Source organism: Megascapheus bottae, chromosome X (assembly GCF_031878675.1).
Source record: "Megascapheus bottae isolate mThoBot1 chromosome X, mThoBot2.hap1, whole genome shotgun sequence".
Taxonomy (NCBI): domain Eukaryota; kingdom Metazoa; phylum Chordata; class Mammalia; order Rodentia; family Geomyidae; genus Megascapheus; species Megascapheus bottae.
Genome location: NC_143547.1, coordinates 89,728,177 through 89,800,265, shown reverse-complemented (window position 1 = coordinate 89,800,265; position 72,089 = coordinate 89,728,177). Strand labels below are relative to the sequence as shown.

The following is a 72,089-nucleotide window of genomic DNA, read 5'->3' as shown; positions in this document are numbered from 1 at the left end:
TGTTCCACTTCTGGTTTCCTGGTGGTTAATTGAAGATTAGAGTCTCTTGGACTTTCCTGCTCAGACTGGCTTTGAACTGTGATCCTCAGATCTTAGCCACCTGACTAGCTAGGATCATAGACGAGATTCACTGGTGCCCAGCTCATCTTAGCCTTTTTCTGATGAAGGCTCCACATAGGCCTAACAACTTATCCTTTTGGAAGTTAAGCATATCAAGAACCTTAGAACATTTGCCCAGAGTATAACAAGGAATAGCTAAAACTTCACATGTTTCCTTACATGTGATCATTTCTCCTATATTAATGATGGTGTCAGGAACTGACTACAGAAGATAAAGGAATATTATTCTGGTATACTGTCTAATGTTTGATCACCATCAGAGCCATTTACCCAGGAAGGAGTTATCCTTTCTGTTAGGTAGCTTCTACCCTTTCTGTAAGGGCTCAGATTCCTTGGCTTTCCTGATATTCATGCTTCAGTCTTGCTATCCTTGAAGATGTATTTCACTGAAGTCAGCCAAGGAGTGTTTGGAGACAATTGAGAAAGCGTGTGTCAAAGGTAGCAAGTGACATTCAAATGGTACTTGGAGGATGTTACTTACTCAGTGAAGCAGGTGACAATGACAAGGCTCATGCCTGTAATCCTAGCCACTCAGGAGGCTGGGATCTGAGGATCATGGTTCAGAGCCAGCCTGGGCTGGAAAGTCCTCAAGACATTTATCTCCAATGATCCGCCAGAAAACTGGAAGGGGCACTGTGGCTCAAAGTGGTAGAGAAGTAGCAAGTAGAGCAAGAAGGCTTAGGGACAGTTCCCAGGCCCACCAACAAAAGTCAACAGGTTTTTACTTATTTTTTCCTTTATTGATTTTTCACTTATGTTTTTACTTTATTCTTTTACTTTTTTACTTATATACATGACTAATTTGAGTTAAATAAATCAATGTGGATTAGAATGAATCGGTAACAAGGAAGTATCTGGAAATCTGTATATGAAACAACTGTAACTTTCTAGAGTGATAATTTTAATAATTCCAGTGGTTTACTTTTTTATTTTTTGGTGGTACTGGAGTTTGAACTCGTGGCCCTGTGCTTTCTAGACAAGTACCCTACCAGTTGACTCTTGCCTTCAGGCTATAACTTAAGTAGTTCAAATGTTGAAGAAAAGATAATATTTGAAACTTTTAAAATATATTTGAAATTTCTAAAAAGTGACAAACTAATGTCATTGAAAAATAATGTAAATTGCAAATTTATTTGAAATATGCTTAGGAACAAACATGAAAAAATTAAAGGCTCATGCTTATTAATTGTACAAAGTAATGATTTTCCTTACATTTCTATACATGTGTATAATGAGCATTGATTCTTTTCATCCCCTCAGTTCGTCTTACCACTCTTCTCCCGTGACCTTGTTGAAGGTCTTCCATATCTCTTCTAGTCTCTAAAGGCCTCACTTTTTAATTTTCGGTATGCCCATCCTGGATCTGAACTCAGGGCCTTGCTACTACCCTTGAGCTTTTGTGCTCAAGCTAGCACATTCCTATTTGAGCCACAGCTCCATTTTGGTTTCTTTTTTTTGGTGACTAATTGGAGGTAAGAGTCTTATAGACTTTCCTGCCTGGGCTGGCTTTGAACCTCAATCCTTAGGTCTCATACTCCAGAAGAGCATGGATTACAGGCTTTAGCCACAGTGCCTGGCTATATATACAATATATAAGATATAATAAATGGTACAATATGAGGCATTTTTGTTTACTAAAGTGAAGACAAAAAATTTGTAGCGCAGCCCTGGTGGCTGACAACTGAAATCCTAGCTACCTAGAGGGCTGAGATCTGAGGATCTCAGTTCAAAGCCAGCTGGGGCACAAAAGTACAAAAGTCCATGAAACTCTTATCTCCAATTAACCACCAGAAAACTGGAAGTAGCTCTGTGGCTCAAAGTGGTAGAGCGCTTGCTTGCCTTGAGCTGAAGAGGAACAGTGCCCAGGCCCAGATCTGATTCAAGTCCCACAACTGAAAAAAAAATTGTATACTTTTGTCAAACTACATCCAAAATTAAAATTTCATATGCAACTCATAATGAGCAACATCCAATTTATATATAACTTTATTGTTGCATATGTAGAAGGGACTAAAAAGGACATGATCTAAAATGTTATCAGTGGTCTTAACTGGTTTTATGACAGAGCTTAGTGAATAGTTATTATTTCTCAGTTTTGGGCAACTATTATGTCTTAGATTCAAATGAAAAATAATTGGTCGTAAAATATCTTTCAAAAACAAATGATAGGGCCGGGAGTTTGGCCTAGTGGTAGAGTGCTTGCCTAGCATGCACGAAGACCCGGGTTCGATTCCTCGGTACCACATACATAGAAAAAAGCCAGAAATGGTGCTGAGGCTCATGTGGTAGAGCTCTAACCTTGAGAAAATCCAAGGACAGTGCTCAGTTCCTGAGCTCAAGCCTATGACTGGCAAAAAAAAACAAAAAGCAAAAACAAAAACAAATGATAACACATACACACTATTGAAGTCATAGAAAGCAGTTGAAATTAATTCAATGGCATAAGAAAATGCTTTTCTCTAGTGGAGTATGGTATCTCCTGATGGAACACTTGAGTAGCTGGTGTATGGAATTCATTTCTCCTCTGATTGGGCTCCTTAGGGCCTGCCAACATTTCAACACATAAGGCCTAGGTCTTTCGTTAGTTTTATTCAAGACCTGGACTTGAACTTGATGCTTTCTACTAATGCTCTCCCAACTGAGCCTCACTTCCAACCTTAAGGCCTAAATCTTTTTTTTTAACTGTATTTTTTTTGGTCTTTTCATTTTTGGTACTGGGGATCGAACCTAGGACATTGCACTTGCAAAGCAAGCACTTTGCCACTGAGCTACATCCCAGCGAAGGCCCACACCTTCATCCTTAAAATGAAGAACTCCTTGAGGGACTTAGGGATGAGCCAAGTAAAGACTCATGGGTTAGTACTCGTAGCCTTGTTTTGAGACTGGCCTTTGGGAAATGATAGTGCTACTAATGATTAAGTGGACATGAATAGAACTGTGTTAGACCTATTGGGTGACAGGCAAGGCCACAGGTACCAGGAAGTTTAGGCACAGGAAAACTGGTATGACTCTGATTGAAGAAGCTGCTTAGATCCCACCACAGGGCTGTAGCCAGTAGTCTCCAGTCTGGTTCTTGGAGGATAGGACAGGTGGGTTTATCTGGACCATAAGATCTTGCCTTCTTGAACTATCAACATCATGAACTATTCAAAAAGTGTTATCTTGAAGTGGTCTATGTACTTGTTTGGGGGTATAGGGACACATCAAAAGTTTCAATCCCATTGTGTCATTGTCTTGAGCAAAGAGGACAAATGGAAAGGCGCTGGGTACTGCTCCAGGTCAAGATAGGCCACATGTGGTAGTGGAGTATATCAGATGGACACGTGATGAAACTGGGTTGAAAAGAAAAGAACAAGTATATTGTTGTTTTTAGAGAAAAGACACTGAGTCTGTTCCTCTTTTATATAGCTGAAATAGGATTTCAGTTAGCATGTTTTCATCATCATGTTCATGTATGTAGTATATGACTGTTTCACAAGCAACTATGTTTAATTAAACAAATGGAATTGTTCCTTAGTGTCAAAATTTTGAAAATATACAAATATTTTTGGCAAGAGATGTTCATTATGCAATAAACAAAAAAACAAGTCTATTGTCGCATGCCAATGGCTCATGCCTGTAATCCTAGCTACTCAGAGGCTGAGATCTCATGATTGAGGTTCTACTAGTTTAGAAAAAGAAGTAAAATCGGGCTGGGAGTTTGGTCTAGTGGTAGAGTGCCTGCCTAGCATGCACAAAGTTCAGGGTTCTATTCCTCGGTACCACATACATAGTAAAAAGCTGGAAGTGGTGCTGTGGCTCAAAAGGTAGAGCACTAGCCTTGAGAAAAGTACTAGGACAGTGCTCAGGCCCTGAGTTCAAGCCCCATGACTGGAAAAAAAAAGAAAAGGAAGTAAAATGAATGAAATAATACTCTGCGAATTAGTGAGAAAGAATAAATACAACATAAGAGCTGGATGTCCTATTGAGGTATTAATTAACAGGAAGCACAGAAGTTACTTGCTGATATGGGAACATTTAGAAAACAAGTTACTTTTATATCCCATACAAGGATAAAACTTGAAAAAAATTTAGCCAACAAATAATCCAGAAGAGAGATGTCCAAGTAGATGAATAAGCAACATTAATTTTTTTTTGTCGGTTGTGGGACTTGAACTCTGGGCCTGGGCATTGTCTCTGAGCTCTTCAGCTCAAGGCTGCCACCCTACTACAGTGCCACTAACAGTTTTCTAGTGGTTAATTGGAGATAAGAGTCTCACAGACTTTAGTCCCTGGGTTGGCTTTGAACTGGGATTCTCAGATCTCAGCTTCCTGAGTAGCTAGGATTACAGGCTAGCTAACATCTGAATTTTTAAGGATATACACTTACGTTACTCAACTCATTAGAGTAACATAAATAACCGAACAGTATAAGTATAGATATTTGTAACTGAAGTCCATATACTGTAAGATAAACCGCACTGGGCCTAGAGTGTGGCCTAGTGGTAGAGTGCTTGCCTAGCATTCACGTAGCCCTGGGTTCGATTCCTCAGTACCACATACACAGAAAAAGCCACAAGTAGTGCTGTGGCTCAAGTGGTATAGCTCTATCCTTGAAAAAGCCCAAAGACAATGTTTAGACCTTGAGTTCAAGCCCCAGGATTGGCTGGGGAGAGAGGGAGGGAGGGAGGAAGAGAGGGAAAGAGAGGGAGAGAGAGAGAGAGTCAGAGAGAGTCGGAGTCAGAGTCAGTACGTTGTCCAGATTGGCCTGGTACTTAAGCTCCACTCTTAACTAACTGGTTAGTGGTTAGGTGCCACCATACTCTTTCTCTTTTCTTTTTTTCTATATTTTTTGATCAATCATGGGGCCACAGCGTCACTTCTGGTTTTCTGGTGGTTAATTGGAGATAAGAGTCTCATGGACTCAGTTGGACTTACATGCCGGGGTTGACTTTAAACTGCAATCCTCAGATCTCTGCCTCCTAAGTAGCTAGAATTACAGGTGTGAGCCACTAGTGTCTGGCCCACCATAGTTATATTTAAACTTACCATAATCCTTAAGTTTACAGGTTTCTTAGAAACCTTTTTGTGTTTTGTTTTTAATATTGAACCAAATATGCTGACTTCTACATTGTTTTGAATCAAGAAAACACTTTAATTTTACTTCTTTCTTATTTTTTATTAGTTTTTCTTGTTATTGAAGATATGTTTAAATTGCTGATTATACTTTTTGCCTACTGTAATTTATAATAATGTCATTAGCATTTCTCCATGTTCATAAGCACATTTTCTTTTTTAATTGTTTATATTAGCATACATTAATTGTACAAGAAACAATCTATTATGTTTATACACATGCATAGAAGGGCATGCTAGCGGACTAAGATGCTTTAGTTCTTTCAACACTGTTTATGAAAATATGTAGTTAGTTCTATTCTTTTATATTTTCCCCACCTCAAAAAATAGCTGAAATTTCTACTTTATGTTTAGTTAACTCTCTCTTTTTCTTTTTCTCTCTCTTGCGTGCGCGTGCGCATGTGCACACACACACATAGACACACACACACACACATTTTGCACAAAGAAATATCAGAAAATGAAAGCAGCAGTGCCAGTCTTAGCATCAAACAAATGCATTTTGTAGTTAAAACACTGAAACAGAGAGATTGGCCTAGTGGTAAAAGTGCTTACCTAGCATGAATGAAGACCTGGGTTCTATTCCTTGGTACTGCATACTCAGAAAAAGCCAGAAGTTGTATTGTGGCTCAAGTGGTACAGCTCTAGCCTTTAGGACAGTGCTCAAGCCCTGAGCTCAAGCCCCAGGACTGGCAAAAAACAAAAACAAAAACAAACCCACTGAAACATAAAGACATTTCACAATGATAAAATATAATAGCATTTAATTGTTATTGATTAGAATAAAATTTAGGTCATGAGTGTGTGTCTGTGTGTGTGTACACATGCTGTTACACTGCTTGAATTCAAACCCTACACTGACCCTGAGCTATTTTTGCTGAATGTTAGTAAAAGCTACTCTACCATAGGTCCACTTCTGGCTTTTGTTGGTTAATTCAGGATAAGAATTTCCTGGACTATTCTGCTCAGGTTGGCTTGGACTTACAATCTTTAGATCTTAGCCTCCTGAGTAGGTAGCTAAGACAATAGGTATGAGCCAATATTGCCTATCACAATTGATAGTACATCTTTCTACTAGTTTTATGTGGTGTCTTAAGAATCTTGTATCTTTTTTTTCTTTCTTTCTTTTTTTTTTTGTGATCCATGGGGCTTGAACTCTGGGCCTGGGCCCTGTCCCTGAGTTCTTCAGCTCAAGGCTACTGCCCTACCCTTGAGCTACAACCCCACTTCCCATTTTCTGGTGATTAATTGAAGATAACAGTCTCAAGCTCTTTTGTGCCCAGGCTGGCTTTGAACCTTGATCCTCAGATCTCATCCTCCTGAGTAGTTAAGATTACAGGCGTGAGCCACCGCTCCCAGAGAATCTTCTATCTTTTATTCCTGGTTAGTTTGTAGCTATTAGTGCCATATAGGATATCCTCTTTAAATTTATCTCATATTTTATTTCCTACATTCTCAAGTTTTTTATATATCTAATGTGGCATTTATATTTTCCTATAATTTTAATATTTTAATTTCATTTTTCTTTTCCATTGTCTTCAAAATTCCTTTCAGGGAAGTCAGTCCTTACCTGAAATGCCTCCCATCTCAGTTGTTGAGACAGTTTTATTGCTTTGCTAATAATCATTACTCTGCTCCTACTTTTCATTTATCTTTTGCTTTTTCTGGAATAGTGTCTTAATCTTAGATTTTGTGGAACACTCAGAACATAGTAATCACTGGTAACATTTTTATGCCATGATCTGCTTCTCCTAATGAGATGTTCTAGCCTGTGCTAGCCTGTTCTGTGGGCTAGAGGACTGCCTTTGGATGTCGTGTCTTTCCACTTTAAAATCTATGTTGTATCTCCCTCCCTGGTTCCCAGAGTTCAAAAATATTTAAGCCTGCCTCCGAGGCATAAAAGTAAATAGATACCTCTATTTGACGTAATATAATTCAGTAAGTGGAGAAAAAACCTTTTGAAAAACTTAATTTTTGGTACTGGTCCTGAACTCAAGGTCTGGGTACTTTCCCTTAGCTTTTTCCCTCAAGGCTAGCACTCTTAAGATTTGCCACAGCTCCATTTCTGGCTTTTCTGGGGCTTAATTAGCAGTAAAAGTCTTGTAAGATTTTCCTTCCTAGACTGGCTATAAATGGAGATGCTCAGATCTCAGCCTCCTAACTAGCTAGGATTATCGTTGGGAGCCACTGGAAGCCAGGTATTGGCGATTTTTCTCTCAAAGCTGCTACTTGTCAGCTTTTTCAGTGACCCTGAAAAGTGAAACCGAGTGAGCAGTACAACTACATAACTGTGAAGACTGAAATTTTAATTTGTGAACCTTCAAAGCTCTTGAATGATAGTATTCAGCCTCAGTTTCGATTCTGAGAGAAAACTAAAGCAAACAGGTCGCATTTTGAGCTTTTTCCAGGAAACTGAGCAAAACCAAAGGCAGCCATGTTTCCTGGTACTTTATGGTTGGTGGTTTTTTTTTTTTTTAGACAGAAAGGGCGGGAGAGGAGCACAAGAAGAGACAGTTTTTTGAGAAACTATGGTACATTACTGCCACCATCAGGAAATAGATTCAATCCATGCAACACCATTTCTCCCTATCTGGACTCAAGGGCCTTGGAGTGAAAGCAAGCCTTAAGCCCTAAAAGTTCTAAGAGAAATTGGACATTGGCATTCTCTCATTTTAGAAGCTGGACATGGAGAATGTTGGAGTAGACTCGTAGCTACCAAGAGACACTGACACAGAAAGGGGCAAGCTGGAATTTCTCAGTATGGAGTCATAGCCTATTTCCTAACAAGTATCAGAAGAAATATGCTTTAGTTCAGTAAGTGTTAGCTATATGCCAATTATAGACATATTCAACTGTGTTCCCTTTGCCTCTGTGGATCAAAGTCTACCCAAAATTATAGACCCAAGTTCAACTTTGGCTGAGAAATTTGTGCATTTAAGTGTGGACGCTAAAGAAATAGGTGGTCATAATGTATCTTGCATTTCCTGGAGGCAGCAGGAATGGAATAGTAGCTGATTTCTCAATCTTACTTTTTTTTAAAAAAAAAAGGAAGACAGAGGGAAAAAGAAAACAGACTTATTTGCCACGCTGGGGATCTAAATGAGATATTACATGCTGGGTAAATGTTCTACCACTGAGCTTGTTAGAGCACTAACCTTCAAAAAAAAAGTAGAATGGAGTTTCAATTTCTCAAATTTCACAAAATAGCCCTGTGAGGCATCTTGTCAGCAGCCACCATGAAACAGGACAGAGAGTAGTTTAACGTGACTTGTAGTCATTAGACCCTCAAGAACTTCCATTTCCTCTTGTAAAGCTGAAAGATTTTCTACATCTAACTTCTTGTGATTTTAATTTGAGATAGATTTTAGCTGTCAGATAATCTGACATCTACAGCATACCAAAAAGCGTTTCTTTTTTATATAGGTGTGCCCATTGTGACAGAAGCCACGAGGGACTCTGGGCACCATGGCAGAGTGCTAGCTAGTGAAATCCTGGAATTTTGCGGTAAGTGACCAAAACAAGACAAAAGTGTGGTGATGAGCTTGCACTTTCTTTTTTTTTTATTTTATTGTAATTAGTAAAAGGGTTACATGATATTTGCCAGATAGAAGGTGCATTAATTCACATACATTGATACCCTTTCACATGTCTTGGTACCCATTCCCCCCTCCCCACACCCCCAACCCGTCTTGGTTTTCCCCCCTTCCCTATCAAATTTCAAATATCCAAATACAAATAAATTCAATATATCAGATAACAAAGTGTGATACTATAACAATATGAGATACCCAAGGAACAGTAAAGGAGATAGAGACAACATAGTACATTAAGGACAACAATCATTCATTATATGGCTTTTGTTTCAATATCCTGGAGGTCCTTTCAATTAGCTTCACATTATATGGCCTTATGTATCAAGATTTTGCTCTATTGCAGATCTCTGCTAGTAGAGCCCAAGGTTTCTACTGATTATGACGAGTGAGGGAAACCATTGAGCCTAAGTTCCTTTGAGTCTGGCTTACTTCACTTAATATGATTTTTTCTAAGTCTTTCCATTTCCTAACAAATGGGGCGATGTCATTCTTTCTGACAGTAGCATAGAATTCCATTGTGTACAAATACCACGAGTGGGAGAAAATCTTCACCAAGCAAACAACGGACAAAGGCCTCATATCTAAAATATATCAACAACTCAAAAAATTGAATCACTCGAAAACTAACCTCCAAAGTAACAACCATCCCATTAAAAAATGGGCCAAAGACCTAAAGAGAGTCTTCTCTGAAGAAGAACCAAAAATGGCCTATAGATACATGAAGAAATGCTCAACATCTCTGGTCATAAAAGAAATGCAAATCAAAACAACTCTTAAGATTCCACCTCACTCCAGTTAGAATGGCCAGGATCAGGAAAACGAATAACAGCAGATGCTGGAGGGGATGTGGCCAGGAGGGATCACTACTACACTGTTGGTGGGAGTGCAAACTCGTTCAACCAGTATGGAAAGTAGTATGGCAGTTCCTCAAAAGACTAAACATAGAGCTCCCCTATGACCCAGCAATTCCACTACTTGGCATTTACCCAACCATCCAGAAACAAGGGCATACTAAATCCACTAGCACAACAATGTTCATTGCAGCACTATTCACCATTGCAAAGATATGGAACCAACCTAGAGCTTGCACCTTCTTTGGATTCCCTTTCTCTGGCCTTTGGCAGCACAGGAGCCCCGCCCCACGGCCTCCATGCCGCCTCTCCTCTCCACTCCACTCCAGCCCTCACCTCCCGATTCTGCCCCAAGACTTCTCCAGCGCCTGCAGGCCTCTCTTGGAGCCTTAGGAGAAGGGGTGGAATGGTCCAGCTTGGAGCACGGGCGTCCTCCATGTTCCCGCAGACCCCAGCTTCAGCCAGCCGCCATGAAGAAAAGGTAAGGAAGCTGTAATGGCGCCCGGGTTTAGAAACTGTGGCCGCTTGGTGGCAGCAGAGCACCGCCAGTGGGCCTGGACCACCTTGTTGAGAGCGGCCTCCCGCCCTTTGTGTCTGAAAAAAATTCTCAAAAAGAAAATCCTCCAAACATCCTGTCAGCAAATAGGATTGTCTGCTTTGGTGGACCCGGCTTGCAACATTGCATTTGTGGTTCATTTTCTATCTGAAACCAAAGTGAGGCCTAAATCTACGATGAATTTTTCGGAAGCCGTTTTCCTCTGGACTTAGTCCCCTTTACTAGGATTTACTTGATTCTGTGTTTCTCTATAGTTTGCCACAGAAACAACTTGTCTCTTCATGGGATATATTTGCTGTATAAAGATAGAAATAACCAGAAACTGTTTCAAGACTGGGTGAAATTTAAAAAAAAACAATCCACAAATTAAATGCTCCTTTAAAAAACACTTTTACTTTTAAATTTAAATTTAAATTACTTTTGGTACCGTTCATTAAACCTAAGGCCTCTAGTAATCTAAGCAAGCACTCTACAACTGAGACCCTGGTTTGGAGAGAGGGCCTCAGTAAATTACAAGGCTGCTCTAGAAGACCCTATATTGTCCAGACTGACTTAAAACTCGTAATCCTCTTGTCTACTATCAGGAGTAGGTGAAATTACAGGACATTGTATCTTTGGTTTTCTCTTTTCGTATTTGAGACAAGTTTTCTCTTGTATCTTGAAACAAGTCTTGGAAGACGAAAATACCACATCAAAATACTATATAAGGACTACACTTGGTATTTATCTTAGTATCTCACAGATGGCTGAGAAACACGTGGAAACATACATAGTATAATTACTGTTTATGAAAAAACTATTCAGTTTACGATGCTATTTCACACACACCAAAGGGCATTTTCTTTATTCCATGTTAGAAATTTTATATTCTTACTCTTTTTTACCTTTGGTACATTATAAATTAGATGGGGATCTGGTGTTTCCTACATGATAATTCAGACTAAATGTAGAATACAGGTAATCCTTGCAAAGGATCACACTATAATATATTCCACTGAACATACATGTTAAAACAGATAATCTCATGTTACATGGCAATAGTGTACCTCCATTTTTAAGACAAGGTTAAAAACTTCTTAATAGCTAATACTGACTGTCTTTAAACCCAGTCTTCTGCCTCAGCTTTCTGAGTGGTAGGTAGGATTACAGGAATGCTTTACTCAGCTGAAAGTGCTAGTATTTTTTTTGCCAGTCCTGGGCTTAAGCTCAAGGCCTGAGCACTGTCCTTGGATTTTTCTCAAGACTAGAGCTCTACCAGTTGAGCCTTAGCACCACTTCCGGCTTTTTCTAAGTATGTGGTACTGAGGAATCGAAGCTGGGTCTTCATGCATGGTAGGCAAGCACTGTACCACTAGGCCAAACTCCCAGCCCAAATGCTAGTATTTTCTATACATAAATATTATCAGGAGAATATATTTATTTGAAAAACTTTCCAGTTAAACTTGAAGGAAACTTTAACAATTGCAGAAGAATTTGAATCTGACTTTATGAGACCTGACTTTATGTAACAATACATGACACACACATTTTATTTTATTAAATTTAAATATTACTATAAAAGTGATGTACAGAAGAGTTATAGTTACATAACTCAGATAATAAGGACATTTTTTTTCCAGTGTTATTTCCTCCCTCATTTTTCTCTCACTTTTTCCACTCCTGAGTCCCCTCCACACCAAGTTGTAAAGTTCATTTCAGCATAGTGTCTACTAAGTATCATTGTTTAATTGTTTCACCCTTTTCCCCACTGTTTTCCCTGTCCTTCTCCAAATCACATAAACATATATAAGACAAATGACACAAAAATCAAGAACACTGTTGAACAATTCTTCATTTGTCTATGGGTCATTCTTATTTCTTTTTCAGAGACGTCTTAAGTCTTTAGTCCACTTACTAATGGGACTGTTCAGTTCAGAATTTGATTTTTTGGGGGGTGTGATTGGGGATTAACTTTTTGAGCTCGAAATATATTTTAGATATGAAGCCCTTGTCTGATGCATACCTACTAAAGACCTTCTCCCAATTTGTGGGCTTGCACTTTCTTTGGATTCCCTTTCTCTGGCCTTGTCCACAGTTGGTGGCACAGGAGCCCCGCCCCACGGCCTCCATGCCGCCTCTCCTCTCCCCTCCAGGCCTCACCTCCTGCTTCTGCCCCAAGACTTTTCTAGCACCTGTGGGCCTCTCTTGGAGGCTTAGGAGAAGGGATGGAATGGTCCAGCTTTGGAGCCCAGGCGTCCTCCATGTTCCCGCAAACCCCAAATTCCGCCAGCCGCCATGAAAAGTTGTAATGGCGCCCGGGTTTAGAAACTGTGGCCGCTTGGTGGCAGCAGAGCACCGCCAGTGGGCCTGGACCACCATGTTGAGAGCGGCCTCCCGCCCTTTGTGTCTGAAAAAAACCAAAACTGCAAACCATAGACAAAGCAGCCAGCTAACATGGCTAGCTGTTTTTCTATTCCAGCTTTGGGGAACACAGTTGCAGGCCTGGAATTTTTGCTTCTTTTTCATTTGAAAGTAAAGTAAGGCCTAAATCTGCCCTTCTCAATCAGGTCTTTTGTCCTTTCTGAAAGTAAATTTCTGCTTTAATTTGTTCAGTGATGTATGATTTACCTCAGTGTTTTTATTTTTGGTGTATTAGTCAGTTAAGATATCCAGTTTCCTCCATAGCGTAAATATGATGGATGAGAGAAGAAATAGAAGAAAATTTCTTAAAGCTTGGAGGACAACTTCTAGCAAACAATTCTCTGTCTCTTTGTCTCCGTCTCTCTCTCTCTCTTTCTCTCTGTCTGTCTCTCTCCCCCTCTCTTCCTCTCCTTCCCATTCCTAGATTTAGTTTTCCACTATAAATAACTATATTAAAATTGCATGGATGATTATATGCAGGGTGACTTTGATTATACCAAGTTTTTATTTAAAAGCTTTGCTGAGCATGAATTTACATGAACATGAGTGTCTTGTAAACATTTCAATACTTCCATAGAAATAAACCTAAGTTCAAAGGATACACTCAGAAATACTGTGTTAGAAAAGCACATGTTGTTTAGTTTTCTGCTTAAAATTTTGCACTGACATGGTATGTGGAAGTTGCACCTACCAGTGAGTAATGATGATATACAAAGAAAACCTCAAATGGAGAATCTCTTCAATTCCTCTAGTCCTTCAAAGAAAAAAAAAAAGATACCAGAGAGACATTAGTAGTGATTACCAGAAGAATAGAATACAAGTTTTCTGACAGTAGAACTGTAGTGTATTTAAAGCTTATTGACCCAGGCCTTGGCCCTGTATGGTGAACTTATGGATAGGGATTTCTCACATGCAATTCTAGTATGTACTCAAACCATAAAAACTAGTACTGTAGGTCATCCTTATCTGAAAAACAAACTGACTTCAGCCTATTGAAACATTATTTGTGTCAGGTACTTAAACTTGTTACAGGAAAGCACTACCTCTTTCTTTACACACAAATGAACTAAAGCAGGTGAAAAGCTTGACATCTCTGCCTCCATTTTGTATTTGCATTTGATCTAACTCTTTCATTTTAATTCAGTAATCACCTTGGGTTCCAGACAAGACAGGATGGAGTATAAATTTTCATGGCAAGACACTGAAACTAGGCCAGGAGTTTGGCCTAGTGGTAGAGTGCTTGCCTAGCATGCATAAAGACCTGGGTTTGATTTCTAGGTACCACATACATAGAAAAAGCCAAAACTGGTGCTTTGACTCAAGTAGTCGACTGCTAGCCTTGAGAAAGTCCAAGGACAGGGCTCAGGCCCCGAGTTAAGCCCGAGGACTGGCCAAAAAAAATCACTGAAACTACTATGACCAAGGAACAGCAGAGCATACCACTCCCAAATCAGGACAATTACTGTAAGGTTGAGGCTGCATCTTACAGCAGGGAGAATTATCTCTCAGGTAAACCAGATTGTGCCCTTTAAATGATGGTAGCAATCACACTAATGTCGTAGAAACTAGGAGTGCCACAATAGAGATAAAAACCTACTACTTCAACTAGGAGTGTTTATTCATACTGCTATCCAAATTTTTTCTTTTTCTTTAACATAAAACTCAATTGTGGGTCCCAGATATGTCTGAACTTAGCCAAATTTCTGGTTTTCAGTCTCATGTTTATGCCACACATAAAATGAATCTCATTTTTCAGCCCTTTCTCATGTCTGTTTACTGGGTTTATGCAAGTGGGTAGACTTGATAGAATGCTTCCCTAATAGACATTAACTTTTTTTTTAAATTAGCTTAAATTAGTTGTAAGGGGAGTATTTCATTTTTCTATCTTCACTCAAGTTGACACTATATTACAATCAGTCTTACCCTCTGTATCATAGTCCTCAAATAATTTCCTGTCATTTTTACTATTGATTGTGCTGCTTCAAGTCTGTAGTCACAGGCCAGGAGTGAGGTAGATAACTAAACTGACTGACAGTGTAGTTTGATTGTATGTACCACAGAATTCCTGTAAAAGTTATTTGTTAATGGCATTTAGAGAAAGGAGTTTGGGGAGGTAATTAGGCCATGAATAGTTTAATCCATTTATATATTAACTGGGAAAACTTTTTTTTTTTTTTTTTGCCAGCCCTGGGGATTGAACTCAGAGCCTGGGCACAGTCCTTGAGCCTTCTGAAGGCTAGTGCTCTACCACTTGAGCCACAACACTACTTCAGGCGTTTTTCTATGTTAACCATACCTAGGAATGGAACTTAGGGCTTCATGCATGGTAGGCAAGCACTCTGCCACTAGGCCACACTTCCTGCCCACTGTGGAGAATTTCTTAACTGAAATTCATTGGAAAACAACACCAGGCCCCCCCAAAAGATCATTTGAGTTTGGTTTGCAGTGGGGGGGACAGAAGAGGGGAAGGGGCTAGTAAAGATATTGTCCATACATGTTGCATCTTTCCACTTTTCTAGCTTTGTCCCCCAAATTTACCACCAGAAGGACACAATGTAATGTGATAGTGAATTACTAAGGAGCACAAGGTAAGTAAATCATACTGTCTATTTACAAGGAATTTACTTCCTGAAAGGACCAAAATATTGAGCCACAGACAGTTTTGGTCCTGAATTTAGCTCTGGCTTTTTTGTTTTGTTTTGTTTTGTTTTTTTTCAGGCAAGTAAGGTGGGATAAGAATACTCAAGATTGTGCTTGTTCTATTATTTGCATCACTTCTGCCATCATGTGGATATAGTTTCCACATGGCACCATTGTATTTTTTTTTAATGGTACTTAGCATTTGTGGATATATATGCCTATAGTGATTTCAGAATATCTGGGCCTTCAAAAGGGGCCAACCTTCTTTAACAAAAAGAAATAAGACACACGTAGGCATCATAGGTCTCTTGATGTAGATTGTGGAAAGTGAGGGACTAGAATGAACAAGTGGCTGGCACAAGACCCTGACACAAAAAATCAGTTGGTATGTCTTCACTTATTCCCAGTGTGATGAGGACCTTAGGAACCCACTCCAAGACAAGTACAGACAGACTGTGGATTTGAGCTGGTCTATTCCAGCCTCTTGAAAGAATAGTTGGGTGGCTTTTACATAATGTTATTAAGGTACAGTACCAAGAACCCTTATTGCAGTAGTGTGAGAACTTCAAGCAGAAGCAAATGCTCACATTCAGTGGCATAATGGAGGATCCACTGTGTTTCCCGAAGATGCTGATAATTATCTGCGTGTTGTTTGCGTTATCCATGCAGGCCTGATGAAAATGCCAAAGAGGAGTTATGGCTTTTTTTAATTTGTTTTAATTTTGAAGTAGTAGGGCATAAAAAGAAGAGAAAAAAAGTATTGTGGCCTAAAGCTCTCATCCCAGCAGTGGGGTTATGGAGATAGAAAGATGGCTTGTTTGGGTGCTGACTGGGATTTATATAGCAAGACAGTGTAAAAAAGTAAAAAAAATGATACACAGAGGAAGAAGAAGGGGAGAGGAGGAGGAAGAAGGAAGGGAAAAAAGGAGGAAGGAATTCTTACCACAGTGAATACCTTTTGGACAATATTTAGCTAACAACGTGAAAGATGAGTACTGAGTACTGTGGAATGAAGGAAACTTAATGCAGCATCAAAATGAATAATATGCTTATAATCAGGTAAAAATATGAAGGGTAAATATAATGCAAATTACAAAATATTGCTGAAGGAATGGAAAATGACCTAAATGTATGAGAACACATGCTTCACATATGGATTGCAGGCGATTCGCGATAACTTGGCAGTAGAAACAAAGGTAATACAGATTGTCATCCCAGTGAACTTTTTGCAGGAAAGAAATAGCTGAACCTAAAATTCATGATGTAATTTCAAAAATCCTGGGTAGCCTAAAGGGTATTAAACAAGAAGCACAAGGTGGATTACTCCTACTTTTAGACATCAAAATGCACTATCAAAGATCCAGTGTGTTACTCAAATAACAATCGCCATAGAGATCAATGTAATGTACCAAACAGAGTAGGGTTGAGTGATTTTTCAAGAAAATTATCAAGGTCATTCAATGGATGACTAGTCTCTTTAAAAAATGATGTTGTTGTACCTGGCTTTCCACCTCTGAAAGAATTCCTTGAGACCTTTACTTCACATACCGTATTCAAACACTAACTCAAATTGGATCCAAATTCTCACTGGAAAAGCTGCTATTATCAAATTTTGACAGGAAAATATAGAAGTAAAACTTCCCTGTGCTTGGATTTCACAGTGGTTTCTTCATATACTGCCTAAAGCACAATAAACAGAAGAGAAAGAAAAATAAAAAGATTGCACTTCCTTCACTTGAATTTTACAGGATTTTTTTTTTTTTGGCATGTAAAGCCACAATAACATCAATAAAGCCACAATAACATCAATGAGAAAAATATTTGCCAGCCAGTAATCTTTGATAGTTCTATCATCCACAATATCTACATAGCTATTGCCACTCAATAGCACAGTAAAAAGAAAACAAGAAGATAAAAACATAAAACTTGCAAAGCCGAGACAAAACAAACCTAACTACAACTTATAAAAAGAAAAGACAATGGGCCTAAATTTAGATTTCTATCAAGTAGTTGCAAAAGAGATAAGAAGTATGTCACGATATAGCTAATGTAACACATCTTGATTCATGATAACACTTCTCACATTCTAGAGTGGGCATTTTAGGGAGATATAGCTAGTAATATGGTATACGAGGCCTGGCTGTTCGTAAGATTATTCCAAGACAACAGCCCTTTTTGCATTAGTTCTTTCAAGATTTTGCTCAAAATCTGACATTGACCAAGTCGCATTGTATTCATAAGCTCCTTTGTTGAATGACAATTCTTTTGTACAGCTGCTTAAAAATGACAAATATATATTTGCAATTTTTGAGTAAAATAATCAGATTTGCTGCAGTATAAATAAGCAGTATACCTCTGTAGAACACTTTATATAATAACAAAAATGCAGTACATATATATGTAGGATACAAAATATGCATGAAATATTTATATAAGTATATATGTTTATAGTGAAATAGCTTTTTGTGAAGTTCTATGCAAATGTTTACTTTCTAACATTTTATGACAATATAAGGCTTTCAGGGATCAGAAGTAAAATCTGTTTATAAATGTAATGTGTAACTGTTCAATTTATATGCAAATTTGTGGTGAGCTTTCACTGTTTACACAGACATTTGTGTCTGTACTGAAGTAATTCTAAGTAAATAAGCAAAAGGTTATTGATGTTTAATACAAAGTTTGATAATAGTAGCACAATGCATGATATAGTTAGCAATGAAAAAGTTAAGATTATTCCTCATGAAAAACTGTCTATATGTACTCATACTAGGGCCAAAGGCAACAATCTTAGGCCCTTTCATAATAAGGAAACATGCTTGGGCTCAAATGCTAAATGATGAAACAAAATCATGTTATTTCTGACTAATATTTATATTCCTTCAAATATGTGTGTCTTGTCAAAATAGCATATGATACCTGGCATCTAGAGCTCTGGACTATTGTAACTCCAGTAAAGCCTCTCTCCCACTGGAATCCCAAGTCCTAGTGATGTCCAAACATTAGGCAAGAGTCCTAGGGAACTTGGGAATGAACTAGGAAGACAGCTGTTCTAGGGGCCATCGATGTTCTTGTCAAGTCTTGGGGTCTAAGAATTTTCTTTTCAGTTCTAGATATGGATCCCGGAAATTCCACTCAAGAACACAAGATAATGGAAACAGAAAAGAAACTGCCAGTTCTAGGAAACTGAGCAAGGTATGAAGCAACCATGTTAGCTGGCTACTTTGTCTATGGTTAGCAGTTTTGGTTTTTTTCAGACAGAAAGGGCGGGAGGCCGCTCTCAACAAGGTGGTCCAGGCCCACTGGCGGTGCTCTGCTGCCACCAAGCGGCCACAGTTTCTAAACCCGGGCGCCATTACAGCTTCCTTACCTTTTCTTCATGGCGGCTGGCTGAAGCTGGGGTCTGCGGGAACATGGAAAATGCCAATAGCTATAGAAAACTGCCTTAAGAAAATTTCAGTTATGTGGAATTGGAGTTCTTAAAAAAAGAAGACGTTTGATTAGTATTGGTTTCTCAGATATTATCATTATTATTATTGTTATTACTATTGGTATCAGTTCTGGGGCTTGAATTCAGGTCCCTGTTTTCTTTTGCTCAAGGCTAGCACTCTACCACTTGAATCAAAGCACCACTTGCAGATTTTTGTTTCACAGTTTATTGGAGATCAGAGTCTTAAGGACTTTCCTGCCCCTGCTGGCTTGGAAGCAAGAGCTTCAGACCCCAGCCTCTGGAATAATCAGGGTGACTTGAGCTACCAGGGCCCAGCTTGATCTTATTTCTTTCTAAATTAATTGCTTTGGAGGAGGGAAGAATTGGATTCATGATCAAACTCAGTCACAGGTACTGGAACTTTGAGATCAAATTTAGAAAAAAAAGAAAGGAAGAAAGAAAGAAAGAAAGAAAGAAAGAAAGAAAGAAAGAAAAGCCAGAAACTAAAACAGGTGGTGCCTTTGTCTCTTCCAGCATTTCTTTTTGAACAGAAAAGGTGAAAACAAACCTCTTGCAAATGAAGAGGCAAGTTTCTTGGCTTTTCAGGAGCAACGCTACCATTGTATGGAAGTACTTTCACAAATCCCCAAGCCAAAATCATTCCAGGCAAATACTTTGAGATGTCAAATAGGCAAAGACTCAAAACCTACCAGTTTATATGTAGCCATGCAAGAGCAAAGTATAAATGCAGAGTTTTGGTATAGAACCTGGTCCAATACAATGACTAGAAGTCCAGCTGGTAAACGTGGAAGAGCAGAGTTTAGCACTTCCCATGATGGAATACTAATCTGTTTAGAATATGTTCTAGAAAAATAAGTTTTTAGTGGCCTGCATTTCAGCGTAGTGAAGAGCGCTTGCCTAGTATGCACAAAGACCCGGGTTCGATTCCTTGATACCACATACATAGAGAAAGCTGGAATGTGGTGTTGTGGCTCACGTGGTAGGGCGCTAACCTTGAGGAAAGCCCAAGGACAGTACTCAGGCCCTGAGTTTAACCCCATAACTGCTAATAAAAATGAAAAGAAAAAGTTTAGAACTCTTAAGTCTTGTACAATTAATGGGGAAATTGTGAAACGTCTGGTAAGCAAATTCTTCCTTTTTCTAGTGATTCATAGAAATAAATGGTAATATGAAATGAAATTATCAGGAAGATCCTTCAAATCCTAGTGGCAGAAATACATTTGTAGATGACTTTTCTTTTCCTTTTTGTTTGTTTTTGCAAGCCCTGGGGCTTCAACTTAGGGTGTGAGCACTGACCTTGAGATTTCTCAAGGCTAGCACTCTACTACTTTGTAAGACCCCCGACTCAGCGGGACGTCTTCCAGAAGGAGACCCTTCCCAAGGAACAACGAGGCCACGCAGTCGGATGCAAACAGCAAGAGGTTTATTTTGGGTACACGGACGTCCGGGGCGACAAAGTCTCCTAGAAGACTTGAGCGCCGAGGCTGGGGAGAGGGGAGTATTTATGGGTAGCTGAAGCATGGTTACAGAAGCAGAAGCATAGTTACAGGGTAGGGATTGGTTAATTCAAATGAGGCTGGGGGTTTATTCTGGGCAGTAGTGGAATTTTCCTTTTTGGCTAGAAAAAGGCTTACGTGTCCTGTCTCTGGTCACAGATAGCCTACGTGTCCTTCTTCTGGTCATAACATGTTTTTCACATACTCCTTATCTTACTCCTTATCCTGTCTATACAATTTCAGTTCTCGGTCACTCTGACCGTGAACATCTTGCTGGTTATTTTTCAATTTCTTTTTATAACTAAACTGCAGCTGCTACACAAAATGGAGTCACTTCTGCTATCCTGGGAATTACAGTTAAAGCAGTTAAAGCCATACATCTCTCACTTGAGACACTGCACCATTTGTTGCTTTTTCTGTGTGCGTGATATTGAGGAATCAAACCCGGGTCTTTCAGCTTGTGCATGGTAGGCAAGCACCATACAACTAGGCCAAACTACTGCCCCTGACTTTTCTGTGTTGTGTCTCTATTATTATTGTTGTTGTTGTTTTGTTTTGCCTGGTTAGGTAATCAGTATAGAATTTTTCCAATGACAAAGGAAGTACGCTTGACCTTATCAAGGCCTCCAGACTTGACAAAGTGGTTGAAGGAATTTTGATCTTAATTCTGAGGGGAGAACAGACTTGTGAAACATCCTTATTACCAATAAGTTATGATAAATGTATGGGAGGATATGAATTTGCTAGATCCTCCAATTCAACCCACTCAAATCCCCCAAAGTCTTAAATAAGAATACAGGTTCTCCCCATTTGTGATTTTATTGAACAGACATGTTAACTTTTAGCAAATGTTGTACTGTCTCTGTTGTTTTGGAAAAGACCTGTCATTACAGCAGAGAGAAGCTAAGGGGAACTCAAAGCACCATGGCAGAGTGCTAGCTAGTGAAATCCTGGAATTTTGGTGTAAGTGACCAAAACAAGACAAAAGTGTGGTGATGAGCTTGCACCTTCTTTGGATTCCCTTTCTCTGGCTTTTGGCAGCACAGGAGCCCCGCCCCACGGCCTCTATGCCGCCTCTCCTCTCCTCTCCACTCCAGCCCTCACCTCCCGATTCTGCCCCAAGACTTCTCCAGCACCTGCAGGCCTCTCTTGGAGCCTTAGGAGAAGGGGTGGAATGGTCCAGCTTGGAGCACCGGCGTCCTCCATGTTCCCGCAGACCCCAGCTTCAGCCAGCCGCCATGAAGAAAAGGTAAGGAAGCTGTAATGGCGCCCGGGTTTAGAAACTGTGGCCGCTTGGTGGCAGCAGAGCACCGCCAGTGGGCCTGGACCACCTTGTTGAGAGCGGCCTCCCGCCCTTTCTGTCTGAAAAAAACCAAAACTGCTAACCATAGACAAAGCAGCCAGCTAACATGGTTGTTCTGTTTCATTAAATGGCGGTTTCTTTTTCTACTCCTTTTCCATCTGAAACCAAAATGAGACCTACATCGTGTGTGTGTGTGTGTGTGTGTGTGTGTGTGTGTGTGTGTGTGTGTGTGTGTGTGTGTCTGTATGTGGAGAAGGGTTATTATTATTATTTTTTTTCTTTTTCAGGCCTTGGTGCTTGAACTCAGGGTCTGGTAGCTGTCCTTGAGTTCTTTCATACTGCTATCCCCCTTGAGCTCTACTTCAAATTTGCTTGTGGTTAATAAGAGATAAAATTTTCACAAACTGTCCTGCCTAGGCTCTTTGAACCTCAGTCCATACATCTCAGACTCCTGAGTAGCTATGATTACAGGACACCACTTTTATAAATCAGTGCCTGACTCTTATCCAGATATGTGATGATGTCCTGTTATCACAGTGAGAATACATGTATTTGTGGCTCAATTGGTGGAGCTCTATCCTTGAGAAACCCAAGGACAATGCCCAGGCCCTGAATTCAAGCCCCAAAATTGGCAAATAATAATAATTTCTGCCTCGTTCCTTTTTAAAAATGTCATTTCTCCCTCCCTTTCTTCATTCTCTCCTTTTAATATACAGATTGCCTTTTTTTCCCCCTAGTCATGAGACTTGAACTCAGAGTGTGAGCCCTGTCCCTGAGATTTCTCAAGGCTAGCACTCTACCACTTGAGCCACAGCATCATTTCCCGCTTTTTCTGTGTCTGTTGTACCAAGGAATTGAACTCAGGGTTTCATGCATGTTACGCATACACTCTGCCACTGTGCCCACTCTTGCCTTCTTTATGTTGTCTAGGCTGATCTGAATTTCATTATCCTTTGGCCCCAACTACTCAACTGCTAACATTCTGGCATTCACAAACAGGCTATACCTTGAGGATTTATTTTCAGTTAAAACTTGGAGAAACACCCAAGGAAAATATGAAACCCATGATTTTCTTGTTTTACTATGGATTAAGTATATACACATATGTGTCTATCTATATAGAAATAACTTAATGGAAGAAAATGATAAATAAGGGCTAAATATTTTTTATATGAAGGTCAACAAGAATGCTTTGGTAAACTGTATTTTCTAAAATTTACTTCTTACAATATGTTTTATGGAAGTACCAAAACTATAAAAAAGTTACAAATGAAAATATATATTCTCAATATAATATATAACTAGGTTCATTTCATTTCATATATTTGAAATTTTAAAATTGTTATTATAAAGGTGATACACACAGGGATTCCAGTTACATAAGTCAGGCTATAAATACATTTCTTTCTGGATAACATCACCCCTTCCCTCACTTTAGCTGTTTTTCCCTCACTGTGTTCACTTTATAAGAATTTATTGTAGTCTTTCATGGTCTATTCAGAACTTTGTGTCTCTGTTCTGAATGAATTAGAGAGATAATCGAAAGGTTAGTGGTCCTAAAAACAAAGCTTGATGACAATTTTTTTCTTGATCAATAAATGGTCATCTACATTAAAGCCATGAGAAATAGTCATAGCCCTTTAATGGTAAGAGAAAAATGCTGTGTTCCAATGTTTAAAGTTGAAACCATGGGAAAAAAATTATGTGACTTCCTAAAGAATTTATACTCCTTTCAGGATGTGTGCATCTCCAACTAGAACAATGCACGTATCGTACGTCTTGACTGTTATCTGGACTCTGGTCTTAGAGTACCACTAAAATCTACCTCTCACTGACCTACAAGGCCTAATGTCTATTTTAGATATTGAGTGGGGCGGGGCGCTGGTAGCACACACCTGTATTCATAGCTACTCAGGAAGCTGAGATCTGAAGATCTCAGTTCCAAGGCAGAGTGGCCATGAAAGTCTTGTGAGACCACCAGAAAACTGAAAGTGGTGCTGTGGCTAACGTAGTAGACCAATAGCCTTGGGCTGAGGAACTCGGGACTGGGCCCAGGCCCAGAGTTCAAGCCCCATGACTGACTAAATAAATAAATAAATAAATAGACTATTGAGTGATAGAATGAGAACTAAGTATCCGTGGTCCAAGTTTTAATAGTTCTTTAATCTCTGAAATAGAAATATTTTCCTTTCCTAGACAATGATCCCTGAAGTTTGCCCCCACCAAGATAATCAAATAACACGTGGAAACACTGGAACATGGATACCATTTGAAGAAAAGCAAAAGGGAAAGACTTGGCCATGTAAATTTTAAGATCTTGACGGTAAGGTATTTTTTTTTGTCAGTCCTGGGCTTGACCTCAGGGCCTGAGCACTTTCCTTGTGTTTTCCCAAGGCTAGAGCTCTACCACTTGAGCCACAGCACCACTTCCAGCTTTTTCTATGTATGTCGAACCAAGGAATCTAACTCGGGTCTTCGGGCAAGCTAGCCAAGCACTCTACCACTAGGACAAATTCCCGGCTCAAAGCTAAAGTAATTTTTAAGGGTAGGAATTTTTGCAATACCTGTAGTAAAACCCAGTGTCTTTTATATGATGGATTGCAATTTGAATTGCAATTTGGTATCAAATGGCAACTCAAAGCAATTCTATGACATGATCATTTGCAATGAAATCAAACATAAAAAGGTCAGGTTATAAAAATCCCTGAACCCACAAGGTATGGGAAATATGAACACAACTACATAGACATAAAAACTTATGAGTTTATAGACATAGTGTTTTATTACATAGATTAATACGTATCTGATATACAAACCATTAGCCTAATTTTGATTATGTTCTAAAAACTAAGTGCCAATGATTGTATATAGAGATTCCCTTCTTAAATATTTGTTTGTTAAACACGTCATTTGAAAAATAATGTAAAAATCAATGTTACTAAATTCTTTAATAAAAAATTAAAAAAATTATGAACCCCTCTTTCTCTATAAGAGAAGAGGAAAAGATCATATACAGGCTACTTCTGAGTATTGAAAGTAAACACTGCCCTCATGTTGAAATAGTTTTGGAGCCAGGTACTGGTGGCTCATGCTTGTAATCCTAGCAACTCAGGAGGCTGAAGTCTGCAGATCATGGTTCAAAACCAGCATGGACACTAAAGTTTGTGAGACTCCTATCTCCAAAGGACCACCAGAAAACCGGGAGTGGTTCGTTTCATAAATCTCAGTTCAGGAACATTTGTTCCCAGGCAACTTAAGAAAGCAGCTGAAGAAAACAGATCTCTTAGGAAGTAAAATGGGAATAGACTCATCATTGCTTTTCTGACATGTATATATCAATATCTACCTCATATATATAAGTATATCTCATATATATACATACCTATATGTATATCTCATACTCACACACACACACATATACACATACACGTGTACGAGTACATTGACTGTCACAGGCAGCTAAACATCCTTTGGGATAGGATTGTTCTTTACATCCTGAGAATTGCCAGTATGGAAAGCCCAGTTGTGAAATAGTAGTTTTGTGAAATCCTGCTAACACATCTTCCTTAGGATCCTATCAAGTATAAGTCTCTCCAAGAGCATCTATTTGCCTTTCAAATGGATTTTGATACACACCAACGTGTGTATATCCTGGCAACTACAGGTCTACTTGAGGCCTCTCACTCTCTCCAAGTTCTGTGGCAAGGTGCATCCAGTGGCCAAGTATCCTGTAGGACCATAGGAAAATGTTGAATCGTCCAGTTTGGAGCCCAAAGAGCTCCCCTAACTCTTTGGCACATCTCTTATGCCAACTGCTATGCATAATGGGATATTGTAATAGTGCACCATTTATAGAAACAGTGTCCGCATCATGGCACTAGAGTGCCACTGGAGTTCTAAGACCGCCATTTTGAAGGGCTCCCCCCCCCCCGCCCCCGTATGGTCTGAAAAAAATACAAATCAAAGCTAAAGGAGCCAGTAGCAAAGCAGCCTACTTGTTTCCATTCAAGGAACAGGATTGCAAAGCTGTATTTTTTTCTGCTCTTTTCAACCTAAAACTAAACTAAAACTTATATGCACCTTTCTCTATCAGGATTCCTGCCCTCATATGTGAAGATTTGCTGACCTGATGAGAAAAGATGTGATGATATCCATCTGTAAGGTGTCTCAGGCCAGCAGCTTGTGGTTAAATTTGAAAGGTACCAATTTCAACTACCTTTTCTTGAAATTTGCCTTCCATATTTGGTATGAATTTAATCCTTTCTCCTCTTCTTGACATGTGCCTTGATGTATAGCACCAGCTTGCCTGAATTTCCTGATCCTTTATCCTCAGATACTCAACTGCTGAAATTCAGGCATATGCCAAGAGGGCAGGCTCTGAGGATGTATTTTCAAATAGGAATTTAGGGGTTGGGAGTGTGGCCTGGTTTTAGAGTGCTTTAAATAATATAAACAAAGCCCCTGGTTCAATTCCTGGGTATCACATACACAGAAAAAAGCCGGAAGTGGTGTTGTGGCTCATGTGGTATAGTGCTAGCCTTGAGAAAACTCAAGGACAGTATCCAGGCCCTAAGCACCAGCCCCAGACCTGCCAAAAAATATAATAATAAATAAAAATCTCAAATAGGAATTTAGTATAAAAAGTTGCATTTAAAAAAGAAAACTGGGCCGGGAGTTTGACCTAGTGGTTGAGTGCTTGCCTAGCATGCACAAAGACCCCGGTTTGATTCCTAATACATAGAAAAAAGCTGGAAGTGGTGCTGAGGCTCAAGTGGTAGAGCTCTAGCCTTGAGAAAGCCCAAGGACAGTGCTCAGGCCCTGAGCTCAAGCCCAGGACTGGCAAAAAAAAAAGAAAGAAAAAGAAAACTAGTGAAAAAATATGAAACTCTTGATTTTCTTGTTTGAATATGTACTAAATATACATGTACATTATTTCATAGTAAATATCAAGTGCATATGAAATGTACAAGTGTTTCAATATAGAAGTAAACATTTTTATGAAAGAAAATGTTAAATGAAAGCTGAATGTTTTGTTATGAGCAGGACAAACAAAAGTAATGCTTGTGAATCTACATTTTTTTCTGACTAGGTTATGTAATTTTTAAAAAAAGTTCTAAAACCTACCCAGGAGCCATAAGGGAAAATACTTTTTTTAAAATACAGCGTGTACTTTGTGTGTCTATATTGAAGGACTAATAGTACATCAGCTTGATGACAGTACCTTTCTCTTGACCAGCACATGGTTAGTTTTAAAATCCTTTATACAATAATTTAATTAACAGTGAAAAAATACATTGCATCTTAAGTGATGAACTCAAAGTAGATCCATGGGAAATCGTCATAGTCCTTTTAACAGTGTGAGAGGAATGCTTGTTTCCCATGCTAATGATAGAACTAAAGAACAAAATCATGTGATTCTTTAAAAATTTGTATTCCTTTAGCATGTATTTCTGTCCAGGTGGAATATTGTATATAGCATTCAGTCTTCATTGCCATCCTGACCCTGTTCATGAAGTACCAGTAAACCCACCTCTCACTGGATCCACAAGTCAGAATATAGAGCACAACTCTGAAAGAAAGTGGAAAGTGAATTAGGATGTCAGCCAAATGTCCTGTATCTAGCTTAGAATTTGTTTAGTCCCAATTTTACCAATGTTTTATCTTCCTTTCTCGACTTGGATCCTTGATGTTTCCCTCCCACCCTCCAATAACTAGATCCTTGGATAACATGAGGAACCATTGGAGATAGTGTGTGATAGAAAACAAAAGGGGAAGTCTTGCTCATGTGGAGTTTCAAGTTTTAGAAAGAGATGAGGTGAATGTTTAGGGATGCCTGGCATCAAGCAGTCTTGTGTAGTGAATATTGCTATGACACCAAATGGAAACTCAAAGCAAGATTATGACAGGGATATTTAATGCAATTGTTTCAGGTTTTCAAATATATCTGGAGTATTTGTCTCTTTTTTGTAATTTTTATTTAAATGAAAGGAAGATGAAAATACCCATGTATGTCATTTCTGGCTATTGAACAAAACACAAAGCAGTCAAAGTCTTCAGCTGCCTTCAAATCTTAACTGGTCTTTTTTCTTTCTTTTTTTTTTTTTCTCCTAAGCTGGAAAGGTGGGAGGAAAACACGCAAACATGGTGCTTCTACAGCTCAGTGGAACAATACTGCTATCTTGCCTAAATAAATAGTTTCTGAACTCCCAATCCAAAAACATTTTCTCTGAAGAGAGTAAAACTCTCAGGATGTCAAATGGACCAAGACTATTATTTGTCATATATATATATATATCACATATGTATGATGTACATATATACATGCAGGCATACATATGTGATTTAGTGTGGTCTCTCAATGTCAGTTAAATTTGGAGGAATGGAAGTTCCACGCCATGATTTCTGGCATCAGTAACTCGTGACATCTGCTGGTCCAATCCAATCTCCTAATTCTCCAGTTTCTGACTGACAACAACGCCCATTTCTGTGTGTCCCTAGGGCCTTAGTAGTACTTGAAATGGCCCAGCTTGGAGCCCAAGTGGCTTCCACATTTTGGTGATAAATATCTTATGCCAACTTGTATGCCTCATGGAAAAAGGCTGTCAGTAATCACGTAGCATTCCTTGAAACTGATTCCGCATGATGGCAGTATTGTTCCAGTGTGAGCACCATATTTGTGTGCTTTCCTCCGCCTTTCCTGTTTAGAAAAAAAGAAAGCAAGCAAGCAAGCAAGCAAGCAAGCAGTTAGACTTGAAGGCAGCTGCAGACTTTGGCTGCTTTATGTGTTGCTCAGCTTGGTAGAACCGGTTCTTTGGCCTACTCCTAGCCCACTCATACAGGCTCTTGACATCTCAGTTCTAAACTTTCCCTATTTCTTTTTATTTATTTTTATTTTTTTATTTTTTATTGTAATTAGTAAAAGGGTTACATGATATTTGCCAGATAGAAGGTGCATTAATTCACATACATTGATACCCTTTCACATGTCTTGGTACCCATTACCCCCCCCCACACACACACTCCCCACCCGTCTTGGTTTTCCCCCCTTCCCTATCTAATTTCAAATAACCAAATACAAATAAATTCAATTGCCTATGAAATTTCATTCTTTTTTCATTTTACAGAGAGCTGCTCAGCATGCTATACTCAGTATTTTCCCATTGCATTCAGTTTCTTCTGTAAGAACTGAACTGAGCATCCAGCCTTAAGGAAGGAAGAATGTACTGATAATCTAATTGTATCTCTATTAACCCTTTTTATCTCAGAGACTATAGAGCAAGTCCTGTTTAACCACAGAAGGAATATGTAATGGCTATCCATTGTTCCTAATCTCAGCAATCCTTAGCAAATGTCCCAATTGCTTGGCAAACAATGCTTTACAAGGACCCCTACATACTATACATTCTTTCATTCTGTCTATAATCCATATACTTTTTTTTCCCTAGTCCTGGAGCTTGAATTCAGGACCTGAGCACTGTTCTTGGGCTTTCTCAAGGCTAGAGCTCTACAACTTGATCCACAGCACCACTTCTGGCTTTTTCTGTGTATCGAGGAATAAAACCTGGGTTGTCATGAATGTTACAGAGCATTCTACCATTAGGCCAAACTCCCAGCCCCTCATATACTTTCTTTAATGTTATATGCTTACTTTGGGTTTCATTTCGTTTGCTAATAATAATTATTGACCACTTTCAATATCATGGTTGTTATACCTGTTAAGATTATATCATACAATTTTTTTTGGGTGGGTCATGGGGGTTTGAACTCGGCCTAGGTGCTGTCTCTGGGCTCTTCAGCTCAAGGCTACAGCCCTACCCTTGAGCCAAGCCCCGCTTCCAGTTTTCTAGAGGTTAATTGGAGATAAGAGGCTCAGGTCTTTTTGTGCCCGGGCTGGCATTGAACCTTGATCCTTAGCTCTCAGCCTCCTGAGTAGCTAGGATTACAGACAGGCATGAGCCACTGTGCCTGGCATGATACAACATTTATGGGAGGATTTGTTCATGTTTTGTCAGTTACTTCGGGAAGTGACTCAGAGCCTCATGCTTTTAGACTAACACTTAAGGCTTGCCTGTAGTTCTGCATTATTTTGGAGGTAGAATCTAGCAAAATTCTCCTTTCCCAGGGTGAACTCAGACAACAGTCTTCTAAAAATTCAGGGCCTGGGCACTGCCCTTGGGCTTTCCCAAGGCTAGAGCTCTACCACTTGAGCCACAGCATCACTTCTGACTTTTTGTATTTATGTGGTACTAAGGAATCAAACCTGATTTTCAGGCATGCGCTTCATGCAGATACTTTGCCACTAGGCTAAACTCCCATCCTAAGGCAAAGTCTTATACCCAAGTCACAGGCCAGCACTCGAGCTCTGTCACTATCTCTCTTTCTCTTTTTTCTTTCTCTCTCTCTCGCTTTCCTTCCAGTTTGCAGAACTATTCTTGATTTGAATTTCGTATGGAATACTGGTCTGTTGTCATGACATTTTCAAAATATGGAGTATAAGTATCATGCAGTGGTTTACTGTAGGATCAGGTATGTTTGCTGAAGATCTCAGTCACCGCCTAAGATCTACAGCTTTACTTCCTGGAACCAATGGGGTCATGAGTAGTGGTGTCATTCAGTTGTCTCAAATTTGTTGAAACTTCAGTAGAATTATTACAGATACTTGTCCAAATAATAATGTAAACCTCCAACAAAAATTTGTTATTAGGTACCTTGAAGTATTCATATTTAAGTATGGTGAGGCTGTTATGTTAAACTTTTCATCAATTTCAACAACAATGAAAACCAATCCAAAGGGCTGAAAATAGCATCCGGTTCTAAAAATCACTGCCTGACACAAGTGCTATCACCTCGTCACCTAAGGCTATTTTGCTAGTACACTGTGAAGAAGCACAATTATACCTTGAAATGTCAAAAACAAATAAGTAGCATGCTGTGTGCTGGTGGCTATGACCGTAATCCTAGCTACGAAGGTGGCTGAGATCTGAGAATAGTGGTTTGAAGCAAGCTTGAATAAGAAAAATATATGAGACTCTTAGCTCCAATTAACCACCTAAAAACCGGAAGTGGAGTTATGGCTCAGAGGCATAGAGCACTCTCCTTCAGCACCCAAGCCCCAAGTTCAAGGTCATGACTGGACCCCCTTCTTCCCCTCGCCCCCGCAAAAAAAGACAAGTAGTTAATGTGACATTATAAGTTAAGAACCTAAAATCTGGAGCCAGAAGTTTGGCCTAGTGGTAGAATGCTTGCCTAGCATGCATGAAGACCCGGGTTTGATTCCTTGGTACCACATACATAGAAAAAAGCTGGAAGTGGTGCTGAGGCTCAAGTGGTACAGCTCTAGCCTTGAGAAAGTCCAAGGACAGTGATCAGGCCCTGAGCTCAAGCCCAGGACTGGCAAAAAAAAAAAAGAACCTAAATCTCAAAGGTCAATAAGACTATCTATCTATCTATCTATCTATCTATCTATCTATCTATCTATCTAATTCCATGAACTAAAAATATGAACTACACTGTGCTAGGGAAGGTAACTGGCTTTTGTGACATCCTTTCCTGAGGGTCTTTTCATTGAATCTAGTGATGACTGATTTCAAGGAGGGCATATGGACATTAGTCCCACTGTCATTAGAAATCCCATGGAAACCCTCTGGCCAACATCTCATGGTTCTTAGCCACTGTGTAGAGGAGAGAAATGACCTTTTAACTTCTCATTCTAGGTAACATGAAACTACTCAGAAAACTTTTGTGCTTTAGCTGGGTGCCATGGTTCACACCTGTAATCCTAGCTACTCAGGAAGCTGAGATATGAGCATCAAGGGTCAAAGCCAGCCGGGGCACAAAAGGACCTGAGACTCTTATCTCCAGTTACCCTCTAGAAAATGGGAAGTGGGGCTTGGCTCAAGGGTAGGGCGATAGCCTTGAGCTGAAGAGCTCAGGGACAGCGTCCAGGCTCAGGAGTAGGGTGGTAGCCTTGAGCTGAAGAGGTTAGAGACAGCTCCCAAGCCTAGTTCAAGACACATGACCCACAAAAACAAACAAAAAAACCTTTTGTGCCTGATGAGCTGGGCTGCCCAAGTAGCACCTGTAGTTCTCATGACATATGAACTTTATTCTATGGGTCCTGATTATTACAGATATCCCCTATCTAATTTAGGGAGAAAGAGGCACTGTTGGACATGGAAGATCAAACCATATATGTCTTCTACTGTCAGGGTAAGAAAGATAGCTAGAAATAAAATGTTTTTCTCTGGACACATGTAAGAACCTCAGTGTGCTCTCTTCCACTCACATGCCTCCTGTTCTAGCTCTGTAACAAATCGAGGATACCAGCTGTTTGTCTATCTAAATCATTATTTTTATGTGTTTGATGGTCCTGGGACTTAACTCCGGACAGTGGCCACTGTCCCTGAGCGTCTTTTGTTCAAGCGTATAATGCTCCACTACTTGAGCCACAGTACTTCTTCCAGCTTCTTTATGAAGAATCTCATGGACTTCCCTGCCTGGGTTGGCTTCTAACCACAGTGGCCAAATCTTAGCCTCCTGAGGAGTTAGGACTATAGGCATGAGCTACTGGTGTTCAGCCAGAAGTACTTAAAAAAATAATTGTTTCTTTTCTCTAGGATTGGTCCATCACATGCTTTCTGCTTTATGATTTCTTCAGGATATGGACTATACTGCAAAATTCCAAACATTGATATGGAAACATGCTAACGGTGTGAGGTTTATAGCAGATTTTTGAAAAGGATTGAATGGATAGCTGAACTTGGTGGCACATACCTAGATATTCCTTCGGAGTCTGAAACAGGATGATTGTGAGTTTGAGGCCAGCCAAGGCAAAGTTAGGAAAATCTATCAATAGAGCACTTGTCTAATATAAAATAAAAAGAGATAGATGCATGGTATTTTGCTAAAGGAAAAAGGAGGCCGAGGAGAAATGACGTAGGCATATAGGTACATACATACATTTAGGTAAAGAAAACTTTCAAGGCTGTATATTGGTCACCTTACATTTATTGTGAGAATATAGATTTGAAAAATGAGTGTCTTTATAAACAGACATTAACAAAAAACTATATTTACATGTTAGCACTATGACTGCATCCATCAGTGCTCATCAATGGGTGACAGAATTTGAAATACAAACAATTGAAACACTTATTTTTTTTCTTCTGTTTGTTGAAGGTAAGGTTTTCTGCTATTTTTTTCACCCCAGACATATCTTACACAGTCCTGGCATTACATATGAGTAATCACCAACAGGTCTGGTGCCTAAGGCTTAGTTCTGTAATCCTAGCTACTTAGGAGATTCAGTTGAATCTTGAAGCCAGCCCATGGAAGAAAAGGCCATAAGACTCTTAGTTCCAATTTGCTAACAAAAAACCACAAATGGAGCTGTGGCTCAACCGGGAGAGCAGAAGCCGTGAACAACAACAAAAAAACCCACAAAACATTCTAGAGGTAGAGCCTATACCCCATTGAGTATAAAAAAGAAAAATAGAGGATAAAATCTTACCAGAATAAAATATTTGAGATTTCCTACAGTATAAATAAAATGGCTTTATACATATATGTTGTTCCTATTGCATAATATAAATATATTTTATATAGTACTATTTATTACATATGCATTTATATAGGTAATATTTATGGATAATAATTGTTACATGAGCACTATTTGGTCCAAAAAGCCAACATGAAGATTTTGTGTGTGTATAAGTTCTAAAATTATTTATGAAATTATGTGTGATTTTTGACATGGAATCAAAGGTATAACATTTGTTCTGAAATTTAATGTGTGACTGCTCAATTTATATGCAGATTTGTGGTGTTTCATTATGTAAAACATTGTGACTTTGTGCTGAAGGAATAGAGGTAAATAGCAAAAGCTTAGTGATGTTTAATACAAACCTAGATGACGGTACTTGGCTAGTTTCTGAATTTTTGCACAAAGAATGATTTATATCCTAATGCAAAAGTAGATTATTCCTTAAGTGAACAACTATAATAAGTATCCACAGTAAAACCATAGGAAATAGTTATAGACCCGTTAAAAATGAGGAGGCATGCTTGTGTGAAACATGCTTGTGTGCCAACATTAAATAATGAGACCGTCAGATAAATTCCTGTGATCTGATAGGAATTTATATTCCTTTCAAATAGAGTACTGTATATAACATTAATTCATGAGAGCTCTCTGGACCTTTTATTACAGCACCACTAATGCAAGACTCCCAGAGAATTTGGGAGAGACAACTGAGTGTCCTGGGGTCCAAGATTCCTTCTTCCTTTCTTTCTTTCTTTCCTTCCTTCCTTCCTTCCTTCCTTCCTTCCTTCCTTCCTTCCTTCCTTCTTTCTTTCTTTCTTTCTTTCTTTCTTTCTTTCTTTCTTTCTTTCTTTCTTTCTTTCTTTCTTTCTTTCCTTTTCCTGCTCTGAGGTTTGAACTCGGGCTGGGAACTGTCCTTGGGCTTTTCTCAAGGCTAACTCTCTACCACTTGAGCGGCAGCACTTCTATTGGCTTTTATTGTGTATGTGGAACTGAACCCAGGGCTTCCTGCATGTTAAGAGAACACTCTACCACTAGGCCAAATTCCCGACCTATTCACTAACCACTGAGGTGTAAATACCTCATTTTTCTTTTTTAGTAGTAGATTCCTGAGGTTTATTCCACCAAGACAAAAAGACAAGTTGACATCATTAACACAGAAACCAGAATAAAACATGAGGAAAGATTTGGTCCTGTGGAAATGAAGTTCTTCAAAAGACAAGATGCTTGATAAGGGTATGTTACTTAGATATCATTTTATTCTGTTTGTAAATTAGTGTATGGGGGACGTGGGGAGGTTTGGGATTTAATTGGTTCTTTATGTTGACTCTTACTTGATATCAAGTTGAAACCCAAAGAAAAATCCTAAGAAAGGATCATGTTTCTTTCAACTGAAGCAAAAAATGCAGATAACCAAACTTTTGAAGTCTTTTTTTCTTACTGGCATTTTTTTTTTTTCATGCAAGAAAGGCGGGAGCAGAACACTCATAGGCAAGGCTCTGGCTTTTCTGGGGCAACACTGCCATCTTGCGGAATTAGTTTCAGAAATCTGCGGGTCAGGAGCATTTCCTCCTCACAATCCTAGCAGCTGAAGATGGTAAGGCTCCAGGTGGTCAAATGGGCAAAGACCTAAATTACTTCCCAGACATTTACTGTGCCATTGAGTTGCAGCAATGCAGTAATGCAGCAATGCAGTAATGCAGAGGTGGAGAATAGATCTTCTATGGAGACTAAGGATCATGACTCAGGCCTAGAGTGTAGACTTAGGCTTTTGAGTCCAGATGTAAAGGAAGGAGTGGTGCTTGAATTTGGCACTGACAAATGTCTTAATTAATTGGCCAGAACTGGCAGCATTTGGTTTGGTTATTGTGGATCAGTCTTCACAGAATTATTGAAGTCTATTCAGACAAATAAATTACTCCTCGCATAACCAAATGCAGTAAGAATCCCATAGGTCTTTGTGAAAGAAGCATTGGAGTACTAGTATTAGCTGACTTCTTTGTCCTTCAAGTGTTTGACTGTTTTATTGTTGTTTTTTGCCTGTTCATGTCTCAAGTTTGACAGAGATACTACCATTAAGCTTGTCAATCCCCCAGGCCTAGAAAAAAGATTTCATGGAATTTTTTTTCTTAACTTTGAGGAGAGAACAGGCCTGTGGGACATCTTTATCATCAACCAGATATGGACAATCTGTACCATACAGAAAATACCAAGACAGCCTGTGCTCCATAGCAGGCTCCTCTCTCAAAAGCCTACAGAATAAATATTGATATATACAAAACAATGAATTTGATAAAAGGTAAAAATTTCCCCTCAGATATATTTTATTAGCATATATTCATAGTTCCCTGGATGCATACAGAATATGCAGTAGACCATGTCCTTTATACTCCTTAGACTGGATTCTTAATGCTACCAATTCCATCCTGTAGAAAGTTTACAGAATTGTATGGCTTCCCTATTTGTGATTCCTTCTGAGACTTCTCTTTTGCCATAATCTGTTATTACAGAGTACGTATGTTAGCATAAGTTGATAATACAAGTCCTGTGCATTAAACGGGATGGAGCCACTGGCCAATTATAGTAGTAACTTCAAATCCTGCTGATTTTTGCTCTAAACCACCCACCAAAACAGAATATAAACGACCCCGAGAAGCACCCAGATTTTCTTGGAATTAATATTGCCCACACTAATAGGACCATAGTACCTTGTGTCAGTGTCTACCACAGTTTCTAGGTCTAGTCAAGGTGAAACCTGAGTTTAAACCTCTTAGGGCTTTAGAAGAAGCTGAAATGGCCAGCAGGTAAGCTTCCTTACTTCTTGTTTCTTTTCATGGAATCAGCTTTAAGTACTATGTTTTTGCTCTTTTGCCATCTGACCCTAAATATTGAATTTATTGGTATTAGTATTCTTATGAAGATCTGATGTCTGGATGAGAAATGATGTGATTATATCCTCTCAAACTATAGTCAAGGGCCTTGCTGTATGATTGAATTTGAAAAATGCCAATTTCAACCCTATTTTCTGGGATTTTGCCCTATATTTTTCTGAAGAGAGTAAATTATTGCCACAGGTCAGGCTGGCTTCAATTTTATGATGCTCCTTCCTCAGCTATCCAGGTACTTAAACAAATTCAATTGTATGACAAGGGGGCAGACTTTGAAGATATATTTTCAATTAAGAATATATGATATGAACTTTTGATTTGGTTTGTGTGTGGATATGTATATATGAGATGTGAATATAAGAATCTCCATAGAGAAATAGGCTTTTATTGAAGGAAATATTGAAAGCAAACTGAATATTCTATCATGATTAAAGGTTTTTTTTATTATTATACAAAGCTTGATAACAGCCCCTTTCTCGTGATCATTACACGGCTAGTTTCAGAATCCTTGTCACAATTCATGATTTTATTATCAAGAGTCTAGGAGATGAGCATGTTTATTGGAATTATCTTTAAAAAAAAAAAGCTAGGTTACCAAAAATTTTTACATGTTATCTCTTTCCTTTTCGAAAAGGATAGATAGGCCTGGAGGATCATGCCTGAAATCCCAGCTACTCAGGAGGCCGAGACTAGATGTATTTGAAGCCAGAAAAAATGCTTATGAGCAATTAACTACCAAAAAGCCAGAGGTTGAGTGTGGGTCAAAGTAGTAAAATGTTAACCTGAGCTCAGGGACATTGACCCGGGCCTGCGTTCAAGGCTGAGAACCAGGACCAAAAAAAAAAAAAAAAAGAGTGCGAAGGATGAGGAGGAAAAGAAGCAGAACTCCTAGTTTTGAAAGTAAACACTGCCATCTTGTAGAAATAGTTTCAGAAATCCCAACCCAGGGACATGTTCTCCAAGGACCCGAGCACAGCAGTGAAGAAGTTAGAGCCCTTAGGATATCAAATGAAACTAGACCCGTTCTTGATTTCTCTCCCTCCCTCTCGCCATCCCTTTCTTTTTCATAAAATTGGAGTCATTAAAGACTTCTGAACTCATTGAAACTGCTTTTAGAATAGGTCTATCCATTATTTCCTGAGAATAACTACGATAGACTCAAAGCCCAGTATTAAACTGGTACCTTATGAATTCTTGCTAACTCTTTTTCCCCTGATCCCACAACAGGACATCATTGTTTCGCAGAACATCAATTTGAAAAAAATAACATCTATTCGTCTTTCTTGTTGGTTCTTTTAGTATTGCCCACACTGGGAAACAGAAGCTTACCCTACCACTTTCTGTGTCAGTATGATCTCACAAATTACAGTCTGTTCCAGCTTCCATACCTCCAGCTTCTGTGCCAAGATGTGTCAAGACTGTTTTCCCTGTCTTCCCTATGGCCTTAGGAGAAGGTAAATCTGGCCATCTTGGAGCCTGGCTTCCAAGTGCCTATAGAAAATAAACCTTCTGCCATTTGCTAGGCCTCATGAGAAGGAAGCTGTAACAGCGTTGAAAGTGATTCCTCATGATGGCAGTAATGCTTCATAGATTGCAAAAGTCTTTGTTCTTCTCCTGCCGTTTGAGGCTAGAAAAAAACACAACTCTGTGATAAAAGCACCAGCAGATTTGGATGCTCTGAGTTTGTGTTCAGCTTGATTGAACAGGTTAACTGGTACATAGCTAACTTAGTTTCTCATGTAAGGCCTAATAGCACCACTCATCCAGGTTCTAGATATTTCTAATCTAAATTTTCACTTTTTCCTCCCCATCCAGTTTGGCTCATTTTCAGTGCATTATGCTTAGTATTTTCCTACTACATAAAAGTTCTCTGACAAAAAATGAATGGACATCCAAACTTAAGGAAGAATGTGTTGACAGTGCAATGGCATGCATAAAGATTATCTGTAGGGCTGTTATCTCTGTGTTCTTCCTCACCACTGGATCAGGAATTTGTGAGACCTATCCATTGCCTAATTTCAAGTCCTAAGGAACTATCTCTGTGACATGCAGCACATGGAAGAACACATGCCTGTGTGTATCACATGAAAGATTATGTGTCTATACGTTTTATCCATAATCTCCCTTTTTCTATTGGTTTTTCTATTGCTGCTAAGAATGCACTTTCAATATCATTATCCATTAAGATTTTTACTTCATTATTTTTCTTTTTATTTTATGAATTATATCTCTATTTTTGTTGTTGTTTTTGGACCTGGGCCTTGAACTGAGGGCATGGATGCTGTCCATGAGCTTTTCTGCTCAAGGCTAAAACCCAATCACTTTGAGCCACAGTGTCACTTCTTGGTGGCTAATTGGAGCATATCATGGACTGGCTAGCATCAAACCAGAATCCTCAGATCTAAGTATCCTGAGCAGTTAGGTGTGAGCCACCAGGATCCAACCGACTTGTTTTTTTGGAAGGTAGATAAAACCTTTGTTTTGATTTGTTTGTTACTGGGTTTGAGCATAGGCCTTTAGGTTTGCTAGGCTGTCATTTGTCATTTGAGGCTTGCCTCCATTCTTGCTTTTTGCTGGTTATTTTAGAGATGGACTCTATCAAACTTATTTAACTAGGTTGGATTTTAACCATGATTTTTTAAATCTCGGTTTGTGGAGTATACGGTATGAGTCATAAGCACAGTTGCAGAAAAAAAATATTTTGTAAAAAATGGATTTGGGGGGACGGGAGTTTGGCCTGGTGGTAGAGTGCTTTTCCTAGCATGTACGAAGACCCAGGTTCAATTCCTCATTTCCACATACATAGAAAAAAGCCAGAAGTGGTGGTGAGTCTCAAGTGGTAGAGCTCTAGCGTTGAGAAAATCCAAGGACGGTGCTAAGGCACTGAGCTCAAGCCCCAAGTATGGCAAAAAAAAATGGATTTGGTCTGTACAGAAACAAAGCAGAAATCATTTAAAAGGACTACATCAAATAAAGCAGTGAATAAGCTTCAGACACTTTATTTATTTATCTTTTGCCAGTCCTGGCCCTTGAACTCAGGGCTTGGGCACTGTCTGTGGGCTATGTCAAGGCTAGTATTCTACCACTTGAGACACAGCACCATTTTTTTTTGTTTCTATATATGTGGTACCGAGGAATCGAACCTGGGTCCTCGTACGTGGTCTATCACTAGGCTAAACTCTCGGCACACTTTTTTTTTTTAAAGGTCCAAGCCTGGGAATTGAATTCACTCACTAACACTATACCAAAGGAGCTATGCCTGAACCACAAAGGTTGGTTGTGTCTTCTTTTATTTGGACAGATGCCTATTTCTGATTCTTTTCTGTACGTAAAGCTGCTTTTTTCCTTCTTGTAGACCACATAGGATTCAGATTGTTTAGTGGCATATACATTTACCTCATTAAATACAACATCAAAATCAAGATTGTGGCTGGGAGAGTGGCCTAGTGATAGAGTGCTTGCCTAGCATGCACGAAGACCAGGATTTCATTACTCGATACAGTATACACAGAAAAAGCTGGAAATGATGCTGTGGCTCAAGTGGTAGAGCTCTAACCTTGAGAAAACTCAAGGACAGTGCCCAGGCCCCGAGTTCAAGCCCAGGACTGACAACAAAACAAACCCCCAAAACCAAAACAAACAAAAAAAAGCCCAAAAGCAAGATTGCTTCAGTATTTTGGTATCTGTTAGGTTTTGGAAAACACTGGAATGCCCAACTTGGAGCGTAAATCTCTTCCAAATGCTCACAAGCTGGTTCTTTCCCAAGTGCTAGCACTCATGAGGCTTTATATTATACTGAGACTATTCCTTTACAATGGCAGTAGCGCTGCAGGAATGCCCACAAGTGACACCCCATCTGCAAAGAAAACCAAAGAAAGGCACCATCCATATGGCTGCCTTAGTTGTGCCCGGGATTGGTGGATGTTCACAGTGATGCTGTTTTGCCTTATTGTCCATGTGTAGCCAAACTTGAAACAAACTTAGGTCTAAAACCACTTACTTCAGATTTTTCAAATGACTTACAAAATACATGAATATTTTGTAACATTCATAGACAAGTGAAAGAATGAAATTTCTTTTGAAGTCAGCATCTTATAAGTTTGTCATATATGAAGTCATATGCAAGGCTTTTATCAAGTCCGATTAGATCTGGAAGACTTCATTCAAAGTCAAATGCCAGCTTCCTTGGGTCTCTCTCTTTTTTTTTTATTGTGGTGAAATATTATATTTCAATTTAATTAAAATAATGATGTTATCCAAACATATCTGAAAGATTTTTCCAGTATTAGATGAGTTGCCAGCTATAAAACATTTTCTCAAGTCTTTAACATCTGGTAAAGTGAACAAATATGATATTTACTGAACTAGCATCATGATGTCTTCAAATAGAGAAGTATTTTGGAAATCTGTCAAGATAATGCACAAATTTAACAAGTTACTTAGATTCCATTTTTATGAGTCTCCCATCTGATTTAAATCAAATCAATGTCATTGCATCCTTTATGCTGCTTTTTAAAAAACCTTTTCTTATTTAATTAATCAACATCATGTATCTATCCATTTATCTATTAATCTATTATTGATATCTATATACTTAATGAACATTTAAATTTAGAGGGTCTAAAATATGCATTCATAATTTATGCCTCATTTTTAATCTTCATCCTGTTTTCTCTCAGTACTTGCTTTTAAATTTTAGGATTTGGGTCTCTTTTTTTCCCCTCTTGAACAGTCAGCAGAACTCCACTTGATATGAATGGATTTTCTGTCATAATATTGACAAAATGTACAGAAGAAAGTACTCAGTGAGTGGCTTTTTGCAGGAACATGTGTGTTTTGTGAAGCTGTCAATTACAGCCTAAGATCATTACCTGGAACCAGGAGTTATTTAGATGTGGAAGTATTTACTTGACTCAGGTATTATTGAAACTTCTTCTAAGGAATCATTACAGATAGTAGTCCAAATACCAATGTGAATCTTAAACAAAAATTAGTTACATTGCCTTGAGTGAAAAAAATAAAGGATAGCACCCTGGCCTTGAGTATCTGCATATAAACAAACATAGTTACACTGTGAAGTATTCATAAATATAAGTGTGATTAAGTGTTTAGGTTATATTTTTATTTTCTTTTTTCTTACCTGTAAGTAGTTGTGCAAAGGAATTTTAATTCAAGAAATCAACTTATAAATACATTTTGATCCATGTCAGCTCTTCCATCCTCCCCAGACTTTCCCAAATAATGTTATATTGCTATCAGTTTCAAGAATAAAAACCGATAAAAGGGCTTAAAATTACTTCTCATTTTAAAAACTGCGTAACCCAAGTGTTACCTATCTGATCACTTCCTCATCTAAAGCCATTTTAGCTAATATATTGTGAGCACACACAATTTCTTCATTTTTTGGAAGGGTGGGGTGGAAGGCGGAGGAACTGTTCCTGAGCTTCTTTTGCTTAAGGCTAGCACTCTATTTGAGCCACAGCACCACTTCCAGCTTTTTTCTGTGTATGTGGTATGAAGGAATCAAACCCAGGGCTTCCAGCATGCTAGGCAAGAGTTCTACCACCACTAAGCCACACTCCTGGCCCATAATTGCTTCTTGAAATTGTAACTGATATACATCTTCTTTTGTTTTGATGTGTGTGTGTGTGCGTGTTGGTCTTAGGGCTTGAATTTGTGGCTAGTGGTCTAGCATGTAAGCCACAGATGCCCCTTTTTAAGTTTTTTTCTTGTGGTTAATTGGAGAGAAGAGTCTGGTGCTGGCCTGCCCAAGCTGGCTAAGAATTGACATCCTAGGATCTAAAAGTCCTGAGTGCCTGGGATTTGGTAGGCTTAGCTATAGATATACTTAAAATTCACATTTCATCATCTTCTCTGATGGAGGAAAGTGTATTTAGGTTTCAGTTGTAAAAGGAGCAAAAATATCAGTACAAACCCAATTCCTGAAGTGTACAAGGTCTTCTTTTTTTCATATCACAAGGGCGGGAGGAGCACAAGCCAAAATGGTGGTTCTGCCGCTCTTGTGGAGCTCTAGTGCCACCATGTGGATACAGTTTCTATAAGAGATGAAATAGTCTGTACAGAGGTGTGTCGTTAGTTTCTTTCACGTTGAGACATAGTAATTAGTGGAAAGGGTGTCCTAAATAGCCTTAGAAGCCACTTTAACATTCTCCTTAGTCCAAAAGGTGGTCTGGACAACTGCAAGCATGCTGACACAGAACCAGGAGAGTGGGGACACCTGGAGCGAACCCCCTAGTTGTCATAGACAAGGACAACAGGAAGTCGTGGGGCAATTGTGAGCAATAGGAAAAGTCGCTTGAAAGGCAAATCTATGTTTTTAAACTCCTATTATGATCCCAGAGAGAAGTGTTAACATAACTTTGTCAGACTGCACTGATTCCCAGATTTTTTTTATTTTCTCTTAAATTTCTCTTGTATGGTGTCATTGAGCTTCTTGCTCAGGTTTGGGGGGGTTATTGATTTTGAATCAGGTTCCTCAGACTTCAGCTTCCTGAGTTCCTGTGAGCCATTTGGCTTCTTAAAGGGGTCTACTTCCCACAGCTGATTTGTGTGTTCTCGGGGGCAAATACTCCTGGAGTGGGATTTCTGAAACTACTTACACATGATGGCAGTATTCAGGAATCTGGTATATGATCTGTGCTTCCTCTGCCCCTTGGCTTTTTAAAAAGAAGACACAAAACACACAAATGTTCATAGAATCTTTGGTAACTGTGACACCTTTTTTAGATTAGCATTAGCTATCCAATTGATATCAAAGAGAAATCTTTATTCTAAGACTTGGAGTTTTACTTCTATGCAGTGGGGAATTTTTTACAAACAGGAAGGGCGGGAGGAATACGCCAAGAGAGTCATTCTGGCGTTTCTGTGGCACACTACTGCCATCATGCGGATATAGTTTCTACAAGACATGCACCCTTATCGTCTTTCTGTGAGGCATAGCAGTTGGCAGAAGTGTCCTAAAAAACCTTGGAAACCACTTGGGCTAAAAGCTGGGCCATTTCACCTTTTCCCAAAGCTCTAAGTAGTGGCTGTGTGTGTGTGTGTGTGTGTGTGTGTGTGTGTGTGTGTGTGTGTGTGTTCATTTGTTTTTTTTTCTTGCCAAGGGTAATTTGAGTTTTTTGTTCCTTATTTTTTTTTTTCACATCATTTCAGGAATATACAAAATTTTGAGTTCAGGCAGACAGGCTGCTGGCAGCAAACAAGATGCCCATGTATCTGTCTTATGTTGTACCAAATGATTTCAAAGCTATTTGGAATTTTCTTACCCTGTTAGAGTTGGGGGCCTAAACTGCCTAACTGGCTGCCAGAAAATCATGGTCCTCTGTTCTTCCCATGTGGACAATACTAGAAAAATGTTCTCTAAGCAAAATGAAGGACTTAAGGATGTTTGTGCCTTCTTTACTCTTGATCTGAGTTAGGAAAACTTCATCAATTATTTTTGGGCTGTTGGTTTTGGGTTTCTTTGATTTCTGTCAAGTATAAAGGATAAGCCTGTTCAACGGGAAGTTTACCTTTAGTATGCTTCCTATGACTCTCACTTAAAAAAAATTGCTAGGGGCCTGGAGTACAGTGCTTGCCTAGCATGCACAAAGACCTGGGTTCGATTCCTTGGTGCCACATACATAGAAAAAGGCTGGAAGTGTTGCTGTGGCTCAAGGGGTAGATTTCTAGCCTTACGAAAGCCCAAGGACAGGGCTCAGGCCCTGAGCTCAAGCCTACAACTGGCAAAAAAAATGTTTTTTAATTTTAAAAATTGGTAATAGCTGGTGTGTGACCATGATATATATATATATATACAAATATAGTATATATTTTAAATATAATGTGCACATTATTCATATACAGTATTATAAAAACATGTTACTGTTTGACCATAAAGTTGAAATGAGATACTGCCAAATTTCTCCTATAATTCTCACATCAAGACTCTGCTGTTGCACATTACTCCTGCCTGGTTGCAGAGAATCTGTTGGGAGGCCATGTTTGTGTTGTGTCTGTTGGGTATTCCATGGCTCCAGCTACTTCAAAGGTGTGACTTGCTATATTATCTGCTTGAGGATTTCTAACATTCTTACTCCATGATGGCACTAGTGCCCCTGAAGAGCCAAGGAGCCAGCCTGCAAGAGGTCTGCTTCTACCCTTCCTGCTCAAATAAACAAAACCAAGAAAACTGCTTTCCATACTAATTGTACAGTTTTTCATTCAGTTTGAGAAGGTTTGATTTTCCTCCACATCTTTGCTAATATATGTATTACCCTTTTTTAAGTAAAAATCCAATCTGGCTGGGTTGGTCCGCACATGTCTATAACTGCAGCTACCACAGAGTAATTGTACTAGGCCAATCCCAGGCCGAAGGTAAGAAGGTCCATATGAAAATACAAATTGAGTATAATGGTGTATTTCCATCTTTTGTAAAGTGTGGTAGGATTGTTGAATTAGGTTGGAGGCGTGGCTGGCCTAGTAAGTACAAGGTATTAAATTCAAGGAGCTCAATCCCAGAACTACCAAAAAAAAACAAACAAAAAAACCAATTTAGTCTTTGAAATGGTATCATTACTTAATTTTAATGTATATTTCTGTTCTCATGTATTTGTTGGGAATTTGTATAAATTCTAGTAAGAAACATCTATATAAATCTACTGTCAATATTCTGAATATTAGAACATTTTCATATAACTTGTTTGAAAATGATTTCTCTTATTCTGCTAGCTGTCTCATCTTATTAATCATAGCTGTAATGGAAGTAACTTAAATTCTAGTGAAACCTGGGAGCTGGTGGCTCACACCTGTAATCCTAACTACTCAGGAGGCTGAGATCTGAGGATCCCAGTTCTAAACCAGCCCAGGCAGGAAATTCCCTGAGACCCTTATATCCAATTAACCACCAGGAAACAAGAAGTGGTGCTGTGTCTCAAAGTGGTAGATGCTAGCCTTGAGCTGAAGAGCTCAGGGACAGTGCTTAGGCCCAGAGTTCAAACCCCATGGCCGACCCCCCCCCATTCTTGAATATGGCAGCATATTCAAGAAATCACTGCAAAAATCCAATGACATGAAATTTTACCATTATATTTTCCTGTAATTTTTTTACAGTTTTAGCTTTGACTGATACATTTCCCTTTGGTTTGAACCTATTCCATTATACTTGTGAGGTAATCACTCTACCACTGGAGCTACATCCCAACCGATTTTGCTTTATTTCCCCCCAGATAGTGTAAGATTTTTGCCTGGTGTCAGTTTTGACCATGAGTTTCTTTACCTCTGCCTCCTGTGTAGATGGGATTATAGGTCTCTACCAGTAGGCCACTGGGCACCCAATAACTTTGTTAAATTTTGAGCTTACTTATGATGTAATGTTCAAACTGGATCTTTTGATATGTGGATAATCAAAGTGTGCTTGGTAACTTTGCTAAATATATTTCACTGGTCTCTATGTCTACTCTCGTGACACAACTGGTTTTTTGTTGTTTTGTTTTGTTTTGTTTTTGTTGATCCTGGGGCTTGAACTCTGGGCCTGGGCCCTGTCCCTGAGCTCTTCAGCTCAACGCTATCACTCTACCACTTGAGCCACAGTGACACTTTTGGTTTTCTGGTGGTTAACTGGAGATAAGAGTCTCATGGACTTTAGTGTCCAGGCTAGGTTTGAACCACCATCCTCAGATCTCAGCCTCCTGAGTAGCTAGAATTATAGATGTGAGCCACCAGCTCCTGGCAACACTACTGTTTTTGATTATTATAGTAGTTTTTTTTTTAGTATTTTTTTCTTTTCTTTGTCCATGATTGGGTTTGAATTTAGGGCCTGGGTACTGTCTCTGACTTTTGCTCAAGGCTAGTGCTCTGCCACTTTGTGTCACAGCACCACTTCTGGTAGTTTTCTAATAGTTCATTGAAGACTAGAGCCTCACAGAGTTTCCTCAGATCACAGCCTTTTGAGTAGCTAGGATTACAGGCATATGGGAATGAGGCTTGAATCCAAGGAATAACTTTTCAACTTTGATGTTCTTAAGATTGTTTTGGCTACTCAGATATCTATGAATTTTATGATCAGCTGTTATTCAATTGCTGTAAAAACTATCATTATAGATCATGGTGGAAATTACACCAAATCTGTAAATCTTGCCAATAGAGCTAATTTTTTTGCTTTCCAGCTAATAAAAAGGTGATTTTATTTATGTCTGTTATCTTCATGTCCTTCAGGTCACACGTTAGAACTTTGGAGAAGGCAAGAGCCTCACTGAAAGTTTTACCCTACTCTAGATTCATATAATTTCTCATAGAAGAGGTATTGGCATATAATGTAGTTGAAATTACCTACTCAAGAATCCAGTATTCGTACAAATATGCCCATGAACTTTTTCAGTACTTATTTTATTGTCAAGGTAATACACAGAAAAGTTCCAGTTACATACATAAGGTATCCCACTTTACCACTCCCCAACTTTCCCCCATCCTGAAATGGTAAAGTTAATTTTCAACATATTTCTATGTGAGTATCACTGCTTCATTGCCAGTCCTGGAGGTTGAACTCGGCCTAGGTGCTATCCCCTGGCCTCTGTGTGCTCAAAGCTAGCACCCTACCGCTTGAGGCACAGCGCCACTTCTGGCTTTTTTTTGAGGAGTTTAGAGTCTCACAGACTTTCCCTCCTTGGCTAGCTTTGAACCAAAATTCTCAGATCTCAGCCTTCTGAGTAGCTAGGATTACAGGAGTAAGCCACTGGCACCCAGCTCACACATTTTTTTTTGCCAGTGCTGGGCTTGAACTCAAGGCTAGAGCTTTACCGCTTGAGCCTTGGCACCACTTCTGGCTTTTTTCTCTGTATGTGGTACCAAGGAATTGAACCCGGGCCTTTGTGCATGCTAGCACTCTTATCACTAGGCCAAACTCCCGGCCCCTACAATTTTTAAATTTATTAAAATGCTGCATATTTAGGGAGCCTACATTTGTGTTCCTTGGAGTTTAGAATAATTAATATGAACACATTACAGGATTTAAATTAACATGATTTGTATTTCCTTTGTCTCAGAAATTAAAAGGGAACTTACATAATATCCAAGAAATAAAGACAACTCACCAAATATGTTCTCATTACTCTTGCTGATCCTTTATTTAGAGGGAGGCTTCTTACTCAAATGGCTGTATTAAAAAAAGGTATGAAGATTAATGTAAGCCACATAGTGACTCAGTAGATGTTAATAATCAAAAGTTCAAACAAATGAGGCAAAGTGAATAACCTTTAAAATCTAAGAAATAGAAATTAAATAAACTGTGTGTGTGTGTGTGTGTGAATTCCTAACACGTTCTTTGAAAATACCAGTAAAATATATCCACTTTAGTGTGATCCATGGTAGGATAGCAAAATGTTTTATACTGGGTAATTTCCAAAGAGTAGAACTTGTGCATAGGTTTTGTAGCGTGGCAAGTCATATCAGAGTTGGTATATAGTGAGGGCTAACTACTTTAGCAGGACATGAATCCCATTCCCAGAGGGGAACACTCATCTAGTTACCCCAGAAAGGTCTCATGTCTTATTTATTACCTTTGGCTTTAGGTTTCAATATGTGAATTTTGGAGGGAACACAGGGATACTTCTGTATCCTTAGGAACTATGAGCAGTTACTATTTAAAAATTAGTCTCAGTGTGCCAGTGGCTCACCTGTGGACCTAGCTACTAAACAGGCTGAGATCAGAAGATTGCAATTCCAACATAGTCCAGGCAGGAAAGTCCAAATAGCCACCAAAGGACAGAAGTGGAGCTATGGCTCAGGAGGTTTAAAATGCCTGAGGGACAGGTCCCAAGCCTTGAGTTCCACTCCCAGTACCAGTGCACATGCACACACACCATGTAAATTATTTTATAGTGGCCTAGCCTGAGCGTTCCATTCTTACATGAACGAGAAAAAAATGTTGGCTAACGTTACTATTTTAAGTTAGATGTCATAAGCTGTGAAATAGTTTGAGAAGGCAAGAGAGGATATTGGAAAAAATCATCTCTCCAAAGAGCAAGCAGGAAACCTACTTAGGAGGCTGAGGTCTGAGAATAATGGTTCAACGCCAGCGTGGGCACAAATGTCCCTGAAACTCCAATTATAACCACCAGAAAACGAGAAGCAGAGCTGTGGCTCAAAGTGGTGGAGACTAGCCTTGAGCTGAAGAGTTCAGGGAAAGCGCCCAGGACCGGAGTTCAAGCCTTATGGTGGACCCAAAAATAAAAGTAGACATAAGTGCAGGCTTGGCTCAAATGGTGGAGTACTGTCTTTTAGTGAAAAAGTCAAGCAAGTGTCAGGCTCTGATGGCTCATGTCTGTAATCCTACCTATTCGGCTGAAAATAGAGAATCGTGCTCCAAAGCCAGCCTGAGCAGGAAAATCCACCACACTTATCTCCAGTTAAGCACCCAAAAAGCCAAAAGTGGAGCTGTGACTCAAATGCTAGCCTTGAAAAAACTTAAAGGCAGGACAGCACTGAGATCCAGAGTGTAAGCTCCAGAACTGGCACCAAAGAACCAAGCCAAAAAATCACCACAAAACTAGTAATTCACAGCAATTGCTAGAAGCTAACAGATAGATGTAAGACTAATTGCTAGTGGTAAGACTAATTGGTAGCAATGGAACATCCAAATAGGAAGGTCAAGGAAACCGTTTGAAAATAGCTCAGAAAAAGCAGTCATTTTCCAGATAGTATGGCGTTTACCTGGACGGAGGGAAAGCTGCTAGTATTCTCAGTACCAGGTAAATAGACCTTATTCCCACTACTCATGTATGGCTCAGAGAATTTGCCTAGTTAGTGTGGAGGGAGTCAGGCACTTAGTAAATATTTCAGGACCTCTCAAATGAACTTAGGCTCAATGGTTTCCCTCATTTGTCATAAGCAATACAAACCTTGGGCTCTCCTAGCAGAGATTTGCAATAGAGCAAAACCTTGATACAAAAGGACATATAGTATGAAGCTAATTGAAAGGACCTCCAGGATATTGAAACATAAGCCATATAACGAATGATTGTTGTCCTTAATGTACTATGTTATCTCTCATCTCTTTTGCTGTCCCTTGGTTATCTTATATTGTTACAGTATCTCACTTGGTTATCTGATATATTGGATATATTTGTATTTGGTTATTTGAAATCGGATAGGGAAGGGGGGAAAACAAGATGAAGGGTGAGGGTGGGGGGGAGGGAAATGGGGATCAAGACATGTGAAAGGGTATCAATGTATGGTAATTAATGCACCATCTATCTGGCAAATATCATGTAATCCTTCTATTAATTACAATAAAAAATATATGAAAAAAATGTGTCCATGGGGCCGGGAGTTTGGGGTTGTGGTAGAGTGCGACCCACGTTTGATTCCTCAGTACCACATACATAGAAAAAAGTCAGAAATGGTACTGAGGCTCAAGTGGTAGAGCTCTAGCCTTGAGAAAGTCCAAGGACAGTGCTCAGGCCCTGAGCTCAAGCCCAGGACTGGCAAAAAATTACTATCATTATTAAAAATAATGTATCCTGCAAGGAGACCTGAACTTAATTCATCCAGCTAGTGAAGCAATGCATGCACTCGGGCAGTCAATGAAAAAAAAGTTAGTTTGGCAGTTCAAGGAGTCTTACAGATGGTGTGATAACAGAAAAAGCTTTCTCTGTGAAATAAGGAAAGGGAGCATAAAAGACAGGCGAGTTAAATTTGTCCTCTTGCATCATATTCAGAGTAGTCTACCATATGCTATCTGAAATGATCAAATGTCAACAAAAAGTTGCAAGGCATGCAAACAAACAGGATAGTTTAATCTACATGTAGGGAAGAAATGTATGAAGATCTGCCTGTGCATGGACCCAGATGTTGGACTTACCAAGTAAAATGGGCACAGGTGGCTCACACCTGGAATCCTAGCTAGGATGAGAGCTGAGGAGTGTGGTTCGAAGCCCACCTAGGCAGGAATATTTGTAAGACTTTTATCTCCAAAATAACCAGCAAAATGCTCGAAGTGGAGTTGGGGCTCAAATGGTAGAGCACTAGCATTGAGCAAAAGAACCTCACAGACCTCCACTAGGCTCAAGACCAAGCAAAGAGGAAAAAAGAATCCTAATTGGCTTTTTGTAGGAAAAGATTTAAGTTAATCCTAAAATTCATATGGCAATATGAATAAATGACAAAGTACACTTCCAATTTCAAATTGAGGCAGACTGAGGAAATGAGGTGTTGTAAACAGTAGCCAGGAGTTTAAAAAATTAGCCTCAAGAAAATTCAGAAGACAGTAGGGATTAAAGTCATTTGAGGGGAAAATGAGTCAGGATAGAATAGGGAAAATGGTGAATGGAAACCAGGACTTTAGAAATAGTGTATTAGAAACAAGCACTATCTTCTTTGCTTAACCCATGCATTCCTTCATAAGCTGTGGTATGTATGTGCACATGCACATATACACACACGCACACACGCACGCATGAACTAGTGTGATTTTTCTTTTAAAGACGTGTCCTGGACAAGCAAATACTTGGCAAAATGGCTTATCCTGACAAAAAGTGCTTATCTCAAGAATAAACACCCATTTTAATATATAGGGCTTTATATGTACATATGGTCATATAAAATGATGCTTATTGGAATAAACTCCATGAAATAGAGATATTTTATTTTATTTTTTTGTGTTTCCCTCCCCCTACTTGTCACTGTTTTTGATTTCTGTACCTTCCTGTCTTGTATGTAAGTTTACCTGATTTGTAGAGGGAAAGGGGAAGCACAGAAATAGTGGGACAGTGGGTGAAGTAATTAAGCAGTGATATTCACTAGGCACTATATTGGAAATGAATTTTACAACTTGGGAGAGGGGAGGAAAAACTGGGAGAAATGATGGAGGGGGTGACACTTAAAATAGAAATAGGGGCCCGGAGGGGCCGGGAGTTTGGCCTAGTGGTTAAAGTGCTTGCCTAGCATGCATGAAGACCCAGGTTTGATTCCTCGGTACCACATACATAGAAAAAAGCCTCAAGTGGTGCTGAGCCTCAAGTGGTAGAGCTCTAGCCTTGAGAAAGTCCAAGGACAGTGCTCAGGCCCTGAGCTCAAGCCCAGGACTGGCAAAAAAAAAAATAGAAATAGGGGCCCCGAGTATAGCCTAGCAATATAGTGCTTGCTTAGCATGCACGAGATCTTGGGTTCGATTCCTTGGTACACAGAAAAAGGTGGAAGGGGTGCTGTGGTTCAAGTGGTAGAGCCCCAGCCTTGAGAAAGCTCAAGGACAGTTCTCAAGCCCTGCGTGCAAGACCAAAAACTGGTGCAAACGAAAGAAAGGAGGAGAGAAAGACAAAGAAAAAAAAGAGAGAGACCAGGAGTTTGGCCTAGTGGTAATATGCTTGCCTAGCATGCACGAAGACCCAGGTTTGATTCTTCATTGCCACATACATAGCAAAAAGCTGGAAGTGGTGTTGTGGCTGAAGTGGTAGAGTTTTAGCCTTGAGAAAAGTCCAAGGACAGTGCTCTGGCCCTGAGCTCAAGCCCAGGACTGGCAAAACAAAACAAAACAAAAAATTCCTACTTGACTTACATAACTGTAACCCCTCTATACATCAAATTTACAATAAAAAATTAGAAGAAGTCAAGGTCAGAAGTTTGGCCTAGTGGTAGTGTGCTTGCCTAGCATGCACAAAGACCCAGGTTCCATTCCTCTTTACCACATATATAGAAAAAAGCTGGAAGTGTTGCTGTGGCTCAGGTGGTAGAGCTCTGCCCTTGAGAAACCCCAAGGACCATGCTCAGGCCCTGAGTTCAAGCCCTAGGACTGGCAAAAAAATAAAAGAAGGCTCATGCCTGTAATCCTAGCTACTCAGGAGGTTGAGATTTGAGGACTGCACTCTTACCTCCAATTAACCACTAGAAAACCAGACATGGTGCTGTGGCTCCAGATGTAGGGTAGAAGCCTTGAGCTGAAGAGCTCAGGGACAGTGCCTAAGCCCAGAGTTCAAGTCCCCCCAAATCTCGAGCCCCCAAAAAATTAAACGGAAAAAATATGGCTTTATTTCATAGGACAGCCAGAGATATACTGTGAAGAAAACATAAGCTTATTCAATAATTGGTGTTCAGCAAATTGGGCATTATGCAGAAAACTAATAAAAGTGAATTCCTGTTTGTCATCATGCACAAAAATATGAACTCAAAAAATTCATCAAAGACCTCAATATCAGACTCAACACTGAAATTACTGCAAGAGAGAGTAGGAGAAACATTAGAGCTTATAGGCATAAAGAGAAACTTTTTAAACAGCCCCAGGGGCACAACAGATAGGAGACTTGAAAGGAGGGACTACTTCAGTTTCTCCATAGCTAAAGACATTGTTTATAAATGAAAAAGACAGCCAACATACTGGGAGATCTTTGCCAGACAAAGACCTAATATCTAATATCACCACAGTTAGATTGACCAACATTCTGAATGCAAAAAAAAACATATTGGAGGGGTTGTTGGAAAAAAAAAAGGAACCCCACTGCACTATTGGTGGGAATATAAATTAGTGCAAACAATCTGGAGGTTCTTAAAAAAAAAAGAAAGAAAACTAAACATAGACATTTCCTATGACTCAGCCATACCACTCTTGGGCATCTACCCAGAACATTATGAGCCACCAGAATATGACAAAGACCCCTGCACAGCCATGTTCACTGCTTCACTATTCACAATAGATAAAACATGGAAAGAGCCCAGATGCCTCACAATAGATGAGTGGATCAAAAAAAAATATGGTACTTGGGGCCAGGAGTTTGGCCTAGTGGTAGAGTGCTTGCCTAGCATGCACGAAGACCCAGGTTTGATTCCCCCGAACCACATACATAGAAAAAGCTGAAAGTGGTGCTGTGGCTCAAGTGGTAGAGCTCTACCCTTGAGAAAGCCCAAGATCTGTTCTTAGGCCCTGAGTTCAAGCTCCAGAACTGGCAAAAAAAATGTGGTACCTATACACAATCGAATTTTACACAGCAGTTAAAAAGAATAATTTCATTTGCAGGGGAATGGATGTAACTAGAACAAATCGTGTTAAGTGGGTAAGTTATACTGAGAGAGACATATAACACATATTATCTCTGATATACAGAAATTAGATCTAAAATACACTGGGATATGATAAATTATACACAATTCTACATACACACACAATGAGACTAAAAGAGGATATATTTTTTTTTCTTTCTTTTTTTTTATTGTAATTAGTAAAAGGGTTACATGATATTTGCCAGATAGAAGGTGCGTTAATTCACATACATTGATACCCTTTCACATGTGTTGGTACCCATTTCCCTCCCCCCCCACACCCCCCACCCGTCTTGGTTTTCCCCCCTTCCCTATCAAATTTCAAATATCCAAATACAAATAAATTCAATATATTAGATAACAAAGTGAGATACTATACCAATATGAGATAACAAGGGACAGCAAAGGAGATGAGAGACAACATAGTACATTAAGGACAACAATTATTCATTATATGGCTTTTGTTTCACTATCCTGGAGGTCCTTTTAATTAGCTTCACATTATATGTCCTTATGTATCAAGATTTTGCTCTATTGCAAATCTCTGCTAGTAGAGCCCAAGGTTTCTACTGATTATGACGAATGAGGGAAACCATTGAGCCTAAGTTCCTTTGAGTCTGGCTTACTTCACTTAATATGATTTTTTCTAAGTCTTTCCATTTCCTAACAAATGGGGCGATGTCATTCTTTCTGACAGCAGCATAGAATTCCATTGTGTACAAATACCACAACTTGTTGATCCACTCATCAACTGAGGGACATCTAGGTTGGTTCCATATCTTTGCTATGGTGAATAGTGCTGCAATGAACATTGTTGTGCTAGTGGGTTTAGTATGTCCTTGTTTCTGGATGGTTGGGTAAATGCCAAGTAGTGGAATTGCTGGGTCATAGGGGATAAAAGAGGATATTCTTAAGAGGGAAACACAAAAGTGAAATGCCTACTTGTCTTTTTATATTACCATAATTATATGTTATATATATGATTATATATATATAAAAGAACATTAAATAAGGAAACAAGAGCCCTCTTTTTTGTTTAATTTTTGAATTTTGTTTGCTTTTAGTTTTTGATGATTCCATCTTATTTTCCTTCCTTATGTATGGTATATTCAAGTGTATATCTTCAGGAGGATGGGGAGGGGAAGGACACAGAACTTGAGAAATAAGGCAGGAAAGTGCAGCAGTGGAGCTGAATGGACCCTAGTGAAAGTGAACTGTGTAACTCATACGTGGAGACATTGAGAGGATGGGAGAGAATGACATTATATGAAAGGAAATGTGCTCATTACTTGACTCATATAATTGTAATATCTTATGTACATCACCTCTGTCATAACAATGAATTAATTTTAACAAAGAAAACCAAAAGTCGGACACAGCAGCTCACACCTGTAACCCTAGCTACGCAAGAGGCTGAGATCTAAGGATCACGGTTCAAAGCCAGTTTGAACACTAAAGTCTGTGAAACTTTTATCTCCAATCAGCCACTAGGAAACAGGAAGTGGTACTGTGGCTCAGGGTATAAGGACTTGAGCTTAAGAGCTCAGGGATTGTGCCCAGGCCCAGAGTTCAAGTCCCACGACAAAAAAAAAAGAAAACCAAGAGAGAAGGTGAGGCTTTGAATTAAGTCCTCTGTACTGAAATAGATTTGCCTCCTCTCATAGAGAATATTTTTTATTGATTTGAATAGGAAGCCCATGTTGATTAGAGACTCCAGATTTTTCTTTTCTGTTTTGTTGTTTTGTTTTGTTTTTCCTGGTAGTGGGTCTTATATTTATAAATACAGTACACAAATGTAACTAAGGAATTTCTCTGGGGGTAATGTAGTCAAGAGATTGAAAAAAAGCCTCTTGTAATAGTTTTAATAAAGGAGAAAAGGAGAAAAGGCAGAAGGTAGAGTGATAGATTGGAACATATTATAAACATGTATAGAAATGGGACAATGAAATCCCTCAATGTTTAACTGATGTAAGTTAATAAAAATTAGTATATTTGCAGGTGGTGTTTCACTTTAAGACAGGAGGTGGTACATGTCACATGTAGCTTATTATGATGTCACAGTTCTAGAAGCATATCCAGGGAGATATAAAGCACAAGAAACTCACAGTTGAAGAGAGGAGGCAGTACAGCTCCAGAAACTGTGCATCTTTCAGAATAATGCGGAAAAAATGAACAGGTAAGAGCCAATAGCCATGGTTCTAAGTTTTGACTAGAGTGAGAACTTTAACAGTTCCTCAAAATAATTTGAACTGGTTTTGACTTTTCTTTTTTCTTATTTTCTTTTATTTTTTGTCAGTTGTGGGGCTTGAACTCTGGGCCTGAGTACTGTCCCTGAGCTCTTTAGCTCAAGCCTAGCACTCTAAACCTTTACAGCACCACTTCTGGTTTTCTAGTAGTTAATTGGAATCTCATAGACTTTTCTGCCCAGGCCAGACTTGAACTGAGATACTCAGATCTCAGCTTCCTGTGTAGCTAGGATTATAGTCACTGCTGCCTGGCTGATTTTTCTTTATTTCACAACAAAAACTGAAAAATTAGTGTAGAATAGTAGGTATCAAGTAACTGGTATAGTAGAGTTTGGCACAAAAAAGGATGTTGGGGTAATTAAACCAAATGAGACTAGGAGGTACCAAGAGGAAAAAAAATATTCGTTTAAATTAATTCTGTGCTCTCATAGAGGAATGTTCAGAACTTGTTTAGAGGGGAGGGTATAGTAATCAAAAAAGGCATTCCCTCCCTCCCCCTTCCTCCCTCCCTTTCTTCCTTTGGTGAAAGTATTGAAGACAGGGCATGGGTGCTCTGCTTTAGATAGTTCCCTTGTGGGAGGTGGGTACAGTAATCAAAAAATTTCCTTCCTTCCTTCCTTTCTTTGGTGAAAGTATTGAATACAGGGCCTAGGTGCTGACCTTTAGAGATCTTATTCATGACTGGGGCTTAACCATTGAATCCACATCTCTTCTCCAAGGCTTTTCCTGGTTAATTGCACATTAGAGTCTCATGGTCTTTTCAGCCTCGTCTAGCTTTGGACACTGATCCCTCAATCTCTGCTTCCTGAGCACGTAAAACCATAGGCATGAGACCCTGGTGTCAGTTTGGAAGCCAGGTTTTGAAATATTTTCAACGTGGATAGGTGACTGATATTGTTTAACAACATTTTAGATTGTAGCAGCAATGACTTTTGAAAAATGCAACCTCTTTCACAGATGTTAATGGCTCAGGTCTATAATCCCAGCTGAGATCTGAGGATAGCAGTTCAAAGCTAACCCCCACAGGAAAGTCCCTGATAGGGCACTAGCCTTGATCACAAAAGCTCAGAGAGAGCATCCAGGCCCATAGTCTAAACCCTAGGACTGACAAAAAAGAAAACGTATTACAGGTTGCCCCCTCCACACACACACCCAAGTCCTGGGGCTTGAACTCAGGGTCTGGGCACTATCCTTGAGCTAGCACTCACCACTTGAGCCACAGCAACACTTCTGGTTTTTTTTGTGTATGTGGTGCCGAGTAATTGAACCCAGGGCTTCGTGCATGCTAGGCAAACATTCTACCACATTTTCTTTTCAGTCGTGGGATTTGTACTCTGGGTCTGGGAGTTGTCTCTGAGCTCTTCAGCTAAAGGCTACCGCCCTACTCCTTGAGCCACAGCGCCACTTCCAGTTTTCTGGTGGTTAATTGGAAATATGAGTCTCATAGACTTTTGTGCCCTGGCTGGCTTTGAACTGTGATCTTTAGATCTTCAGATCCCAGCCTCCTGAGTAGCTAGAATTACAAGTGTGAGCCACCGTGCCCAGCTTCTACCACATTTTTTTGAAAGTCCTGGGCCTTGAACTGAGGGTCTGAGCACTGTTCTTGGGCTTTCTCAGGGCTAGAGCTCTACCACTTGAGCCACAGCACCATTTCCAACTTTTTTCTACGTTTGTGGAATCGAACCTGGGTCTTTGTGCATGGTAGGCAGCACTCTACCACTAGGCCAAATTCCTGGCCCCTTCTACCACATTCTTAAATAAGCATTTACTGTTAATATCAGTGTAGCAAACTAGACTTCAAAGGAGCTTTGATTTTATTATTTTTTGGAATATTTTGTTGCATAGCCACCAATGTAATTAGAAACTAGGATAGTATTCAACAATATATCAAATAGCTTTTTTTCTCAAAAAATGTGAAAAATACGAGAATTATGTGATAAAAAGTAATGTACTGACCTATCGGGCAGGTACAGAGAAATCTTGGTGTTTTGTTTTTTGGTTTTTTTTTTTTTTGGTCGTGAGGGCTTAAACTCTGGTCCTGGTGCTCAGGATGGCTTTGAACCATGATCCTCAGATCTCAACTTCCTGAGTGGCTAGGATTACAGGCTTGAGTCACCAGTACCCAGCTAGAAATCTTAGAACTGAATGGTTAGAAAGTTGAAAAAAAAATAAGATTCTCTAAAATCATTGATTTTGCTGATCGTTAATGTAATAATATTTTTAGCTATTAAGTGAGAGTCCCTACATATTTCCCTTTCTTAACATTCAATTCATGGATCAGAGTGAACGTAATGGAAACCTGTTGTCCTCATAACTCATATTATATGGAAATCTTGATGTTGGATTCATTGGGAGGAGAAACATTTTAGAGTTATTTTATCTCTCCAATTTTACCTTAATCAGGTACTTCTTTGTACCATTGGGATAACAGAGTTTATAATTATATATATATATATAAAACAATTTTATAATTACAGATTTAGAAATAGTTGAAAAGGATAATTCCTATGAAGGGAAAGTGCTTTCTTAAAACACCACTATTTGAACTTTGATATTTACAGATTTCAGCATTCAGCAGCCCATAGAGGCAAAATTTTGCAGTTCATCAGGTCACCTTCATTCAGGGAAGGTCATGCTTGTGACAGCAATAGGAATTCAAATACTGAATTTCAGTCGCAAAAGTCAACACATAATTCACCTAGGAATGTGTACAATATCATTCCTCAGTTATCAGATACTACTTCTGACAGTGAAACAACTGAAAGTAATGAATCTACAGAATCTACATCCAATTTCACTCCCCCTAAAGTCATAAAAAAACTGAGATTGAAGAGGGTAGTGAAGGATGGATTTACCTCTTATGAGATAATTCCATTAGAAATGTACTCAGAAGAGAAATCTAAGAGTACACAGGAAAATAATGAATCACCACCAATGCAAAGCAAGGTTGCAAATCAGAAAAGTTTCCTAGCAGTTCCCGATCCAGTGCCTGCTAGGATAAGATCAAGCCCAGTCAACCTGGCATACACCACTAGCAAGGCACGGATCGAGAGGGACATCCAAATGAAGCAATATAGAGAAAGGGTCATTCACTTATTAGTTCTGAAAGAGTATAAAAAAATCCATCTGCTTACACGACTACAGAAAGACGGCTGGAAGAAATGTAATAGATTTTCTCTTGGCAAAATCCTTGACGAAGTAGCCAATCTGAATACCAGCAACAACTCCTATAACTTAAAAGAGTGTATCTTCAAGGAGATTAAAAGGGACTGGCCTGGATATAATGACAACGACAGGAAGTTGCTGGACTTGGTCCTTTCCAACAAACCAGGCCTCAAAGATATCGAAACAACTGCCCACAGAGAGTCTTCTGTGGGGCATCATTCAGATTATGTCCTGCCATCTTACCAGCCGCTGCCACTCCCACCATCAATGGTACTTTCAGATGTGGATGGCCCTTTGACCGATTTTGAAAGATCTCTGATTTTTCTGCCGTATGCTTCAGAACATTCCGGCTATGTATCTTTATCCATCTTACCACCGCAACATGCTGTTTCAAGTAACGATCTAACTGAGAACTCCACTGAGTCTGCTTCTAATATGGCAGAAAGCCCTGAGACTGAAGAACTCTCTTCGGTAAGGGAAAACATGGATACTAGTGACATGGACAAGAAGTAAAGTCAACCTGTGTAGGAAGTACAAAGGGGACACTTTTAAAGCCGGACGAAACACTCAAGTCCCAATTTGTAAGAAAACAATCTAGAAGTTTCCATCTATATGAGAACTTGGCTCTTGTTTTAAAAGAAGTTATGACTTCAAACGAGTAAAGTCATAGCTCGTTCATTAAACTCCCAAATAAATTACTCTAAAACTTCTACAGATCAGTGTTCTGTGTGTCTGTCCAAACTTCCAGCTTTATTTTATTCTGTTTAGCTGTAATGTTTATCATTATTTTAATTACTTAAGTTTTCCTGGTTTTGAAGCTGATTTATTTGGTGGCCTCAATTCCAGAATTTGTGTTCACCCCACCTTTAAAAATATTGAGGACATGGTGTCTACGTAAGAAAATTGTAAGGGCCAAGAGTGTAGCATAGTGGTAAAGTGCTTGCCTAGTATGCAGGAAGCCCTGGGTTCAATTCCTTGCTATCACATACACAGAAAAAGCTGCAAGTGGTGGTATGCTCAAGTGGTAGAGCACTAGCCTTGAGAAAACCCAAAGACAGTACTGAGGCCCCGAGTTCAAGCCTTAGGACTGGCAATAGAAAGAAATTTGTAAACACTGCATTTCCTTCCTTTCATTGTCTTCCCTCATTTTTTCCCTCCCTCCCTCCCTTCGTCTCCCTCTTCCGCTCCCTCCCTCTCTGTCTTTCTTTCTGCTGGTTCTGGGGCTTGAACTCAGGGCTTGGGCTCTGTCGCTGAGACTTGCTCAAGGGTAGCACTCTCCCACTTGAACCAAAGTGTCAACTTGCAGCTTTTTCTGAATAGTTTATTGGAGATTAGCATGTCATACTTCCTCGCTGGTGCTGGATTTGAAATGCAATCCTGAGAATTAGAGGTGTGAGTCACTGGCTCCTGATTAAAAAGAAAAAAAAATTGAAATGACCAAGATATGATTGTGGATAAAGTTTTTTGCCTACTTTTCTATAGCATTTTCTGTTGTTTCTGTGAGTATCAAACCCTTCAAAGCCTTATACATACTAAAGTAGGCTTGTTTGGTCTGCAGAAGTCATCATCCATAATCTATGTCTTAGTTTCTTCCTTAAGATTAACATTTAGGCATTTACTACCAGGATGGAAATACTGTGTAAAACAGTACTTTTTATTATTCATTTTGTTTTGATCCCCTTTTGGTGGATCAGGGTATCTTTAGCTTGGAAATTAAACCACAAAAGCATTCAAATACTCCATGTTTCTTTAAAAAAATACTTCATCATTAACTTTTACAAATAGAATGCTCGCTCATACAACAGTGAAAAACGATATCCCTATAATTCTGTATCAATGGTAATTTACAGAGGCACAACAGATAGGAGTGAGACTTGGTAAAAGGTATTACACAGTAAAAGACACAGTTACTGAACTAGAAGGAGCCAACGGACAGGGAGAAGATTTTTATCAGCAATACATCCAACAAAACACAAGAAGCTCAAGAGTTATTCTCGTCTCCCTTCAAGTAAGTAAAGGACATAAGGAGAGACTTTTCAGAAGTCAAAGACCCTCAGTAAAGATTCCCTACTTTTAGAGGGAAACTTCACAAACCCTTACCTGAACCCGGTGACAAAAACAATAGAGAAAAAATAAAGTCAGAGACTGAAATATTAGCACACATACCATTCGGTCATACCTGGAATAGAGAATCCAGAAAAAGACATTCACTAGAAAACAAGCAAACAAAAAAAAGAATCTGATAGAAAGTCTCTATTCATATGTTAGAAAATTTAATAAATTTGTCGACACTAGATGCACAGACTGAATTTATAGTAGATACACACACCTCATTGTGTCTCCCACCACTGCTGGACGACGGCGTTGCCCTTCTACGCATCTGCAGTACAATGTCGAAAAGAACCTGTGGCACTGACTGACCGCAAAGCAGTCGGTTGGGTGGTCGTGAAACGGAAGCCATCCACCCTGCACGTCACCAAGGACACGTCACCAGTTGCGCGCCACATTCAACCATGCAGAGCTGCAGGAGTGACCCAGGGCCAGGTAATCTTTTTTTTTTTTCTTCTACTAGAACAGTTCTGATATAACATCATTGCAGTGCCACACAAAATTATCAAAACATGCAGGTGGCCCTGTGCAGACGAAGAAAAGAAAACATGCAAGAAGCATACACAAACGTACATGTTTGTTGGTTTCATATACTAAACTATTCCATGGGCCTTTTACGGCACCTAAAAATATGAATAAACAATGTGCTTTAAAAGCTGAGCTTTTATTTATTTATTTTCAGGAAGATGTATGTGTGTATATATACACACACACCTATATATGTTTATTCATTTATTTGCTATATTATAAATGTATATTATGTATGTTTTAATTTTATATACTTATTTACATATAAATATATATTTATACATTATACATTCATATATTTTAATGTGTGTATACTGTATACAGTATTGTATATATTATAATATGTAACATTATATATATATTAATCATATATTATACTTGAAAATATACATGTAGGACCCAGGCTTGTGGCTTGCAGTAGAGTGCTTGCTAAGTATGCATGAAGTGGTAGAGCGTTAACCTTGAGAAAGCTCAAGGACAGTGCCCAGGACCTGAGTTCAAGCCCCAGCACTGGCTATCTCTCTATCTGTCTATCTATGTGGTGTGTGTGTGTGTGTGTGTGTGTGTGCGCGCGCGCGCGCGCGCGCGCGCGCGCGCACGTGTGCGTGAGCACCCATGCACACGTACGTATTGTATATCCATCATCCAGAATAGCCACTGCTCTGCACAGACTGTGCCCACACCCCCTGGGATCAGGTTATCAGGACCATGGAAGATGGTCACAGTCACCCTGGATCCTGTTCTGAGTAGATGATTGTGGGATGTGCCCCTAAGTTCCTGAAATTGATGATTGCCCACCTTGAATGCAGAGCCACTGCCAAATTCAATCTGTGCAGCCTTCTGCTCTGCCCCTCTGTGCACCTGCTGCCAGCACCCAAGCACTGAGGTAGAGACGGCCAAGTGGCCTGGAGGGGCCTGAGGGCAGAGGACACTAGGACCAGTGTCATCATTGCTGGCATGTGCAGGCCTGGGCTTCCATGGTCAAAGGACAGGTGTCCTTAGAGCTATTTCACCTTCATGAGACATTTCCATCAAGTCCAGGTATATCGAGCGATCTGGGAAATCACTGGTGTTGGAGAAAGCACTGCAGGACATGTCTCTCTGGAGAGGGATCTGGGGTCCTTCCTTCTCAGACACAATGGAGACCTCAGTTGACACCCTGGAGGAATCCTGCAAGAGTCCCACAGTCCTCACCTGCCTGGGTTGACTTGGAACCCCAGTCCTCAGATTTTATGCACTGATGTGACCTCAGCTTCCCATGAAGTTCTTGTCTCCTATGAACTGCTCAGGCCACTGAGATTGAGGATCAAGGTTCAAAGCCAGCCTTGGCAGGAAAGTCCATGAGGCATGTTTTAGTGAATGGCAGTGTCGGGCTTGAACTTGCTGTGTTTGGCTCATGACTAGAGCTCGACTACTTTCTGGATCTTGGTGCTTAATAGGAGATAAGAGTCTCATGGACTTTCCTATCTAGGCTGGCTTCCAACTGCAATCTTCAGATTTTAGGACACAATGTGGTGCCCTTGGTTTCTCATGGGATTCTTATCTCCTATTAACCACCAAAAAAAAAAAAGCTGAGCTCTTAAATGAATAATATGTTCTTAAAGCTGAGTCTTTTCAAAGGACATGTATCCTGGAAAAGCAAATACTTAGGCACAAAGTACTTATCTCAAAGATAAATATTTGTCATTTATTTGTATGTATAATACCGTTATACATGGAATAGAATTGAATATATGCAATGTGTATTATACATATCACCTATAAATATATGACAGCTATAGAAATATATTTAAACCGCGCGCGTGTGTGTGTGTGTTTCAGTGTGCTTACTTGTAATTTGTGGGCACTTTCTAGCTACCACATGTAAGGGAGATGATGTAACATTGTTTGGGTCTGGCTTCACTTTGTAGGCATACCAGCCCCATTTGAGGTTGACAGCCTTCATCTTAGACATCTACAGGCCAGGTCCGGCCCCACTTGCTCATTCCCACCCATAACTGCACATACCCCCAGCCCCAACTGCGTCAGCAACATGCTGTTGCCATAGTTCAGATGCCCATTTCTTGTCACATGCTATTTCTTTTTTTCTCATATATTCTTTATTGTAATTAATAGAGGGGTTACAGTTATATTTGCCACATAGAAGGTGCACTACTTCTCGCACATTGCTACCCCTTCTCATGTTTTTGTCCCCATCTCCCTTCCTCCCAACCCCTCCCCTCATCTTGTTTTCCTCCCTTCCCTTTCCTATTTCAAATAAACAAATACGCATATATACAATATACCAGGATGTTCCCCAGGAACATCTCCCTCAGACCCCAGATGTCGACGTCCTCCTTCAGCTCCTCTTCAGTCTTCTCTGCGGAGGAAGCAGTTCGTTTGCAGACGCGGGGCTTCCCAGTGCTGGCGGCGGCAGAGCCCATGGATAGAAGCTCCATTTCTTTACACATGGTACAATATCATTCTTTGAGACAGTTAAGTAGCATTCCATTGTGTATACAGGATATGCCACATTTTGGGGGTGGGTGGGTCATGGGGTTTGAACTCAGCCTGGGTGCTGTCCCTGAGCTCTTCAGCTCAAGGCTACCACCCTACCCTTTAGCCAAGCCACATTTCTCGTTTTCTAGAGGTTAATTGGAGGTAAGAGTCTTAGGTCCTTTTGTGTCCAGGCTGCCTTTGAGCCTTGATCCTCAGATCTCAGCCTCCTGAGTAGCTAGGATTACAGGCGTGAGCCACCATGCCTGGCATGCCACATTTTCTCACTCCCATTTGTCCAGTGAGGAGCATCTGGGTTGATTCTATAACTTGGCTGTAATAAATAGTGCTGCAATGAACATAGCTTTCTAGACTTGTTAGATGTTTTGGAGGTTGTGGGGCTTAAACTCAGGATCTAGGAGCTATTCCTGAGCTTTTTTGCTTAAGTCTAGCACTATACCGCTTTGAGCCACAACTCCACTTCCAATTTTCTGGTGGTTAATTGGAGATAAGAGTGTCATAGATGTTCTTGCTCAGGCTGTCTTCGAATTATCCAGCACTATTTGTTCGTAGAGAGGGGAAAAAGATTTTAACATTGACTTTTTACGTCATATTTCAAATGCCATGTTTAACAAACAAGCATTCAAAAAAGGACTCTATGCAATCACTGGCACATAAATTTTAGAATATAATTAAAATTAAGCTGAGACTTTGTATGTCATAGATATATATCGATCTATATATTATGTCGAGTATATATCCCATCATAGACTTTTATGTCTATGTAGTTATATCTCCAAGACCATATCAATAACCTGGGCTACCCGAATATTGAGTCATCACTCTTGTTCTGTTTGAATCTAATATCCACATGTCAAGAAGACCATGCGCCTTTCGTTCCTTTGGTCTTTTTTTTTTGCTTTATTTTTTTTTATTGTAATTAGTAAAAGGGTTACATGATATTTGCCAGATAGAAGGTGCATTAATTCACATACATTGATACCCTTTCACATGTCTTGGTACCCGTTTCCCTCCCCCCCACGCCCCCCACCCGTCTTGGTTTTCCCCCCTTCCCTATCAAATTTCAAATATCCAAATACAAATAAATTCAATATATCAGATAACAAAGTGAGATACTATACCAATATGAGATAACCAAGAGACAGCAAAGGAGATGAGAGACAACATAGTACATGAAGGACAACAATCATTCATTATATGGCTTTTGTTTCACTATCCTGGAGGTCCTTTCAATTAGCTTCACATTATATGTCCTTATGTATCAAGATTTTGCTCTATTGCAAATCTCTGCTAGTAGAGCCCAAGGTTTCTACTGATTATGACGAATGAGGGAAACCATTGAGCCTAAGTTCCTTTGAGTCTGGCTTACTTCACTTAATATGATTTTTTCTAAGTCTTTCCATTTCCTAACATATGGGGCGATGTCATTCTTTCTGACAGCAGCATAGAATTCCATTGTGTACAAATACCACAACTTGTTGATCCACTCATCAACTGAGGGACTTTTTTCTATGTATGTGGTACCGAGGAATCAAACCCCGGTCTCGGCCGGCAGCACTGTTTTTTGAAGAGACTTCTTCCTCCCCCTCCCCAACATATATTTTGAGCTCCTAAAAAATAAAAAGAAGCTGGGTGCCATGGCTCACTCCTGTACACCTAGCTACTCAGAAGGCTGAGGTCTGAGGATCAAGGTTCAAATCCAGCCCAGGCACAAAGGACCTGAGACTCTTATCTCCAATTAACCTCTAAAAAAAGGGAAGTGGGGCCTGGCTCAAGCGTAGGGTGGTAACCTTGAGCTGAAGAGCTCAGGGACAGTGCCCAGGGCCAGGGGTAGAGCAGGCACCTTGAGCTGAAGAGCTTAGGGACAGCACTCATGCCGAATTCAGGCCCCATGACCCACAATAAATAAATAAATAAACAAAAAAAAAGTAAAAGAAAAAAGAAAAGCAACACCAAAGGGCTGTGGATTCATGTATAAGTTTTCTAACCAGTTCCCTTCCACTTGGGCCTGTATTTGTGCCAATACCAGGCTGGTTTTGTTACTATGGTTCTGTGTACTGTGATATCAAGAGCATTCCTTTACTTGCTCCTCAAGGGTTTTTTGGGAGGAGCTATTTAGAAACTTTTGTGTTGTCGTATACATTTTAGGAATGATTTTTCTGTCTCTGAAGAAAGATATTGGGATCTTGATGAATACTGCATTGAATTTGTAGATTGGCTTTGGGCAATATGACCATTTTCACAATATTAATTTTTCTAATCTACGAGCATGGACCCCCAACAAATTCTGGTCTCAGAAGGTCCTTTCCAATCCCCCCAAAATTCATCAAGACATTCCTCCCACAGTGGAACTTCCTGAGCAGACATCACAGTGCTGGGGTTCCTCCCACAGGCCTTCCTATCTGCCACATGTGGGGCTGATCCAAGTGGAAGACCTCTGTCTTTCTTTGGGACATAACTTCTCACTTTTCAGTGGTGTTTCTTACACGTGTGGTATAGATCATAAAGTCCATTGAGGAGAAATGTTCCAGAATTGCTTCTACACATCCTTCAAGTGTTACCAGATGGGCCCATTTAAACTTCCAGGTCAGCCCAGTTTGCCCTTTCCCACTCTTTCCCACAATTTCACTGGGGCATTCTGAGTTTGAGTGTCATATATCAAGGTGGCTACTAGATGGAGCTAGAAATCCTGGCAGGATGCCTAGCTGAACCCTTCAGGGCTGGGGCAACTTTGTCCTGGTCAAGTTTATCCTGGTCCCAAGGGTGAAATTAGGGCTCAGGACAAACCTGGTCCCTAATGCGTTCCCCTCATGTCACATACATATTTCAGGTGATGAAAGATAAAAAGCATTTTCTGCCTGTCCCAGAATCTTCTCCCTTTACAATTACTCTCATCATACAGAGTGGCTGCATTATATGACAGGAGGTGTGGATTTTAGAGCCATTTCTGGCTGTTCCTGAGTCCCCCATCCTACTGCCTATGTGGTACAGGAGTGGAACTTATGTTATCTAGTGCTCCAGGAGTGCTAGAGCCTTGACTGAACACATGGAACACATCTAGTAGCTGTATGACTTGGAGGTAGTTACTTAGCCTGTGTTCAGTAAAGTTCTTCATGTTCACAATGGGGATTGCAATAGCACCTGTATCATGGGATGATATTGATCAGGTCTTGCTGTTTCCTAGGCTAGCCTTGAAATCTGTAGTAACTGCGATTACAGGTATAGACCACAGTGTTGCATTAATAATATTTGTAAAATGTTCATTACAATGCCTTAATTAAGCACACACATTTGTTAACTATACTAAGTTTTGATTGTGGATACTGATAGTACATTATTAATAAGTAATCTTTACGCCATTTTCCTTTTTGATTTTTTTATTTGTTTTGGTCCCCAATTCCCTCCCTCCACGCCCCCGCCATTTCCTCTTCAAAGATCTTGTGTCTCTGACAATGTATTATGCATCATTAAATGTTTATTAGTCCCAGTTTTCTTTCTTTCTGTCCTCTTTCTTTCTTTCCTTCTTTCTTTCTTCAGGCAGACACCAAATCTCTTTTATTGGGCGGGGAGTGGGCCTTTGGGGCATCCTTGGGCCTCACGGCACAGTTTGTTCATTGGCACTGCCTCCGGACTGCTGAGGCTTCATCACATCTGGAAGCTCTGGTGGGGTGGAAAAGGGCTCGATGCACAGGGACTCAAAGGCTTCATCTTCCCGGAATACGAGGCCTACCGTGGCTGGGGCCTGTGGCCGCGCTGTCTGGCTGGTGAAGCCGCACTCGCCGAGCGTTTTCCCATCATCAAGAAGCTGGTCGGCCTTGTAGAGCTGCTGCTCGTCCGGTGGCCGCTTGAGGATGCCCTCGACGACGCGCTTCAGCTCCAACACCGTGCTCGAGTGCTTGGCGTCTGTGAAGATGGTGGTCTTGTGGCGCCGGATCATGAGGAACACATCCATCTCGGCCGCTGCTCCGGGCTGGACGCGGCAGCTTCTGGTTAGACGCGGCAGCTTCTGGTTAGACGCGGCAGCTTCGGGCTCGACGTGGCTGCTTCGGGCTCGACGCGGCTGCTTTGGGCTCGACGCGGCTGCTTCGGGTTTGACGAGGCAGCTTCGGGCTCGATGCGGCAGCTTCTGGCTCGACGCGGCTGCTTCTGGCTCGACGCGGCTGCTTCTTGCTTTAAGCTCGGACGTCCCGACATGCCCTGCGTGCAGCCCCGCCCACCAGCTTCGGGCTCCACGCGGCTGCTGCTAGCTCGAGGTGGCTGCTTTTGGCTTAACGCCCGGGCGTGGCCTCGCTCCGCCCCTTACCAGCATTCCCGCGCGCTTCCCGTCATGCCCTGCGCGCAGCCCCGCCCACTGAGGTGCCACCATTTTAGGTAATCCGGAAGTGGTTCGCGCCGCACCTCGTGTTAGTCCTAGTTTTCCACAAAGATTAGATATTGGTAGTGTTTACTATACTATGGGTGGAGCTTAGACATTACCATCCATTTCTGGTAATGTTTGGGAGAAATAGAATTGTATTCCTCCACTCACAGGCAGAAAACTTTGCTCTCTCTTTAAAATGTTTGGCGCTCAGAGTACAGGTTCTGGGACCATACAGAAAACGCTACCTGAGCACACTAGCCATAGTTCAACCAGGAGTCTGAATAGTACATACAATGTTTCTTGATGAATGACTAGTCAGGACCTTGAGGCTTCTATAAGACTGACCTGCAAAGCACAATTGTGCCTCAATTTCAGATTGATACAAAATTTCCTTCCTCTCCGTAGTCTGCATTTTATCCCTTTCATTTTAATAAAATTGAGATAGAATTTATATGTCATCACGTTCACTACTTCATCTCTCCCTAAAGAATGTCCACAGTGCTCAAACAGACCTCACCTAAAAAACAATAACTATATCTATCCATCTGTCTATCTGTCTGTCTATCTATCTGTTTCTCTATCTTTCATCTATTGTGCTAGTTCTAGCGCTTGAACTTAGGGGCTAGGACTTGTCTTGAAGCTTTTTTTTTTGTTGCTCATGGTGCTTGAACTCTGAGCACTGCCCCTGAACTCTTCAGCTCAAGGCTACCACCCTACCTCCTGAGCCTGGGCTTTGTCCCTGAGCTCTTCAGCTCAAGGTTACCACCCTACCCTTGAGCCAAGCCCCACTTCCCATTTTCTAGAAGTTAATTACAGATAAGAGTCTGGTCCTTTGTGCCCTGGCTGGCTTTGAACCTTGATCCTCAGATCTCAGCCTCCTGAGTAGCTAAGAATACAGGCGTGAGCCACTGCGCCTGGCTAAAAGCTCTTTTTTTCCTTTTCTTTTTTCTTTTTTACTCAAGGCTGGAACTCTATGACATGGCTTTTTAGTGGTGAATTCAAGATAAGTATCTCTTTGGCTAGGATCAAAGTTCAAAGTCAGCCTTGGCAGGAAAGACAGTGAAACTCTCATCTCCAATTAAGTACAATGATAAAAACAACAACAAAGCCAAAAGTAGAGCTGTGGCTCAAGTGGTACACTGCTAGCTTTGAACCAAGAACTCCAGTGACAGCTCCCAGGCCTTCACTTTAAGCCTAAGGATCAGCAGGTCCAGGTGCACACGCAGATACCCAGACACACAGAAGATCCTCAGATCTCAGCCTCCAGAGTAGCTAGAATGACAGGTGTGAGCCATTGGTTCTGCCATCATCCCCCATTATCAAGCCACTTTTCTCCTTTCACTTTTTTGCAAAATTGAATTACTGACTTTCTCATTTGGGCAGCATGTACAGTGGTGCCCAAAAGATGCTAATAAACAGCTTCTCTGGGAGTTACCCCTTTATCTCCTAGGACTGATGGCAGCCATTTTATCTAACTCAATCTCTTCCAATTCATCATTCACAGTAAGCACCCATTATGTGGTGGACTTGTGCTGGGATCTCCGTCTGGGTCATAGATGTTACAGAATGAGTCAAGCTACAATATGGAAACATCCAAATTTTACAACCTAGTAACTTTTTTTCTTTTCATTGGTCATGAGGTTACAATTACATTTGTAAGGTAGTGAATACATTACATCCTGAACATTGTTATCCCTTCCCATGTTTTTCTTTCACTTTCCCTCCCCCACCCCTTCCCAGGTTGTAAAGTTCATTTCCAACACATTTTCTTGTGAATATCTCTATTACATTGGTTCATCCTTCATCCTTTGTCTCATCATCTTGTTTTTCCCATTCCTTTCCTTGATTCAAATAGACAAATAAATGTCTATACAATATACCAGGTACCAAAGTCAGATACAGCAACAACACAGAATAAATCATAAGGGGAAAAAAGGAGAAAATAGAGTAAAGAAATAACCACATAGTACATTAAAAACAACCATGAGGATGAATCTCTTGTTTTCCCATCCTAGAGTTCATTTTGCTTAGCCTCATCTTATATGGAAATATGTACATAGTTTTTGAGCTGTTGTAATCTTCTGCTGGGAAAATCCCAGATGCATACTAATTATGACAAATGAGGGAAACCATTGAGCCTGTGTTCCATTGGATCTGCCTTATTTCCCTGAATATGATTTCCCCAAAATCTTTCCATTTCCTTACAAATGGGGCAATGTCATTCTAATGGCAACATAGAATTCCCTTGTGTATATATATCACCTCTTCTTTATCTGTTCATCTACTGACAAACATCTGAGTTAGTTCCCTATCTTAGCTATACTAAATAATGCTGCAGTGAACATCATTGTGCTAATGGCTTTACTATGTCCTATTTCTGGACATTTCTGTAAATGCCCATGAGTGGGATTGCTGGGTCATCTGGCTGGCTTTGAACTGTGATCCTCAGCTCTCAGCTTCCTAGGTAGTTATGATTACAGACATGAGCCACCAGTCCCCTACTGGTCAGACTAAGAGGGGTAGTGAAGCTAAGAAAGTTTGTGATAACTCTAGCAGTTGGTAATAGTCTGAGTTGAAAACCTCAGGGTGACCTTTGCTGGTTGACTGGGAAGAAGGTTAACCATCCAGGACAGCCTGCATTACTTTTACTTAAGTCACTTTCACCTGTATCACTCATTGTGAGAAAATACCTGCCATAAGCACTAGACCTTAAGCAAATCCAAATAAATATTTTCTCTCTTGTTTCCATGGAGAAGTTTGCAGTGACGCTAGCACAAGTCTTGTACATGGCTGTGCCCGGGAGAGTGTGTTAGCATTGTGTCTGTGGCCAATTCCACTCCCCTTTCAGGAGAGCACATACAGTACTTTTCTTTACTACTTGAATAGGTGGGGGCATAGCAAAGACCAAAGAGCATATCTTATTTTTTGAAATTCCCAGGACATTGAAGGCAAAAACTAGTCAGAATATAGAAATGAAATAAGAAGACCGAGAGCTGGGAAGCAGAATAAACTTTGGTATAAACTGGAAAAGCTAAGCAGAAAAGGAACCACATCAGGAGCAGTGTGAGCAATAATGTATACATACGTTTAACATGTAAAATGTTGCCTATCTGATCGCCATGGACACACCTGCTGTCCACTGGAGAAAGGGACAGTTACAATTCCTTGTTCAAGAGACCTGCATAGGCTCTATAAACAAGATGAGAAGAGGAATGTTCAAAAGTCATAGAATAGGGCAGAGAGTTTGGCCTAGCGGTAGAGTGCTTGCCTAGCATGCACGAAGACCCAGGTTCAATTCCTCGGTACCACATACATAGAAAAAAAAAGCCAGAAGTGGTGCTGAGGCTCAAGTGGTAGAGCACTAGCCTTAAGAAAGTTCAAGGACAGTGCTCAGGCCCTGAGCTCAAGGCCAGGACTGAAAAAAATGTGAGAATAGTTGGGTGCTGGTGGCTCACACCTATAATCCTAGCTACCAGGAGGCTGAGAACTGAGGATCTTGGTTCAAAGCCAGCTGGTGCAGAAAAGTCTGAGAGACTCTGATCTCCAAGAAAACTGGAAGTAGTTCTGTGGCTCAAAATGGTAGAGAGATAGTCTTGAGCAAATGAGTTCAGGAACAGTACCCAGGCCCTGAGTTCAAGCCCCATGTCTGCTTTGTGTGCCTGCCCACCCCCTATGAACACAGAGGCATAGAATAATACCCACAAGTAGCAATTAAGAAAGTAAGGTAAACACCTACGAAGAAAACCTCACCTTAGAAGTCAGTTTGGAATGACAGAATGGAGATGGAGAGAAAGTCCTGTGTTCCACAACTTACAGATACTCTCCTATTTATCTTATACTTTATGTCTTCTATTTTACAGCATGATCTTCAGCTAAACACTTAATGTGGGAATATCTTGTATTGGAAGGAGGAAAAATAAAAACATCTATAGCCATGCTTAGAAGGAAGGTAAAGAAACCTCCAAACATGGAAGAGAGAGAGAGAGAGAGAGAGAGAGAGAGAGAGAGAGAGAGAGAGAGAGAGAGAGAGAGAGAGAGAGAGAGAGAGAGAGAGAGGGAGAGGGAGGGAGGGAGGGAGGGAGGGAGGGAGAGGGAGAGGGAGAGGGAGAAGAGAGAAGGAGAGAAGAAAGTAGGGAGACAGATTGGTTAGGTGGGCAGGCTAGGGCAACACTCATGAGATTGATTTTAGATCTGGGACTTGAGCTTGCCAG

General features: G+C 40.0%; 4 long non-coding RNA genes and 1 pseudogene across 4 annotated transcripts in view; 3 read left to right on the top strand and 2 right to left on the bottom strand.

Moving 5' to 3' along the window:
• The window catches only part of LOC150041539 (uncharacterized), a 12,030-nt gene extending 3,292 nt beyond the window's left edge, over window positions 1-8,738 (top strand). The window contains exon 3 of the long non-coding RNA XR_016533877.1: window positions 8,659-8,738. This is a non-coding gene — a long non-coding RNA (uncharacterized LOC150041539). The remainder of the gene's footprint in view (window positions 1-8,658) is intronic.
• A 6,414-nt stretch (window positions 8,739-15,152) lies between these two features.
• Window positions 15,153-19,342, top strand: LOC150041538 (uncharacterized). Its single transcript, XR_016533746.1, has 3 exons — window positions 15,153-15,223; window positions 18,386-18,467; window positions 19,237-19,342. It is a non-coding gene; the product is annotated as an uncharacterized LOC150041538 (long non-coding RNA).
• Window positions 19,343-25,629: 6,287 nt separating this feature from the next.
• Window positions 25,630-39,715, top strand: LOC150041537 (uncharacterized). Its single transcript, XR_016533745.1, has 4 exons — window positions 25,630-25,721; window positions 34,161-34,297; window positions 37,249-37,403; window positions 39,155-39,715. It is a non-coding gene; the product is annotated as an uncharacterized LOC150041537 (long non-coding RNA).
• On the bottom strand, window positions 27,048-60,765 carry LOC150041536 (uncharacterized). Its single transcript, XR_016533747.1, has 4 exons — window positions 60,715-60,765; window positions 47,040-47,101; window positions 41,885-42,005; window positions 27,048-27,091 (listed from the first exon to the last, which is right to left on the bottom strand). It is a non-coding gene; the product is annotated as an uncharacterized LOC150041536 (long non-coding RNA).
• A 6,364-nt stretch (window positions 60,766-67,129) lies between these two features.
• On the bottom strand, window positions 67,130-67,473 carry LOC150041535 (elongin-B pseudogene; annotated as a pseudogene).
• Window positions 67,474-72,089: the final 4,616 nt, after the last annotated feature.